We start from the raw sequence: 70,731 nt of genomic DNA, 5'->3' as shown, positions 1-70,731 counted from the left end.
TACCATGTACAGTACATGCATGCTCAGGATTAACCTTCATGCATCTGATGAAGTGGACATTGGTCCACCAAAGTTTGTGCAACAGTTCATTAATCTTCAAGGTTCTTTGTTGTGTTTACTTCAAAGAAGATCCATCAACAGCATCAAAGTCATATAATGTTAAAAAAAAAAGACTTTTAAAGGATACAAAGGATATCTTGGTGTTATTTTTGTATCTCTCTGCAGAGGCTTAAATATTGCCAAGGAGCATCACGTCCGGTGGTTTAGATAGATTTGGAGACAGGAGAATAATCGATTTCCTTCTGTGGCTTTCTGCTTCTCTGTTAACCTTGATGAAGTTTCTTTGCCATTCTGCGTCTCTGTTCTGCTGCTTCTGAAATGCTGCTACCAGAGTCTGCATCAACACCCACAAAACAGAGAAATAGATTGGTGATTATTAGGACGGATTAAAAGGCTGAAAATTGGACTGTGGATTTGAGACTTTGTTGGAGGAGAGGGAGGGCCGGGCCTTGGGGAGAGGAGGGTTGCTAGAATAAATATATTGTAAATAAGAATTGGGTATGGAAAAAAGGTTTGAAATTAAGGAGGTCTATTGAGGGGAAAAATCAGGCTAGGGAAGGAAAATAGATTGTGATTAGATTGAATTAAGATAGTTTATGAAAGTGATAAAAATTATGTTTAAAAATTTGTATGTAGATTAAGATTTGGAAAAAAGAAATTGTCAAAAATGATTTGCAAAGGAAAACTGGGAAAGGGGAGGTTGGGGAAGCCCCTATAACAATGTTTATGGAAATGAATATGTATTTTTCCTTTTTGTTTTTTATTCTGCCTTTTTTTGGGGGGGGGTTCTTTATGGAAAAGTGGCTGGGCGGACACTCCCCTGGCTTCTCCCTTGTATCTCTGGGGCTCCTCGGTGGCAGGGGGGCTTTGGGATGGGGGAGGGGGGAGGACAAACCCAATCCTAAAATGAATCATCATCGGCTGTTCACCTTCATGGGACCCGCTCATGGCAGGAGGGGGCTTGTGGGGGGGGGGACGGAAGTTGGTGGAATCAAATTATGTTATGTATATTCCTTTTGTTCTTTTTCTTTCTTGTTGCCTTTTTGTTTTTTTTAAAAAAAATTAATAAAAATATTTTTTTCAAAAACACCCACAAAACAGCTTTCCTGTTTTCCCCCCCAAAAAACCTTCAGGGGTTGTGGGTGAAACTTCTAAAGGTGGGAAGGAACAGCTGAAAAGTTTGGGGAGAATGAGTGAAAGTCAGTACTAGTTTTGCTACATTTCAGCAATTCTACTGTGTTTCCAAATAATGCCAGCACAGAGCAGCTTGGTATTGAAAAATGGCACAGTGATGCCTCGCAAGACGAATTTAATTCATTCCGTGAGTCAATTCGTTTTGCGAAAAATTCGTCTTGCGAATCGCGGTTTCCCATAGGAATGCATTGAAATTTCTTTTTTTTGCCCATAGGAACACATTAATTAAATTTCAATGCATTCCTATGGGAAACTGCGATTCGCAAGATGAATTTTTCGCAAAACCATCAGATCGCAAGATGCATTCATCTTGCAAAAAATTCGTCTTGCAGGGCATTCATCTTGCGAGGTACCACTGTACTAGGGACTGAGTAAACTAGAACATGTTCTAGGCAGGCAAGAACAGCAGGTTGCCTCTAATCCTGGAGGAGCACATAGCCAGCAGGAGTCATTGATAGCCTTTTTCCTCCAAGAATTTCTGTATTTCTGTGGGCAGATTTAACCATATGTTTAAAACACATCCAACATACATTTAAAGCATGCGACTTCTCCCAAGGAATCTTGGGAACTGTGGCTTGTTAAGGATGCTGGGAATTGTACCTCTGTGAAGGGAAAACCAGAGTTCTCATGATTCTTTGGGGGAAGTTGTGTGTTTTAAATGTGTGTTGGATGTGCTTTAAATGTATGGTAGAGATCTCATCCATCCCTGAAGAAGCAGTGGCAAAACTAGGCTTTATTTCACCCAGGTCAAAGACCCAGTTTGGCACACACATGGAGCCTTAATGACGCCCCTCTGGAGGCTTCACCTGGGGCAAAAAACCCTGGCTAGACCCCCCACCCCACCCCATAGCTACAACTCTGGAGGAAGTCCTATATGAAAAGCTTGCCTCCTAGATTCTCCACTCCCAATTACCTCCAGTGATTTCCCCCCCTTCCAGTTGTTGAAGTCAAAATAAGGTCAAATGTCAGTTCTGAACAGCAGCTAGGAGGGGTGATTTGGGGGTGGCAAAGCTGTAGGTTAAACATCACCCCTCTAAACTTTTGGGGCTGCTTCTCAGCTCCAAATTTCCCCCTACTGAGGCTGTTCTTCTGTTCTTTCTTTTTTCTTTTTTAAAGACTGTGTTGAAAGTTCTTGCGAATAATATGCAGTTAAGTCCTACACATTTAAATTTCTAAAACGGGGGAAAACCACACCCACCACCAAGCAGGAGAAATTGCAGTCCATTAGAGAATCATGAGCCACAGCAACCCTAACAATATAATTCTTTCCTTGTCTGCTGAATTATTTACTGAGTTACCCATTCCCAATTCAGGAGAGTCTTTTTTTTAGAAATGAGGAAATGGGTTCGGTTTCAGATGCAGCTCGGCAAGCATAAAACCAACACGCTATTTATAAACAGAACAGCCAATTCCGGGTATTCCGTCTCGCTTTAGCACCACCCCAAAAAGTGGGTGACCTTGACAGGGACAGAATGGGATGTCTGAATGCTTGTGCATGCGCTCATGAGACATCTCTCTGCACAAATGCACACAATATATGAAGGAGCAGGCCTTGCAGTGACGTCATGGTGATGTCAGGTCGTTGCCATGTGTTGCTTGGTGTTATGCATGGGTCATCTTGTGTGGGTGCCGAGTGACTTGAAGGAACTTCCAGAGATTCTGAGGGAATAGTTGTCAGTGTGGCTGCACTGCATCAACACCACAACTCTTCCTGTGCTTTGTATTTTGCTGTCAGGTGTGCAGAGGATGGTGACTTAGACTGCAGCTTGCAACAGCTGGTGTAGCAGAAACCATCAGATTGGCCTGGCCAGGTCGTCTCAGCAAGGAGTTTCATCTCTCCATTCATTCTAAACATGAAGTGGGAAATGCCAAATAAAATGGTCCAGCCTTCAGAGCTACTTGTTAAATTCTTATTTAACACTTATATCTAAATCTTGATATACTATATTACCTCTACAAATCCTCCTCTACAGCCTCCATGTACTTCCAAATCTTATATTAAACATTTCCAATATTGCAATTATTTCTTAAATATATTTTGAATTTCTTCCAATCTTCTTCCACCGACCCTTCCCTCTGGTCACGAAGTCTCCTGGTCAGCTCGGCCAGTTCCATAAATTCAACCATCTTCATCTGCCATTCATCCACTGTAGGTAGATCTTCACTCTTCCAATTCTTAGCCAATAAAGTTCTCGCTGCTGTTGTGGCATACAGAAAAAACATAGTATCTTTTTTAGGTATTTCCTCTCTAACTATCCCAAGTAAAAAAGCTTCTGGTTTCTTAACAAAGGTGTTTTTCAACACTTTTTTCATTTGTGCTTTGGATTTTACGAAGGGGGGTCGAACATGCAGATTACAAATTCAGCATTTCACATTTAAATGATCAATGGCAAGATTGGACAATTTTTGAGAAGGGTCTTAGCTCAGTGGTAGGCCGTCTGCTTGGCATGTAGAAGGTCCCAGATTCCCTGTCTGGCATCGGCAGGCAAGACTCCTGTCTGAACCCATGAAGAGTCGCTGGCAGTCAGTGTAGACCAGTGCTCTCCAACATTGGGTCCCCAGATGTTGTTGGACTACACCTCCCATCATCCTCAGACATCTTAGCCAATGATCAAGGATGATGGTACAGTAGTTGTAGTCCAACAAAGTCTGGGGGACCAAAGATTGAAGAACACTAGTGCAGACAATTGTGAACTAGGTGGACCAACAGCAGAACTCAGTAAGGCAGCATCCCCCCCCCCCAAAAATTGTGTGTGTCCCCAAAATTGTCTCAGTTGCAGCAAAGATCGGGTCTGACTCCGCTGTCCCTATGCCTTTCTCCGCAGCTCACTGTTGCAGGCAAACTTGTGCCAAGAGAAGATGTCCACCAATACGGCGGCCAGCCCCACAGAGGAACAGATAGAGATTCTGGAGTATAACTTCAACAAAGTCAACAAGCACCCGGACCCAGCCACCCTTTGCCTCATAGCTGCTGAGGCAGGACTGTCTGAGGAAGAGACTCTGGTGAGTGACTGAGCCGCAGAACGCAAAGGCCAGCTGCGACCCCAGGATCCAGGCCTGTAGGGACCAAATCTTCTCCCTTGGTCTCAGTGCTTTCAAAGGGTCTTCCTAACCACAGCCTCCCACTGGCTGGAGATAGCTCAGTTGGTTAGTGTGGTGCTGATAACACCAAGATTGCAGGTTTGATCTCCATATTATTATTATTATTATTATTATTATTATTATTATTATTATTATTATTATTATTACTACCTTGCCCATTCTCGCTGGGCTGCCCCAACCACTCTGGCAGGTACGGTAGCTTCCAACACATATAAACACATAATAAAACATCAAACATTTTTTTAAAAAACCCATTAAAAATGGGACAGCTGCATATTCCTGCATTGCAGGGGGGAGTGGACTAGATCAGAGTTTTCCAAACTGTGTGTGGCGACACGTTAGTGTTCTGGCTACAGTGTGTAGGTGTTTTGTGCGAATGCTTCCAGGGCTGGAAAGGGGTTAGTTTAACCTCCGGTTTGCTATTAAAACTGAATTAATGTGTCACGAAATGATACGTGTCCAAAAAGTGTGTCACCAACATGAAAAGTTTGAAAAGCTCTGGACTAGATGATCCTCAGGGTTCCTTCCAACTCTACAATTCTATTATTCTCTCTCAAGAAAGATGTTTGTCTTTCTCAACGTTTGCAACAGCAAGGGGGTGACTTGGACATGTGAATTGGTCGGCAGAACCACGGACAAGACCTCTGTGTCCCCACCTCACATTACCTCAGGGCCAAACTTAGAAGTGGTGACTGGGGGGTGGGGGTGGGGGTGACAAGGCCAGCCATGGTTGCTGAATCACAATAAATAGAAAAGGCTTCTCCTTACTTCCCCGATTGTGCTTTTCCTCCCAGCATGATGTGTTTGTAGTGATGGATTGAAAGAAGGAAAAGCAGGTTTGGCGGGAAGATCCAGCCCCTGTCTCTAATTAAAATTAGACTTCCACCCCAACAACCCTATTAATGAACAAGATAGGCATGTGATTATTATTTTTTTAAGGTGGATCTAATCTGAAGGGACGCGGGTGGCGCTGTGGGTTAAACTACAGAGCCTAGGGCTTGCCGATCAGAACGTCAGCGGTTCGAATCCCCATGACAGGGTGAGCTCCCGTTGCTCAGTCCCTGCTCCTGCCAACGTAGCCATTCGAAAGCACAAAGTGCAAGTACAGTCATACCTCGACATCCGAACACTTCGACTTCCGAAGTCGACAACCCCGGAAGTCTTTTCGTCGTGCGCGCTTCGACATCCGAAAACCTCGACTTACGAAGACGGCCGCGGAACGGATCGTCTTCTTAAGTCGAGGTACCACTGTAGATAAATAGGTACCACTCCGGCGGGAAGGTAAACGGCGTTTCCGTGCGCTGCTCTAGTTCGCCAGAAGCAGCTTAGTCATGCTGGCCACACGACCCAGAAGATGTACACCGGCTCCCTTGGCCAGTAAATCGAGATAAGCGCTGCAACCCCAGAGTCGTCCGCGACTGGACCTAACGGTCAGGGGTCCCTTTACCTTTACCTTTAATCCGACCCTCAGTGGTTTTCATTCCATTAGGGACCTTTCACACATTCAGCTATGAATCATCGACTTTTTGAGCAATCAAGTGACACAGAACTGGCCTGACAGTGTTTCAGTACCTCTCTGGGGCACCTCCAGCCATGTTGCTAGTGGTTTATCCTGCCCACCATGTAGTGAGTTTCGTACTTCTAACGCCAACGGCACCCACCATTAACAAGAGGTTGGGGGTTACTTCATAACTGTCATGATTCCAAGCAATAAGATAGCAAATTGGCCAGGATTGTGAGTGGGAAACTTGATACCAACATGAGGTCCCCATTGTGATGAGCAGAATCTCTAGGTCTCTCGCTGGCTCAAGTTAGGCCCGAGGGGAGGCTGCCTTCCCTTGAGTCACATATTTCAGATCTATATCAGATGAAGCCCAAATTATGCTCAAGATTAAACTCAAGATTTGTTTCCCCCCCCCCCAAACCATTGCAGTGTAAAATGTATGAAAATCTAAAGTATACACTATATGGGTCTGGGGAGGTCTGCCCCTAGTCTGCTATTCTGGCTCTGATCTTTTTCCTTTCCTGGGAATGTCTTGTTTCCTCCATATTCTAAATAAGTCATTGCTTCCTATTTAGCCTGATTATATTTATTGTCCAAAAACAACAGCCTGCAGCCACACGGGGCAGAAGTTCGTAACTATTGAGCAATGTTCCCTTCTACCTTTGATGGCCCTATTTGCAGCAAATAACAGAAGAGAGGAAAATAGCATAAAGAGAAAAATTAAACTCTCTCGCTAACGCATTGTAGTCCATAGCTGCCAAGTTTTCCCTTTTCTCACGAGGAAGCCTATTCAGCATAAGGGAATTTCCCTTTAAAAAAGGGATAATTTGGCAGCTATGTTGTAGTCCCAATCTAGATTATCCCACTCCCATAACAGCTTTTGCTGAGGAGAATTGCAATTTGTAAGTGTAATTTTTAAGGCACAGGTGCAATGTAGATTAGGTCTGGCTCCTAATCTACAATGCAGCAGAAGGAAGTCGGAATGAAGTGGTGGAGTCTTGAGGTTCTAGAATGGAGTGTACCACAAGCTGCAAGTGGAGGACCATATATTTAGAATGTCTCTTGTACTGGGATGAGGACCCTCTCTGAATGCAGAAAGCTAGCAAGAAGTGGATTGTGTAGCAACCTTTCTCCCTGATGTGTGAGTTTGCTCACCTGCAGGAACTTTTTTTAAAAAATGGGACATTCTAAAATATACAATATTTTACCTGCAGTATGAAGTGGAAGTGGTACAGTCCACTCAGTCCCCTCCCCCGCACCGGATCTACCATCACATTCTGCTGTGTACAGGTGAAACTCGGAAAATTAGAATATCGTCGAAAAGTGCATTTATTTCAGTAATGCAATTATTATTTATTATTTTTACAAAAGCTTTCTTTTGGAAATTCCACAGTAATAAAACAAATACAAAAATAAACATCGCTATTACATTTCATTAATTACATTCCATTTATAATTGACCCGCCTAACGACAAATAATTACAATTCCAACAAATAAAGGCTCGACATATCTTGCTTTGCATGTCATGCATCTATTGGTTTCACCTTTTAAGTTGCGTTGCTGAAATAAATGCACTTTTCGACGATATTCTAATTTTTCCGAGTTTCACCTGTAGACCAGTGTTTCCCAACGTTGGGTCTCCAGCTGTTTTTGGACTACAATTCCCACCATCCCTGACCACTGGTCCTCCTAGCTAAGGATGATGGGAATTGTAGTTCAATAGCAGTTTGGGAAACCATGAACTAGACCATACCTGGCTCAGCATTCTTCTCCCTGTGCATCCTGCATTCCCAGCAGCTCACCCTCAGTGAAATTACCATATGCCCTCAGCTGTATTTATTATGCCAGCTCAGTTTCTCTGTTTTCATCCTGCCACGTCTCTTTCGTTTCTCCAGAAATGGTTCAAGAAGCGCCTTGCGGAGTGGAGGAGGTCAGAAGGGCTCCCATCAGAGTGTGGCTCTGTCCGAGACTGACTTGAACTCTTCTTCGAGAGACAATCCTAGAAAGCTGATGGCGTTCATCGATTAATTCATGCTGCGGAACATGTTACTATCCAAACTAATTGTGTCTGTTATTTAACCTGCTGCCTTATTTAAAATGTACATAACCCGAGGGGGGTAAATAATTATATAAAACCATATATATAGATAGATAGATACATACAATTTGCAATGTATTCTTGTATAGAAATTATAAAGGAAGAGGGTGCAACTGCCGCTGGCTGCAGCTACTTTCAAAGCAGCACAGAGTAGTTTAGGATTGATGTAATAACATTCCCCTTGATTCGTGGCAAAGCTAATATGAATGAGAAGGCTTAGCAGGAAAAAAATGGTCTGTCCAGCACCTCCCACAGGATCTCAAAAAATGAGCTCACTTGCAGAGCTCAGGAAAGCAGCATCGAGAAAACCAACTGCATTGACAAAAAGCTGGGGCGTGATTTCACTCTGTTTGTGTGTAGGCAACGATGAATGCAAAGAGGAAACCAAACTGAACATTGGGCGTTGCGTCGGCAGCGAGGATTGGGCACCATGATGACACCCTCCACCACAGCACACTAGGGAAAATCCCCGCAGCAGGACATCTATCCTCACTAGCCCCAGACAGGTGCAAACTGATCACTGATATCAATGCATCTGGACCCACTCTTCCTCAGTGCAGCCAGATTCTTCCGCTCCGCTCCCCAGATCCCTGGCCTTAAATTGTCAGACATTAGTCCACTAGCCTCGGATGGCTTGGTGTAAAGTGCCTAGCAGGCAGGTACCCAGGATCAGGATTGGATCATGCCCATAGTTCATTTGATGCCAGCGTTACTAAATGAAAATCTGCGCATGCTTACGCCGTTGCTGCATTTATTTCATTTTCTTCCAAAAGGCGTTCCCTCTGAGTTAAAAGGAGTATTTCCCTCCAGATGTGTGAATAAAAATGGAAGTTAAAAACGACTGGATATTATGCATGCTTCTGGTTGATTTGGTCAGCCTGTCAGTTTATCATCTAAAAGTCCACCCCTGGAGTTCTTGTATGACCAAGAAACAGAACCCAAGAAGGGCCAGCAGCAGTGTTTCTGCTCCCTGGGGGGCGCTGGAACAATCCGGGGGGACGGGGATGGTAGTAGCCTCGGGTGCAATTGGGGAGCGTTGAATAAAAATAAAGGGGGTGGTGGAAGCATAATGAAAGAAGAAAATGTTGAAAAACCATTTGTACATGTAACGTAGAGCAAAAGTCGCCATGATTATTTTCCAAATCAACACACCAAATGTTGTAGGGGGTAGGTAGAAATATAGAGACATAAAAGAATGCAAATATGTCCCTGCATCTTTCTGTTTGTTCCCTTTAAAGGAGGTAGATTTCCAAGGGAGTGCCGAGTAATATTTTCCACCACCACCCCCCGGAAAAGGGGATGGTAGGCCAAATAAGTTTGGAAACCTCTGGTCTACACAGATAAGAAAAGCTCACCTCTTCACCTCAGTTTCACAGTTCTATAATATTACGCGTAGCCAGAACCGAGTCCATAGAACCACTACAAAGTCCACATTTAAATCTCTAGTTGGAGACGAGAGTGGGATTAAGCACTTACTGGTGTTTAAACCAATACACTGTGAATTTTGATAGAAATCTGAAGAAGAGTCTTTTGAAATGTTTGGTGATGACTTGACCCCCCTCAGGGCCAGCTGTTAAAAAAATTATTCCCATGAGTGAGGTGGATACATGCCATTGAAATTTCAGTTTCTGAGGCAGTGTAGCTCCAACATTTGCTGGGAACCATAAGTGGGAGCAGAGCTGTGGCACTCAGGTTCTTACACATTTCCCATTGGTGTCTGGTTGGCCACCATGAGAACAGGAGGCTAACAGGAGGCTAGATAATTGCCCTGACCCAGCAGGGTTCTTATTAAATCAATGTGCTTGTATGTAACTAGGGCATGGGACTGGAATTCAGGAAAGAGTCTCATTAAAATCAGGTGTTGAAATCAGAAATAGAACCTGCGTTTCAAAAGGAATATTTTTGGTTGCTTTAAAAAAAAAAAAAGTTCTGGGAGCCGGTAGCACCGCATCCATTAACTACGGAAGACAAAAGTGAAGCCACAAGACAGTGAAAACAAACCATGCCAATTCATTGCATGCTGATATGTGTAACAGGAAAGATGTTGCAAAATGGAATGTTAACACCACTATTTCACAAGTGGGCATTTGTATATGCATTTTACCAAAATGAAGCAAACAGCATGGAAATTAGGAAATCCAGAATGGTGGGGGTGGGGGGGAGAGACAGTACTTTCTCCATTATCCTTGAGTTACACTCATGGGAGAAAAATATCCCACGGTGTTGTCTTGCTGGATTGATTCGAGGACGTCAAAAATGGTGAGCAACCACCATGCTTGCACTACAAATGGAGTTGTTGTTGCAGTACTCTGTTGCTGTTTGCTGAGGACCATGAACGGCCATCTTGTGCAGCACCGTGGCTGTTGTGTAGTTGTCCTTGCAGGTCTCTCCAGGTCTGCCCCCAAACACCCTGGCCACTGCAGCCACTGGGAGCATTGGTGGAAACTTCTGCCATTACCTTCCTCAAAGCATGGGAACAGCAAAAGGCAAAAGGTATGTCCACAAACTCAACTTGCTGGAAGCAAAATGTATGCTGGTGGCAACATCAAGCATAGTAAAGGACTTTGGGAAGAATCACTGTTGGTAACGTCGAACAGGAACATCGTCATCATGTCCCAAACTGTGGAGGTAGTGGTAGTGGTAGTAGTAGCAGCAGGGGTGTAGGAAGCGGTGTGTGGTCTGTCCCTGGTGTCATCCCTGAGGGGGTGATAAAATGGCACACCACAGGGTAGGGGACTTACCACGGGGCCTGGCAAGCAACGCACCTGAGTCACGCATCTCTCCTGGGAGTGACTCGTGGCTCGGGGTCCTGCTCTGCCCAAAATGGCAGTGTGGGGCTTACGTCCGCCAGGCGGACTCCGTGGGCACCTCGCCACAGTGCCCCGCTGGGCAGATCACCACGGCACCCCCGTGTGCAAATTGCCCCACCCCCTGGGCAGATCACCCCGTCCCTGCCACTCTGGGTGCCTGAGCAGCTAGCTATGCCCCTGAGTAGTACTACTAGTAGTAGTACCAGTAGTAATTTATTATTTATACCCTGCCCATCTGGCTGGGTTTTTCCAGCCACTCTGGGTGGTTCCCAACAGAATGTTATTAATAATAATAATAATAAAGCGATAAAACATCTAACATTAAAAACTTCCCCACCCACAAAACAGATCCTCTTTTGATGCACTCCTTGTCATTCTCACAAGGGAGCAATGCAAATGTACACAGCATTACACTTTTGCGCTAAACTGAGAGCAATAAAAAAACACAGTCAGTTGAAAAGGGTGGGGTGTGTTTGGGATAAGATGATGTGTGAAGATCAGCACAGTATGCAGATTGTGCTTTAAAATGCAGTGTTTGGATAGACTGAATAAATAGTGGAAGAAAATACACATTTAACAAAATTATTGTGTGCTGTTAAATAGTTCAGCTGTTAATTAGTCCAAAAAAACCAAGATCATGGCCACTGGTCCCATCACCTCCTGGCAAATAGAAGGGGAAGAAATGGAGGCAGTGAGAGATTTTACTTTCTTGGGCTCCTTGATCACTGTAGATGGTGACAGCAGTCACGAAATTAAAAGACGCCTGCTTCTTGGGAGAAAAGCAATGACAAACCTAGAGAGCATCTTAAAAAGCAGAGACATCACCTTGCCGACAAAGGTCTGTACAGTGGTACCTCTACTTACGAATTTAATGTGTTCCGAACACACATTTGTAAGTCGAAAAAAATTGTAAGTCGAATCCCATAGGAATGCATTGGGAGAAAAAATTCGTAAGTCGAAGCAACCCTATCTAAAAATTCGTAAGTAGAAGAAATCCTATCTAAACCACATCCAAGATGGCGGACGGAGCTCCATTTGTAAGTAGAAAAATTTGTAAGTAGAGTTATTTGTAAGTAGAGGTACCACTGTATAGTTAAAGCTATGGTTTTCCCAGTAGTGATGTATGGAAGTGAGAGCTGGACCATAAAGAAGGCCGATCACCGAAGAATTGATGCTTTTGAATTATGGTGCTGGAGGAGACTCTTGAGAGTCCCATGGACTGCAAGAAGATCAAACCTATCCATTCTGAAGGAAATCAGCCCTGAGTGCTCACTGGAAGGACAGATCCTGAAGCTGAGGCTCCAATACTTTGGCCACCTCATGAGAAGAGAAGACTCCCTGGAAAAGACCCTGATGTTGGGAAAGATGGAGGGCACTAGGAGAAGGGGACAACAGAGGACGAGATGGTTGGACAGTGTTCTCGAAGCTACGAACATGAGTTTGACCAAACTGCGGGAGGCAGTGGAAGACAGGAGTGCCTGGCGTGCTCTGGTCCATGGGGTCACGAAGAGTCGGACACGACTAAACGACTAAACAACAACAACAAATAGTTCAGCACCATTTCAGACCCTTCAAGTGTCCCTATTTTCCAGGGACAGTCCCGGATTTACAGAAACGGTCTCAGTTTCTGATTTGATCCCGAAATGTACCGCTTTTCCTTGGGACATGCCTATTTTCACCGGAGAAATGTTGGAAGGTTTGGAATAGGATGTTGCTATTTTCATTGGAGAAATGTTGGAGGGTATGCCAGTGTGCCCAAGATGGTGGTGGAAAGAAAGAGAGGAAGGCAATCACAGTTATTCTCCTAATTTATTTAAAATTAGGTCCTGGGGGGTAGAGAGAGGTTGGTACATTTGATGAATTAGCTCAGCGCTGGACTGCCTGCGCTAGCTCCTTGACTCTTGCTGAGCAGTAGGCCTTTTTAGCAGTCTCCTTCACAACAAAGGCATCTGGGTTAAACTGGACAAATTGGGTCGTGGCCCTGCAAGTGCAAAGTAGGAGGGGGTAGGTAGTCGTCAGTCTAAACAATGATCTGTGATACAAAATGGATCTGAAGTAATAACAGAACAATCCCACCCTGACGTTATACCTGCTGGGCGGAGATCATAGCTGCCAAGTTCCGGAAATGCATAGAAGCGACTTCCGGCGCCGCTCTGCCCATTTCCAAAATGTCTGCAGCGCCAGAAGTCGCTTCTATGCACTTCCAGACATGTGTAGAAGCGACTTCTGGCGCAGCGGCTATTTTGGAAATGGGCAGAGCGGCACCAGAAACATGGCCGCTGGCAGGAGCTGCTTTCCGGGGAATTTACGGGAGATAAATCCATTCGGGAGACCAGCGGGAAACGGTAAGAAAATACGGGGGTTTCCCAGGCAAAACGGGGTACTTGGCAGCTATGGCGGGAATAGGGTCGCTACCAAATTTGGCAGAGCCAATGGAATGGTAAGGTACACAAGTGTTGCGAATATATGTGGGTGTTGCGCCACTGTTGTGCCAGTAGCCAGCTGGTGTGTCTCCAACCTTAAGGCCTTTGTGTGTGTGTGTGTGTGTGTGTCCCCCTTACATTTGCAGGAGGATAAAGTATGGGTAGAATCAGTGATAGTGTCTGGGGTGGGATGGAGAGTAATGAAACTTAGTTCACAGGTGATGTTCTCAAGTAGGGATAATAGAATTGTAGAGTTGGAAGGGACCGCAAGGGTCATGTAATCCAACCTCCTTTAATACAGGAATCTTTTTTGCCTGACACGGGGCTTGAACCCTGTGAACCTGAGATTGAGAGTCTCACTGCTGGAGTTAGCTGGGAAGAATTCATTCACAATAAACACAATACAAAAATTAAACCAGCCTTCAAAACAATAGATTACATATAATAATTATGTATAAATGTTTACAGGTAGCAGGCAAGTCACCTGACAGATTCTGCTTCTTTGCCATAGACTGCATGGGTAGGCAAACTAAGGCCCTGGGGGCCGGATCCGGCCCAATCGCCTTCTAAATCCGGTCCACAGACGGTCAAGGAAACGGCATGTTTTTACATGAGTAGAATGTGTGCTTTTATTTAAAATGCACCTCTGGGTTATTTGTGGGGCATAGGAATTCGTTCATTTCCCCCCCTTCAAAATATAGTCCGGCCCCCCACATGGTCTGAGGGACAGTGGACCGGACCCCTACTGAAGACGTTTGCTGACCCACGCCATAGAGCCTAGACTTTGACACCAGAAATGTGTATTTTTAGGATCCATTCTATTATTGTGATTGTATTTTTTTAATATAAAAAAACTGTTTTACTATTGTATTTTGAATCATTGCGACCTACCAAGAAACCTTTTCTTCCTCCACCATCATCATCACCATCTATCTAGAGACTTATTTAATTCAGATTTTCAGAACTTCGTGAAACCATAACTTGACTTAGGCAGCAGCCTATATTTCTAACTATGCTCCCTGGAAGCCATCCAATTTATTCTGAATTTGTCTTGTTATTGTCTATTCCTGTTAAATCTTATGCAGTGTGTTAATTTAGTCCCTGAAGCAAACTCCCACGTTTCCCATATCCATCCCTCCTTAGGTAGAATTTCTGTGTATCTCCATTTCCCTAACTATACAGTACAAGCCCCTGCCATTCTGCCTTACTGAGTCTTTTCTATAAGTGAAAAAACAATGGTGGATCTAATGGAATCTCATAACCTAAAATCAGTGTTTTTTCTTTTAAAAATGTTTAGGGGTACTCTCATTTTTCCTACTCATATTGAACTACCGCCCCTCAATGAGGCCAAACTTAGATTCACAAAATGTTTAGGAGTATGCGTACCCCTGCGTACCCCCCAGAAAAAAGCACTGCCTAAAATCCTCTATGAAGCCATGAAGATGGTCACAGGTCCCTTCTTTCCTGACTCCCCCCTCCCCCGCCTCAAATCCATACCCTCCAACTCCTGGTAAGGAAAATCCGGGATCAGCAGCATGTCTGGACATGCGTAGAAGCAACTTCCGGTGCCGGCGCTGCCCAATTTCCGGTGCCCAGATATGGGCAGAGCGGCACCCGAAATCGGTTCTGCGCATGTCCAGACGTGCAGAAGGAACCTCCCTGGCGGGTAGGAGATCCGGGGGATTTACGGGATTTTTCTCTATTCAGGATAACAGCGGGAAACGGGTTTGAATATAGGGGTTTCCCGCGAAAAACGGGAGACTTGGCAGCTATGCTCAAATCTGAGAATCAACCAGACTCTGAGCGCAAGCAAAACATATTCATCGAGTCATCCCAGGAAGTCCCACCTTGCGACAGGCTGAGCAAGTTCACCAAGTCTAGGCGAAGCCACAGCATGCTTTGCCGCCGCTGAGACAGGCCACTCAGGGGGACGGTCAGGGAAACTCCCCGGAGCGGGCACTTTTGGTCTCGCGAGCTCTATTAACCTCGGAGTTGCCACCGCATTCAAGGCAGCCTGGGTTACCTGTGGAACAAAGCAGGAATGTTTGCTGCTGAACAGCACACAATTGATTAAATTCAGTACAGTGGTACCTTGGTTCTCAAAAACCTTGGTACCCAAACACTGCAAACCCAGAAGTGTTTCGGTTTGCGAACTTTCTTCGGAAGCCAAACACGCTCTGTTTTGAGTTACAGGTAGGTAGCCGTGTTGGTCTGAGTCAAAGCAAAATAAAAAAATTCCTTCAGTAGCACCTTAAAGACCAACTAAGTTTTTATTTTGGTATGAGCTTTCGTGTGCATGCACACTTCTTCAGATACGTTTTGAGTGTTACGCTTCCAATTTGAGTGTTACGCTGAGGTCTGTCTATTTTTGCTATTTATTTTGCGTTTTTGCGGCTCTTTGTGTTTTATTTTTGTGACTTTGTGGAAACCAGTTCAGCTACTGATTGACTGATTGATTGTGTGACTGCAGTCCATTGTTTATTGCTTTCATTTTATGGATCAATGGTCTCGTTAGATAGTAAAATTCATGTTAAATTGCTGTTTTAGGGGTTGTTTTTAAGTCTGGAATGGATTAATCCATTTTGTATTACTTTCTATGGGAAAGTGCACCTTGGTTTTGGAACGCTTTGGTTTTGGAACTGACTTCTGGAATGGATTAAGCTTGAGAACCAAGGTACCACTGTGTCCCTGTTCTGTCCTCTCCCCTGCCCACCTACTCCCAGCCAAAGCAAATGGCTTCTCTTGTCCCTGTATAAAGCTTACCACCCATTCAAACCAACCTTTAATTTCCCTCACACAATCGCTTGGAGTTTTCCACTGCACCAGAACGCCTGGCATCCCACGACATCCCAAAAGCTCACCGTTGCAAGGGTTTGGACCCTCAGGATCCCTCACAGAGCTTGCTGTCAAATATCTGTGATTCTATGATCAGGGCTTATACAGCAAGCCCCAGTTGTTTTTTTTTTAATTTTTAAATTTACATATTGTAAGGGGGACGGCTTATAGGGAACAGCCCCCCCCCCTCATCAGGAGCAGCCCATCTCCCAGCAGTAATGAAAGTGAAGGGTCGGAAGGGGAAGGTCAGGAGACGGAGAGGGAGTGCCAGAGCTCTGGCAACATCCAATAGCCACTGCTCCTCATGCAGGAAGAGAGGGAGGGGGAAAGAGAGGAGGGGACTCAGACGGGCCTCCCCCCCCCCCCGACGCCGGAATTAAGGAGGAGGAGAAAGGGGAGGAGGTTTGCAGTCCCGCGACTCTTATGTTGGTCCAGATCACGAAAGGGGGCAGTGCCGGATTCTGATTTGGACTGACGAGACACGAAACCAGCAGCTCACTTCACTGTAAATAATGTGCACTAATAAAAACTTCTGAAAGACAAGCATGTGGAGGGTCGTTACTCAAGAGTAGTCACAACAACCCTGACACATATATTTCTTTATAACAAAGCGTAGCAACAGATGTCAAATAAAATAAAAGTAGAAAGAGATATCTAGGACTAAACAAGCTCAACTTGGGAGAAGGAACTCTGCAGAACAGCGTGTAACTGCCAATCAGTAGAACAGCTCCGGCCGCAGGCCTCCCTTGCCAAGCAAGGAACTATCAGGGTAGTTCCTGATACCACACAATTAGAACCGCTTCCAAAGTACATTTAAAACACATGACTTCCCCCAAAGAATCCTGGAAGGGTAGCTTTACACACACACACACACACACACACAGAGAGAGAGAGAGAGAGAGAGAGAGAGAGAGAGAGAGAGAGCGCTACAGTTCTGAGCATTATTAACAAACTACAGTTCCCAGCATTCTTCAGGGGGATGTCATGTGCTTTAAATGGCGCATTGGGTATGTTTTGTACATATGGTGTGGCTCTCTTCTCTGCCCAATTCAGCCCGTGGGCTGGAGATTCCCCGCTTCAGCTGTGAAACAACAGCCTGATCCATTTTTACCTACAAGCGATAGAAACAAGTGCAGGATGTGGTGAAAATGTTACCCCTCAATCACCCAGCTATTAAAGAACCAAAGCAATAGAATTACGGGTCGGATCGGAGCCTCTTTGTATCTGCTGTCGTAGCTCAAGGGATCTCTCGTCATCTTCTGTACCGGTCGGGAAATGCACATGATTCTTGAGGATGCTGAAGCACGCATTGCAGACCTACTAACACGCGTTTCAGCCTACACAGAGCAAACAAAGCAGCAGTCTTTTAATTTTAGGACAGGCGTTACAAACAAGAGCAAAGACAAAACACCTCAAACACATTATTACATACACTGTTGTTCATAGCTGCCAAGTTATCCCTTTTTTACAGGGATTTTCCCTTATGCTGAATAGGCTTCCTCGCGAGAAAAGTGAAAACTTGGCAGCTATGACTGTTGTTATGTACTGAGCTGAATCCTAGAACAATAGGATTCATTATTCTAGGATTCAGCTCAGTACATAACAACTGTAATGCACAAACAACCTCTCAGGTCAGGGACTTGCAGAACCACCGGGAGAAGTGGAGCTGGAGTCTGATTTGGGAGAGGGGGGGTCAGGGATCTGCGGAGAACTGTTACCAGGCAGGAGGCAAGAGTCAGAGGCATGGGAAGCATCAGAGCTGGAGGGTGGAGCACAGAATGGATCGGAGGAAGAGACAGATCAGGCAAGTAAAGGGCCAGGTGCTTCCCCACCCTCTCCTGCACCACTGTCTCCCAGAACCAGGAGGGGAATGAAAAGGGAAGAGCAGAGGAAGTTGCCATGCAGGCACAGTCTCCGGCTGTGTGCTCCCAGCCCATCGGGGGAAGGTACGTAAACTGGTGAAGGGCGAGTGCTTCCCTGTTGCTGCAACTGCTCCATGAAGCGCGGACCTGGGAATAGCTGCCTAGACTCTAGCTTGGGTGTGTAGATTTCCAGAGTTATCTTTGACAATGAAGTTTTAACTATCTTCTGGGTACCTTCCTTTACCTTTACCTTTACCTTACCCTTGACAGCTCAGGACAGCGCTCCATTGTTGTTCTGCAGCTGTGCCTTTAAAGTGCAGGTTTTTAAAAAAATCACATATTGTTAGCTAAAAAACCAGACGATAGTAATTTGGTAATGCAGATTAGACTCCTACAAAATAAATTATCCACATTGACGAGCCATGAAATTGAGAACAAAATAAAATGGATGAAACAGAAGACATTCGAACATGGGGGAAAGCAGGAAGGCTTCTAGCATGGCAGATACGTAAGAGGCAGAGTGAAAGAATGATTACAAGTATAGTAGATAAAGGGAAAAGGTTGAATAATAGAGAGGATATACAGAAATGTTTTGTCAAATTCTATAAAAATCTGTATAAAAAAGAGAATATTGATGGAGAAAAATTGGGAAATTATTTTACCAAATGTGATATAGGTCAAATTAATGAAGAAGAAAAGGAGTTACTTAACAAACCGATATCAAGGCAAGAAATATATGAGGCTGTTAATAGATTGAAATTGGGTAAGTCACCTGGAACAGATGGTCTATCAAGCCGGCATTATAAATTGTTTTGGGAGGAGATAGGTGGTGTGTACCAATTGTTAGTAAACGAAATTTTAGAAAAGGGAGTGTTTCCAAAATCATGGCGAGAAACATTTATAACATTAATACCAAAGAAAGAGGGAGAGAACGACCAGGTGGGATCCTTCAGGCCGATCTCTCTACTTAATGTCGACTATAAAATCTTTAGTGATATCCTATCCGGAAGATTAAAAAAGATATTAAACAGGATCATTGGGCATGACCAACAAGGCTTTTTACCAGGGAGAAAAATGTCAAATAATATGAGAATTTTCCTAGATTTAATTGAATATTTAGATTGGATGCCTAGCAAAAAAGCAGCTTTTATCTTCTTGGATGCCGAAAAAGCCTTCGATAATTTGACATGGGAATTTATGAAAAAATCATTGGGGAAAATTGGAATAGGGGGCAAATTTACAGAGGGGATAAACGCAATTTATAGCGAACAGAAGGCAAGATTGATATTAAATGGAGAAATAATGGAAGAATTTGAAATCCAAAAGGGTACCCGTCAGGGATGCCCTTTATCTCCTTTGTTATTCATTTTGTCAATTGAATTTCTGTTAAAAGACATCCAAGGAGATAAAAGCATCAAGGGGATAACATTGGGGAAGAATATTTATAAAACTAAAGCCTTTGCTGACGATGTGATCTTAATGTTGGAAGAACCATTGGATTCGATAATTAATCTAAAGGAGAAATTGCAAAAATATGGGGAGGTGTCAGGCTTTAGAGTTAATATGGGAAAGACCAAGATGATAGTCAAAAATATAGGGAAGAAAGAAATAATGGATTTGGAGAAGATTACAAATTGGGAAATAGTTAATAAAATTAGATATTTAGGAATTGTTGTTACCCCCAATAATATAAACCTGTATGAGAACAACTATCTTAGAGTATGGAGGGAGATTAAAAAGGATTTGGACCAATGGAAAGAATTAAACTTGTCCCTATCAGGAAGGATAGCAGTGATCAAAATGTCAGTGTTGCCGAAGATCCTGTTTTTGTTTCAAATGTTACCTATCATAGGAAAGAAAGAAATTTTTGATTCGTAGAGAAAAGACTTAAGCAAATTCATCTGGCTAGGGAAAAAAGCGAGAATACAATATAAATTATTAACAGACAGCAAGGAGAGAGGTGGCTGGGGGGTCCCTGATCTCAAACTATATTATGCCTCCGCATGTTTTTGCTGGATGAGGGAATGGATAGTATTAGAAAATTGTGAACTCTTGGAATTGGAAGGGTTTAGGAATAATAAAGGATGGCACGCGTACCTATTGCAAGAAAACAAAGGAAAAGATAAAAGTTTTATAGATCATATAATTAAAAAATCGGTATTTAAAATCTGGGAGGAATATAAAAACCTATTAGAAGCAAAGACGCCCTGGTGGGCGTCACCATTAGAAATGACAACGATGAGTGGCCGAGGTAAAAATAGAAAATGGCCAACCTATCAGGAACTAACAGTGAAAGAAGGGGGTCAACTTATATTAAAGCCATATGAAGAGATTAAGCATCATTGTACAAGCTGGCTACATTATCTACAAATACAAAGCTTATTTAAAAAACATAAAGAAATAGGATTCAATGAGGGAAAATCTAAATTACAGGAAATTTTGATTGATAATACGGCTAAACCACTGTCTAAGATGTATAAATTTTTATTAGAGTGGGGATTAAAAGACGAGGAGATAAAATCTGTAATGATAAAATGGGCTCAGGATGTAGGAAGACCAATCTATAAAGTGCAGTGGGATAAATTGTGGAGATCGACAATGAGATTTACAGCGTGTTCAGGAATTAAAGAAAATATGATGAAGCTCGTATATAGATGGCACCTGACACCAGAAAGGCTAGCTAAAATCTATAAGACAGAAACAAAAGAATGCTGGAAGTGCCAGGAAAAAACTGGTACGTATTTTCACTGTTGGTGGGAATGTAAGAAAATATATAAATTCTGGAGTGATATATATGAAAAAATGAAGAAAATGATAAAAATTACGTTTGAAAAGAAACCTGAATATTTTCTATTAAGCTTAATCCCAGAAAATATACCTAAAGATAGAATTAATATTTTTTTATATGCGTGTGCCGCGGCGAGATTAGTACTAGCTCAGAAATGGAAAGGAACAGAAATGCCAACAATCCAAGAGTGGCAAATTAAAGTAGTAGAGTTTATGAACTTAGCAAGAATGACGGCGGCAATTAGGAACATACCAAAACAGAGAATAATAACAGAATGGAGATACGTAGAAGAGTTTTTTAAAAAAGAAAATATCAAAACAGAGCTAGTGATCTGTCTGGAATAGAGAAAACATGTAGGAAAAATTTAGTTGGATTTAATAAGAGGGAAAGCAAACTAAAGAGGAAAATAATAGTAAGAGAAGCGATATGTTGGCGATTGGAAGCCAATTTTAATCTAAAATGAATGGATTTTATGGAGATAGGCCCATGTGTTAAGATCTGAGCTGGGGCTAATTTTCTTTTCTTTTTTTCTTCTTTTCTTTTCTTTTGTTATGTTATGTTATGTTATGTTATATTATGTTATGTTATATTATGTTAGGTTTGCCTAAGTTGATCTTGTATATTATTTGTAGTTTGATGGATTTAATTTATTTAGATCAACCTTGATTTGTTTACTTATGTTGATTAAGTTGTGTTGGGTGGCTTAAATATGTAGTTATGTTATTTATATTACTTTGATATACTATAGTATTTAAGTTGCCAAGTTATTTTATGTTATTAAGTTACTTCAAAAAAATTTTTTTTTGGTGTCTGTATATCTTTTAAAATTTTCTAATAAAGTCTATTTTAAATTTTTTTTAAAAAATCACATATTGTCCGTGCGGGGAGCCCAATTTGGATCAGGGCTTTTACCCTTTGAGCCCCACTATGATCCAATCCAGATATTCCTCTTCCTCTTTGCACATGTAATTTGCATTCAGGGGAGTCTTTTTGCTTCATGACTAGCCTTTTATTTTTATTCGGGGAACCTGTTAAAGCCACATAATATCACAGGGCCAACCAATCTACCCTCTTAGCCTGTTTCCTCCCTGGATGGGGCAAGAGAGAGAAGGGACGTCTGTCCACCCGTTTGAAAGAAGAGCTGGCATATTCAGCCTCACGACATGCGAGGAGCGGGAGAGAAGCCATTTTGACAATTGGCTTGTACCTCAGGGGTCTACCTTGCCCAGCCATGGGGTGGGGTGGGGGGGGGATATGCAGAGGGTGTGTCAGCGGCAGATGGCTTGCTCCCTGTTGTGGAAGAAGGAATAGCTGGTTGGGTTTGTTCCTGAGAAACTGTCCCTTTTACGCACACACACAAAAACACATATTGAGAAAATGGCTTCCTCCACATTCACTTCAGTTTTCTTGCCCTTTATGGGTGGAAACAGCTATAACCGAGAGCTGCTTCTGCCCACGTCTGCAAAAAAGGGAAGAGTCTTGGCAATCTGCTCTGTAGTATCCCCCCCCCTATTTTACGCATTACTAAAAGAAATAGTCTATGTGTGGCTGCCGAATGTCACCCCGGCGTAACAAATCTTACGTAACAGGAAGGCTGGCCACCCATTTTAGCTGAACAGAGTGGGAGTGCATTGCATCAAGCAAGGAAGAGGAAACAAGGATGAATCGGAGAATGAAATGAGGTGTTTTTATGATGTTTGGGTGCGTGGTGCTTGCATAGAAAGGCCCTGAATCATTTCAGTTCTGCAATCAGCTTGCTGGATATGGAATAAAGGCCATACCATACCAGGATGGGAGCCAACTCCTAGGGGCCACGGGAGATTTGGCACCCGGATTAAAATATTTGAAGGGGTCGGGCACCGCAAAGTTGATGGGCATTGTCATTCAAATGGTGTGTGTGCATCGTGTCATGTGATTATGGGGGCGGGGCTTACCTGGGCCCCTGCAATATTTCATTCAAGCTGGCAACCCCTGTGTCTTCTGTAGCATTTTTATTTTTTTATTTGGCACAATGATAGTGTGCTCAGCTCTTTTAAAACAGTTCAGCTGCAGCGAGGAGGGCAAGCTGCGGGCAACTTCCCCCCAAAGCAGTGGCAGAGCCCTGGGGCCTCCTTTGTAGTGCAGAAAGAAGCACAGAAGACTTCACAGGACAGGCAGAACCTGTGTATGGAAACGCTGGTTGGAATTGTCATTGTTGATGGCGTTCTCTGGTTCAGCAGCATCACTGATTACCTCTTTTGGAAAACAGAAGGATGAGGGCAGGCTTCGCGGATGTGAGAGGCTCAAAATCCTCGGGGAAGCTTCCCAACAAAGTGCTGCGCTACTGACAGGCCACTCCGGGGAACTACGGGGCCTGCAAGCAAACACAAACAGGGGACCATTAGCAAGTGGCTGATAACTCCTCACTGCCCCCACAACCAACCCCCCACAAGTGTGTAGTTATATGTATCTAGCTGCGAGTTCTATAGCTACCTGACAGAACTGCAACTCATAGATGCGAGTGGCAAGCATAATATCTATACAGTGGCACCTCGACTTACAAACGACTCGACAACCGAATTTTTCTACTTACGAATGGATCAAAAGGCCACATGCTTACGAATTTCTCGACATCCGAACGGAAACCGCGGCGGTTTTAGATAGGTTTTTTCGACTTACGAATTTTTAGATGGGGTTGCTTCGACTTACGAATTTTTCTGTTTACAATGCGTTCCTATGGGAAATTGCGTTTCCAATGGCACTTTTCGACTTACGAATTTTTTGACCTATGAAGGTGCCTTCGGAACGGATTAAATTCGTAAGTCAAAGCCCCACTGTATAATGTCTATAGTGATGTGGGTGTATTGAAAGTGCTATTTTATATGCTACACCCAGGGCATTTTTCCTGCCAGAACTCAGTTCCGGCACCTCTCAGGTGGGTGCCATTGGCATTATAAGAGGACAAGGGAGAGTTCCAGCACCTATTTTTCTAGAAAAATAGCACTGGCTACACCTAATATAAAATCAGGGGTGTATGGGGTGTTGGTACTTCGAGTGTGTGATGCATTGCGATCCTTTATGACAGGGGTGTCCAACAGGTCAATCATGATCTACTGGTAGATCCCCGGGAGGTTTTGGTAGATCATGGTCAATCGTTGGTTCCCTTTCCTCAGTGGTGGTAAACTAGACCTGCCCTCCCCCCAAAAAGGGCTTAGGGGTTGGCCGTCCCTGCTTTATGAGATAGTTTGTCCACCTTTGGTCCCTGCCCTGCACTCAGCTGTCACCATGCGACAGTGGCCACACCCCAGGAACGACTTTGACTGGCTGGTTAAACCAGGTGAGGGAAGCTGATGGGTCTCACACCTTGGGTGAGTTATGGGCTTCCTCTGCATGCGTAGACAGGCTCTAGTGGTGAAATATACTCAGAGTCGAGAGTGAATTTCATGCTCTTTATTCAGCTTTTAGTCATCAAGGAGAAGAAGAGAAGAAGAATACCCTTCTCCCAAAACCATCTGCTTATATACATTATTTACACAATGGGCTTTGCATGATTGGCTACTTCAGGGCTTGTGGACCAATCAGTTTGTGGATTGACTTCTGCCAGCAGCCTGATTGGCTGCTCCTGCAGGCCAATCAGGTTGCGGATTCACTTCTGCCAGCCGCCTGATTGGCTGCTCCTGCAGGCCAATCAGGTTGCGGATTCACTTCCACCTGGAGTTGGATTGGGTGGCTCCTGCGGACCAATCAGACTGCTGATTCTGGATCCTATTGTTCTATGATTCAGCTCAGTACATAACAAGTGGATGGCGCAGATGAGACCAGAGGATAAGGTTTCTGCACACGCTGTAGAGGGAAAGATGGGGCAGATGGGGCTCGTCAACCTGGGAAGGTAGCCCATCTAGGAAAAATAAAACTCTGATCCTAAACCTCCGCATCCTTGCAGGATATCTTCGGGAGAAGAAAAGGCTAAGGAGTAAACCCTTCACAAATCTAGAGTGGAGTCCCTAAGACGGTTGGATGATGCCTTGTACACCTCTTTCCATCAACTCCTACAGCCAAGCTGGTACCCAAAGTATTGCTCTGCTTTCCTCTGGATCACATCAGCGAAGCTGAGAGGTGGGTCTTGGTATCTGGGCAGCCCAGGACCTCCATACACACTGCCCAGGCTTGCAACCCAGGGAGGTGCTAATGCAATGCTTTGATTTCACTCTCGGAGGCACACTCCATTATCTCTTGAGACAGACAGTTATAACAATAATAATAACAGACAGATATAACAGACGGATGATATTCTAGGGTGCATCAACAGAAGTATTGTATCCTGATCAAGAGGAGTAATAGTCCTACTCTATTCTGCCTTGGTCAGACCATACTGGAGTACTGTGTCCAGTACTGTTGCTGTTTAGTAATTTAGTTGTGTCCAACTCTTCGTGACCCCATGGACCAGAGCATGCCAGGCACTCCTGTCTTCCACTGCCTCCCGCAGTTTGGTCAGACTCATGTTCGTAGCTTCAAGAACACTGTCCAACCATCTTCTCCTTGTGCCCTCCATCCTTCCCAACATCAGAGTCTTTTCCAGGGAGTCTTCTCTTCTCATGAGGTGGCCAAAGTATTGGAGCCTCAGCTTCACGATCTGTCCTTCCAGTGAGCACTCAGGGCTGATTTCCTTCAGAATGGATAGGTTTGATCTTCTTGCAGTCCATGGGACTCTCAAGAGTCTCCTCCAGCACTATAATTCAAAAGCATCAATTCTTCGGCGATCAGCCTTCTTTATGGTCCAGCTCTCATTTCCATACATCACTACTGGGAAAACCATAGCTTTAACCATACGGACCTTTGTCGGCAAGGTACTAGACACCACAATTAAAGAAGGAAATTGACAAGCTGGAACATGTGCAGAGGAGGGCAACCAAGATAACCAATGGTCTGGAAACAAAACCTTATGAGGAACGGTTGAGGAGCTGGGTATGTTAAGCCTGGTAAAGAGGAGACTGAGAGGAGATATGACAGCCATCTTCAAATATCTAAAGGGCTGCCACATGGAGGATGGAGCAAGCTTCTTTTCTCCTGCTCTGGAAGCTAAGACGTGACCTGAACCAATGGCTTCAAGTTACAAGAAAGGAGATTCCGATTAAACATCAGGAAGAATTGCAATAGCAATTGCAATATAAACAGTGGAACGATCTCTTTTGGAGGGTGGAGGGCTCTCCTTCCTTGGAGGTTAGATGTCCTGGATGCTTTAGCTGAGATTCCTGTATTGCAGGGGGTTGGACTAGATGACCCTCGGTGCCCCCTTCCAACTCTATGATTCTACGACTGCCAACCACAATATAAACTCACCACTAACACAACATTGTCCCCTACCCCACAGGGCAGGATAACTTCACACGCCTTCACTGTCCCAGCCTTGCACCCTCCTTGGGTGCTTCTGCCTGACTGGAATGTGCCCATTTACTCTGCTCATGCTTTGTGCTTGCCTGGCTGAAGGGGGATAGAGAGAGCGTTGTGCGAGTATGAAGAAAGCCGCCTCGGGTGCAGAGATAAAACTCGCATTCAGCACTCCACCCTTTCTTGCCTTCAGCACGTTGGCCCTGGAAGGCTGCCCAGAAGGGAGGACGGCTTTTGGGCTGGAAAATGTTCCCCACCCCTGCCACGGGGTGACTGTAAGGACACGCAGGCAAGAAAAATCATACAAGTCTCAACCGCATGTTAAAGTTTCTGAAAATGTTTTTGATTTACCGTTGCTTCATCTGTCTCTGTGGCTTTTTCTGCCCCACCGTTCAAGCGACCATTCACAGTGTAATGCTTGACACAGCAGTGTTGCCTTCTGGCCCTTGTAAATATGGCTGCTTGCACACTATGCCTTTAAAGCAGATTTGAAACACATCCCGCCCGCCCCAAAGGCTTGCCGGGAACCGCAACTCTGTGAGGCCTAAACTACAGGGCCCAGGATCCTTGGAGCGCATGAGGAATCATGCGCTCCAAATGTGCTTAAAAAGGTACAGTGCACACACAGGCATTATGCTGAGTTCTGCGTTCCTCTCTAGGATTGAAAATCCATTTGGTGTCCCTCCTCAGAACCCCGACTGTGTACTGTCATCATGCAATGACTTAGGCCGTACATCAAACAACATACAGTGGTACCTCATGTTGCGAACGGGATCCGTTCCGGCGGCCCGTTCGCAACATGAAACGGCCGCAACATGAAGCGCCGCATCTGCGCATGCATGTGACGCAATGTGGCGCTTCTGCGCATACACAAAGTGTGATTTAGTGCTTCAGCGCATGCGCACAGGTCACAGACGCACCGATCCTGGAAGTAACCCGTTCCGGGTTCAGCGCGTCTATAACCTGGAAAGACGCACCATGAAGTGGACGTATCCTGAGGTATGACTGTATAATGCACGGGTGTCGAACACAAGGCCCGGGGGCCAAATCCGGCCCGCCAGACCTCGTCATGTGGCCTGCCGAGCGCCCCAGCCAGCGGGACCCAGCAGCGGGACCTTGCTGCTGAAGCGCTGGGCCGACAAAGCGCTGACAAACAGCTGGGGCGGGGGGGGGGTAGAAAGGCGGCCGGAGCAGCGCCGCACGGAGAGTCCCGAGCCTCTGCGACACAGCAGTGCTCTGTAGCACTTTGAATCCTCCTCCTGCCACGGCTCGGCGCCTGGAAACGGATGCTGCTCCTGCTGAAGCACAGACAAAGCACCCAGCAGCGGCGTATGGAGGAGGAGGAGGATTCAAAGTGCTACAGAGCACTGCTGCGTCCCAGAGGCTCGGGACTCTCCGCACGGTGCTGCCAGGCACCGACCCGGCAAGCCGCCGCCTCCTCCTCCTCCTCTTGCCTCTCCTCCTCCTCCTCCTGCCGCGGCTCAGCCTCACGAACGTGCAACTCTGAGGCTTTACGCACTTCTCCTAAAATGGACACCCGCTGCCTCACGCTGCACAGGAAATGCTTTTTGCCCCTGGGTCCCTTCGCGCTCTTTTCTGGCGCTGAATCAAGGTGGCGACCCTCCTTTCCCTTTCTTCCTTCCTCTCTCTCGTTCTTATTCTTTCTTTCCCTCTCCTTCCTTCCTTCTTTATCTCTGTCTTCTCTCCCTCTTTCTTTCTTTTTCTTTCCTTCTTTATTCCTTCTTTCCTACTCTTCTTTCTCTCACCTCTTTCCTTCCTCTCTCCCTCCTGCTCCCTCTTTTCTTTCTTTCTTCCTTCCTTCTGTCCTTCCCATCTTTCTTCCTCTCCCTCATTCTTATTCTTTCTTTCCCTCTACTTCCTTATTTCTCCCTTTCCATCTTCTCTCCCTCTTTCTTTTTCTTTCCTTCTTTATTCTTTATTCCCTTCTTTATTCCCTTCCTTATTTCCTACGCTTCTTTCTCTCCCCTCTTTCCTTCCTTCCTCTCTATCCCACTCCCTCTTTTCTTCCTCCCTCCCTCCCTCCCCTCCCCTTCCCTCTCCCTCTCCTCAGAAACATAGGATGCTGCTTTATACTTCTGGCCCTTAAACCCTGGAACCAGGAGAGCAGCTCCAGTGAGTCAACCTCAGCCAGTCCCTTTGGTGAAGGGTGGTGGCTCACTGGCAGAACATCTGTCCTGCATGCAGAAGGACCCCAGCATCTCCAGGTACTAGTAGCTCTGCAAAGGTCCTGCATGAAACCCTAGCGAGCCTCCACCACCCAGTGCAGTTACCAAAAATCATTTTTCAATAAATTGTACAATAATTGTACATTTGAATATCTACTTGCCATTATTCTGACTATGTTTCTGCTTTCAGAGCTAGTTATTACTTACATTATTACAAAAAACAGTAATAATTGAATGCAGTGACAATAATTTATGATAATAAAGAGTGGACACATAGTCCTACAGATACAACCGGCCCTTTGAGGGTGACCAAACTGCTGATGCGGCCCCCAATGAATTTGAGTTTGACACCCCTGGTATAATGTATAAATCTGCTTCTGATCTTCATGACTTAATGCTGCTATTTTGGACTGTCCAAGTACCCCTATTTCTAGGAACAGTCTAGGATTTACAGAAGCCATCCCAGATTCTGATTTGATCCCAGAAGACCCCATTTTCCCTTAGGATGGCCCTATTTTCATCGGAGAAGTGTTGGAGGGTATGGAGTTATGTGACTCCCGAGCCAACTATACAACCTTTACAAGTCATCTGAAGGCAGCTCCGTATTGGGAAGTTTTTAATGTTTTATTATGTTTTTATATATGTTAGAAACTGCCCAGTCAGGTGTGTGGGGTAAAATATAAATACAACAACAACAACAACAACAACAACAACAACAACAACAACAACAACAACAACAACGGGTGGTATTGTGGTCTAAACCATTGAGCCTCTTGGGCTTGCCGATCGGAAGGTTGGTGGTTTGAATCCACATGACGGTGTGAGCTCCTGTTGCTCTGTCCCAGCTTCTGCCAACCTAGCAGTTTGAAAGCACACCAATGAAAGTAGATAAATAGGTACCACTGTGGCAGGAAGGTAAATGGCATTTCCGTGCACTCTGGCTTCCGTCATAGTGGTTTAGTTGTACTGGCCATATGACCCAGAAAGCTGTTTGCAGACAAATGCCAGCTCCCTTGGCCTGAAGTGAGATGAGCGTCGCACCCCATGGCTGACTTTGACTGGACTTAACCACCCAGGGATCCTTTACCTCCTCCTCTTCTTCTTCCTCCTCCTCCTCCTCCTTTAGGACCTTCCTATTTTTATTGGAGAAACATTGGAGGGTATGGTATTTGGGGCCCATGTAACTGAATGCTCCTTCATACAAAATTCCTTACACACAGAAAACCAGATGCTAAAGAGAAGGGATGTATAATAATAATAATAATAATAATAATAATAATAATAATAATAATAATAATATTATTTATTATTATTTATACCCCGCCCATCTGGCTGGGTTTCCCCAGCCACTCTGGGCGGCTTCCAACCAGCTTCCAACCGAATATTAAAAACAGTACAGCATCAAACATTAAAAACTTCCCTAAAGAGGGCCGCCTTCAGTTGTCTTCTAAAAGTAAAATAGCTGCTTATTGCCTTGACATCTGCTGGGAGGGCATTCCACAGGGCGGGTGCCACTACCGAGAAGGCCCTCTGCCTGGTTCCCTGTAACCTCACTTCTCGCAATGAGGGAACTGCCAGAAGGCCCTCGGTGCTAGATCTCAGTGTCTGGGCTGAACGATGGGGGTGGAGACGCTCCTTCAGGTATACAGGACCGAGGCCGTTTAGGGCTTTAAAGGTCAGTACCAACACTTTGAATTGTGCTCGGAAACGTACTGGGAGCCAGTGTAGATCTCTCAGGACCGGTGTTATGTGGTCCCGGCGGCCACTCCCAGTCACTTGTCTAGCTGCCGTGTTCTGGATTCTGGGTGTAGCCACCCTGACATGCTTGTTTTCTATGTGCAGGGATTTCTCTCTCCATTATCATCCATTCAGTCATGTGAGCCCCCTGCAATTCGTACTGACCAGGGAAGGGTTACCCCTTCACCAAAGCCTTGCCTTCTTTCTTCAAAGAGGAAGACCAAGAGGCCGAGATCTCTGTGTATGAAGAGAGTTTAGCAGCAGTTCTCGTCCCATCCCTAGGCCTCTTCTCTGATCTTTCCAATTTTCCCACTGCTTCTGCGAAGCTGCTTTCTTTTTCATGCCTCACCCTCAAGTTTTATAGCTGGTGGGAAAAGGGGAGCAGACAACCGTCTCGTTCGACTGGCAGATCAGCGAAAAGAGGTCCAAACACGTGAGGAGGGAGAACTATTGTGTATATGATGAACGACTGAAGCATTTGTACAGAGAAATGATGGCAAAAAATTATGGCAGCCTGTGATTCTGGCCAAAAAGCAAGCCGACAAAATGGATAAGGTCCAAATGTTATTGAGCGGCTTATCAAGTGAAGAAGTAAACATAATTAGGCTTCTGTGTCACATGACACAAACAGGCGCTGATAATCAGCTGCTATTCCTACAGCTAGAAATGCAGATCACAACTATTGTTCTGTTTGTGCGCATGTGCGATAGAAAATGAAATAAGTTTGGCAGCTTGGCTGGTATCAACTTCCAGAGGGGTCTCTCCAATATAAATGTCATTCTTTCATGAGACCACCCCTCCTATCTAAATCAAGGGCATTTTACTAGTCCCAAATGCAAAGGGCAGCCCTCCTAAATATCAGTTGCTTCTTGCTATTGTAAAGATGGCGTAGAGATTCTGAAAGGAATTTGGGCCAGTTCAGGATTCAGGCCATCGTTTTATATGTGTGTGTGTGCTGAAGAGGCAACTGCAGGTTTCCATTTATAGATTTTCATATTTCCATCTGCTCGGATCCTTGTCCCCTTTCAGTTTTTCCCCATGACATCACCTCTTTCCACGCTTCTACTTCTCCCCAATTTTTACTTGCAACTGTGGGAAAGTGCAGCTGAAAAATGGGAGAAGATTGCATACCCTCCAACTTCTCTCCGATGGAAATAGGGACACCCCGTTCCATAATAATAATTTTACTATTTTATACCCTGCCCAACTAACTGGGTTGCCCCAACCACTCTGGGCAACTTCCAACATATTAAAAAACATAATAAAACATTTAAAAAACCTTCGTTATACAGGGCTGCCTTCAGAGTTGGCTCAGGAGATCGGAAAACTCCATACCCTCCAACATATATCTGATGAAAATAGGGATGTCCGAAGGAAAAGCAGGACATTCCAGGATCAAATCGGAAACCAGGACAGCTTCTCTAAATCAGGGACTGTCTCTGGAAAACAAGAACACTTGAAGGGTCTGAGATTGTCAAGACCATATGGAATCATAGAATCATAGAGTTGGAAGAGACCACAAGGGCCATCCAGTCCAACCCCCTGCCAAGCAGGAAACACCATCAAAGCATTCTTGACATATGGCTGTCAAGTCTCTGCTTAAAGACCTCCAAAGAAGGAGACTCCACCACACTCCTTGGGAGCAAATTCCACTGCCGAACAGCTCTTACTGTCAGGAAGTTCTTCCTAATGTTTAGGTGGAATCTTCTTTCTTGTACCAGTTTGAATCCATTGCTCCGTGTCCGCTTCTCTGGAGCAGCAGAAAACAACCTTTCTCCCTCCTCTATATGACATCCTTTTATATATTCGAACATGGCTATCATATCACCCCTTAACCTTCTCTTCTCCAGGTTAAACATACCCAGCTCCCTATGATCTAAAGCTCTACCTTCTCAGGCCCAGGGACCACCTTTAACTAAAACTCACTTTTATTTTTTTAACTGCACATGTCCATATGACCTATTTATCTACTTGTACTTTGACGTGCTTTCGAACTGCTAGGTTGGCAGGAGCAGGGGCTGATACTCCCGTTATAATTTGCTAGGTTCCACTCAGGCTCTGCCCAGTTTCTACCACCAGGGGATTAGTAATTTGAAAGTAAGATATAATCCTATATAATAATGTGCAAGTGTCTCTGCGTCTAGTCCCTGTGTCCCTGTGTCCGCGCTACTGCGCATGTGCCCCACTGACACAGGGATTGGAAGCAGAGACTGGACACGCACCCACACACACACTCCCCCCCTCTGCCTACCGTTTTTACCTGTGGCCGCCAACTGCCGCTCCCGGCCGGACCAGCGCCTCACTGCGCGAGGAGGAGGCTGCTTCCTTCTCCCCCCCTACGCTCCCCCCGTGACCAGCAGCAAGCGGAGCGCCCCAACGAAGCAGCGGCCGTGGGCGCCGCCACCGTAGAAAGAGGCCGAATCGCGGCCTTCTCCTGGGCACCCGCTGGCCAGCTGGGCTCAGCGGAGTGCCCCGACGAAACGTCGCCACCCCCCAAACAGGCCGAATGTTCTAGCGCCCATTTATTTAACGGGCTGAATGACACTAGTGTTGTTAATATTTCATTTCCTGAGGAATGTAACACCCAAAGCAGGCCATGGTCTCTGAGGATTTGTCTATAATTATGTTTGCATTACAACGCACTCTATATCTAACGGGTTCCCACTGCTACCTTTTGAAGCTGCATTCACACAATGTCAGCCCCAATCCTTATTGATCCCGTCGCTTCTTGACAAATACTGCTGTTTGATGCTTTCCCCTCTCCCCCCACCTCAAATCTTTGATCTAATTCGAAAATGCACAGATGAAAGCTTCACGAGTAGGAATTCCGAGGGGTGATTTGCTGTTTGCAGGGGTAGGGAAACCAAAAATGTCGGTGGGCATTATGGTGACAACATCCCTGCAGGGGCAGAAGAAGCATAGCTGCCAAGTCTCCCGCTGAAAAATGCGGGATCAGCAGCGGCGCAGCACCGGAAGTCGCTTCTACGCATGTCTGGACATGAGTAGAAGCAACTTCCGGTGCTGGCGCCGCTCGATTTCTGGTGCCCAGACATGGGCAGAGCAGCACCCGAAATGGAGCCTCCCTGGCAGGTAGGAAATCTGGGGGATTTCCAGGATTTTTTTCTATTCAGGATAACAGCAGGAAACGGATTAAAATCCGGGGGTTTCCCGTGAAAAACGGGAGACTTGGCAGCTATGAGAAGAAGGGGGGCGGTGGGGGCAGTCTGCCCCGGGTGTCACCACTGAGGCGGGTGAAAAAATGCCGGGCGGCACTCACCGCGGGGCCTGCAACATTGTGTGGCTCGGGCACCTGTAGGCTCCGCCCTGCCCCAAACAGTCCGCCCACCGCCTCCCTCTCAGCTGTAGGGCAACGGAGTGGAAGGAGGTAGGCAGACTCCTCGGAGACCCCGCAGAGTGTCCTGCCCTGGCTCACCCCATCCTGCAGACAGCTGGCCCCGCCCTTGGGCACAGGGCATGCATGCTGCCCCAGGTGCCTAATCAGCTTGCTCACCTGCTGCATCCTTGCGCTTTCTCTGATGTGAACAACACTGAACAACTGCAGTTTGAAATGCAGCGGGGAGAGATGAGCAGCGAAGGTCAACATGCCGTAAGCTGGTTTCAGTGCATATAGCCCTTTCTCTACCCATTTTCAGACACATGTTGTTTTCTTTGAGGGCTGCAACTCTTGAGGTGCTATGAAGGCTGTGCATATGGGCTTCTGATGCCTGGGAACTGACGGCAAGTTAGAACAGCTAGGAAGACTAGCTCTCCAGGCACAGACCAATCTTCCACGGACATCATGGCAGCTACTACTGTGGTGTACAGTAAACGGGACGTTTATATAGTTTCCTCCCATGTAAACACTGCCTGCCTGGGAAGAAGCCAGCAATTCATGTGAGGAGGAACAAGATCAACGGCCTCTCCAACATGCTTCCTTCCTAAACACACTGCAGGTGTGTTGTGGGACCACAAACATCCTGAAGGCAACCCCCACATTTCTGTGGTGGGGAGTGTGAATAGCACACACTTTTAGAAAACCGTTCACCCTTCCTTGGAAGGCTGATCCCCTACGAGTTCTGTGTTGGAAACCTACACAGAGCCCAGCATTCAACACAGTTGGCAGCAGGAGTCTCTCACCTTTGTTTCAGGTAAGTTTCTGGGCATCTTCTAGGTTCTGCTAGCTGTAATATCCGTTGGCTCGGGATTATAGAATATATTCCAGGGGGGCGATGCCAGATCTCAGATGCACGGCCACAACTATACAGATGGATGGACCTTGGAGAAACCGCAAGGCGTCAGTGGAGAAGAGGCAGGGCATGGCATTTATTCAAACAGCAAGTCCAAAGTGTGAGTTCCACCTTATTTTATTCATCCTGGTCCTACTCCATGGTTTCTTTATTTTATTTCTTTATTATATTTATATCCCACTCCCCCCCCCCAAAGGAGCCCAGGGCTTCTGCATATGATTAATATGAGCAACTGCACCATCCAGAAAGAGAAGGGTTCTAAGCTAGCCTTCTCCATTCCATCATGGATTTTTTTAAAAAAGCATTTGGGGGTGGGGGTGGTTATTTTAACAAACAAACAAAATCCCAATTTTTAAAAAAGTGTATTGATTTAAAAAGAATATCCAAGTTCAATACAAATGTATTAAAGACACACAACCTCTTGAAAGGGAATTGTGGCAATTTATTAAAGGCTGCTTTTCTAGGGATCTCTGCTCAGATATAGTGCCAAACTGGCTGGCACGGTATTAAGAAGCCACAACAACAAGAAGAAGAGTTTGCATTTCATATCCCGCTTTATCACTACCCTAAGGAGTCTCAAAGCGGCTAACATTCTCCTTTCCCTTCCTCACCCACAACAAACACTCTGTGAGGTGAGTGGGGCTGAGAGACTTCAGAGAAGTGTGACTAGCCCAAGGTCACCCAGCAGCTGCATGTGGAGGAGCGGAGACGCAAACCCAGTTCCCCAGATTACGAGTCTACCGTTCTTAACCACTACACCACACTGGCTCTCACACAAGGGGCCTTTGGTTTGTGTATTCCCTCATTCTCCTTCCTCCCCTCATCACATCCAGTGACTTCCTATCTCCAGTTCTGGTTTGCAGCAACCCATCATTTGACATTTCATCCAAACAAGTATTCTATGGTCTGCGCCTGCCTGCAAACTCCCAAAAGCCCTTACTATGCAATCTCTGGAGTGGCACAGATTCCCCATCCTACGCATTGAAAAAATTTCTAGCCATCTTGGCTAGAAATTTTCTTGGAAACAAAAAGGGCAGTGGGGGGGGGAGTGAGATTATTAAGAAGCTGAATTCCTTGCCATCAGTGTACTATTCTGCACTATTTCTGCCTCTGAAAGGCAACAAACACACTGCCATTGATATAACAACACTTGTGCGATGGGCACACATTCACTTAAAGCTGATATTTCTTGCCCCAAACATGAATCTAGGGGGCAAGTCAAAGGCATGGAATATCCACTATATAGACTGTGCTCAAATCATTCCATGAATTGTTCCACTGTGCTTGAGGAGCTGGCAGTCAAAAGCGCCCCAGTGCTGGGCCTGGAATTCAAATTAAAACATCCTGCAATTCCAGCACAAACAGCTGCTCGCTTGGTGAGTCAGATCTCTTGGCAACCCAGAGTAACCCTTTTCACGATCTCTCCCTTCTGCCTGCCAGTTGTTGACGGAGAACCAAAATTAATACCGAATGCCCTTATTATTACTTACGCCGTGAATAATTCACACTGAACTTAGAGAGACACCTTTGCAGCAGCAGAAGGTGATAATAATAGGAGGCTAACACTTGGAGAAAGCAATGGCCAATTTTGGGCATGTGTTCATTACAAAATATATATTGGGAGGGTTTTATCACTGTTAGGACCTCCCCCAAAGAATCCTGGGAATTCTAAGGCACTGGCAAGAGGGCATTGCCACGAAGACAGTTTAAATCTGTGCTACAGGTACACGGGGTGGAGGAAGGGGGTTGCGGTGGGGGCGCGCCGCCCCGGGTGTTACCACCAGGCCCGGACACTGGAAGGGCGCCAAGTGAGCGCAGGGTTCCGGCGATCTGGCCAGGACTGTGCTCCACGAGATGAGAGGCTGTGCCGCGTCTCTCTCCTTCTCCGAGGACTCCGCGCTGTGCCTCCTTCTCGTTTCCCCAGCGCTGGGTTCTGCTTAGTCGAGCTTCGCCACCAGCGCGCACACAGCGCCCAAGCAGCTCTTGCTGGTCCCGCGGTGTGCGCGCTGGTGGCGAAGCTTGACTGAGCGGAACCCAGCACTGGGGAAACGAGAAGGAGGCGCAGCACGGAGTCCTCGGAGGTGGCCTCCCACTGCTGCCGCGGTCCGCTTGGCACTCCCGGGTCCTTGGAGGGGCTCTGGAGGGGGGGGCGCTGGAGGGACCTTAGCGCCAGGCCGCTGGATGGGCTTAAGACGGCCTTGGTCACCACTGAGGGGGGGTGACAAAATGCTGGGTGACACTCACCACGTGGCCTGCAGTGCGCCCGAGCCACGCATCTTTCCTGGGAGAGACCCGGTGGCTTGGACATGTGCAGGCTCCGCACTACCCAAACAGTCTGCCCGCTGCCTCCCCCCCCCCCAGCTGTAAGGTGGCTGAGTGGAAGGAGGCAGGCAGACTCCGGAGGCCCCGTCCCTATGGGCGGCTTGCCCCGCCCTCGCTTTGCCCTTATGAGCAGTTCACCCCAGGCGCCCGAGCGGCTTCCTTCGCCACTGCAGGTACGGTCTTGGAGCACTGCATAATACTGTATTCCAAGCTCAGAAGCAACACCAAAAACAGCAGCATCGCTTCTTGCCAGCGGTGTGGTGTGGGTTGCTTTCTGCTACCCATCTCTCCCCACAGCATATTGTCTGTCTCCCACTCCATCTGCCGTGCGGCACACCTAGAGTCCTGCTTGTCACAGTGGGTGCTAGAGAGGAGAGAAGGCCTTAGTCCAGGGAATAAGCGGGAGGAGATACAGCAGCCTCCTTGTCTCGCACCATCACAGACACATTTCAAAGTATGCACTGTCCCAAATGGAAGCCATTAAATCGTGTGGGGGAAACCTTTGGCGCTCCAGACGGCGCTGAACTACAATTCCCATCATCCCTGGCCATTGACCATGTTTGCTTGGGCAGATGGGACATGTACCGTAGTTCAGATGTGGTCCAAAATTTCCCCACATCTGCCTTAAACGTATAGTTTTTCTTCTTTGCTGGGCAGTCTAACATGCCATATAGCAAGGTAAAATAATAATAATAATAATAATAATTATTATTATTATTCATATCCCACCCTTCCACTGAGGTCCAGCTCCAAGGGCCTTCTGGCGGTTCCCTCACTGTGAGAAGTGAAGTTATAGAGAACCAGGCAGAGGGCCTTCTCGGTAGTAGCGCCCTCCCTGTGGAACGCCCTCCCATCAGCTGTCAAGGAAATAAACAACTATCTGACTTTTAGAAGACATCTGGGCAGCCCTGTTTAGGGAAGTTTTTAATGTTTAATTCTGTATTGTGTTTTTAACATTCGGTTGGGAGCCGCCCAGAGTGGCTGAGGAAACCCAGCCAGATGGGTGGGGTATAAATAATAAATTACTATGATTATTATTACATATTATTCCTCCCAAACCTTTCCGCTTGGTTTCAAAAGAGGCTTGCCATAAACAGCATGGGAAGCTGCAGTTCAGGAAGCACAAATCCAAAGCTCCGCATGGGAATCAGAAGTACAATCCTTGATTTTGGCCTGAACCCACTCAGCTCCTGTATGCTTTTAAATGAGGGAAAGTAAGAATGACAAACCTGCGTTGGAGATTTCCATCTAGTTTCTTGGGTTTTGCCAGGCCTAAGACTCTTGAAGTTGGCCGACACATCAGAGCACGTGAGGAAAGGGGCCATATTGTCTCTTGGTTTCCCCAAACTAACCTACTGTTGTGAATAAAAACAACAAAAGTGCCACTCAAACCATGGTTAGACTGTCCTGCACACAACCATAGATCAGCGTTTCTCAACCGGTGTTCCGCGGCACACTACTGTGCCGTGAAACACTGGCTGGTGTGCCGCGACGAGAAGGGCGATTTGCACTGTCACGTCGCTGACCCGCCGGAAAGGAAGCCGGCCGGGTCACGACGCGAGGCGAGCGCCCGCGTCGTGACCCGGCCGACTTCCTTTCCGGCGGGTCAGCGTTGTTTATTGGCGGCCGCCAGGCACGTGACAATGCAAATCGCCCTCCTGGGGAGGAGGAGGCAGGCGGGGAAGGCTGCGCAGGGCTTCTCTTCGCCGGGCCAGAGCGGCGGCGGCTGCCTGGGGCGGCTGGGAGGGAGGCGGCGGCAGCTGCGCGCCCGTGTCTGCCCGCCTGGGGTCTGTTCCCGCTCGCTCCGCAGGCTCTGCGCCTGGTGGGTCCGCCTGGCTACCGCGCAGCAGTTCTTCAGCGGCATGCTTTACCGGTACGTCTCCCCTCCAAACTAAACTAAATATAGGGCGGCACAGAGTTGGTGTGCCGCGGGATTTTTTTTCATAGAAAAGTGTGCCGTGGCCCAAAAAAGGTTGAGAAACACTGCCATAGATTATCGCATTAAGCATCTATTCTTATATTACGCAAATCACTCACACTCACGTATGCTGTTATAATTGTTCTCACCCGAAATCATCTATAAAGATCTGTGACTTTCTGGGAGCAAACTGATTAACAGTGGTCTTTCAATGGGAGGTTATTCATTTGATGGCTGTGGTTCACCGATTTGGCTGGCTACCCTTAATTTATACATACAGTGGTACCTCGGGTTACAGACGCTTCAGGTTACAGACGCTTTGAGTTACAAACTCCGCTAAACAGGAAGTGGTTGCTCCAGGTTAAGAACTTTGCCCCAGGATAAGAATGGGAATCGCATGCCAGCGGCGCAGCGGCAGCGGGAAGCCCCATTAGTGAAAGCACGCCTCAGGTTAAGAACCTACGTACTCCAAATCGCCCGTTCAGTTCATTTACCCCACCAATTCAATTCTCAACAGATCATGGTCCAAATTAGTTTGATTCTCCTACAATTGCCTCCCCCCAAATTATCTCTATGTCATGTAATAATAATAATATTCTACCCAAAAAACAAGATCACCTCCTCCAATCTTAATTTTCTCCAAAATTCATTACCCGTCCAGAATATACAGAAAGAAAACTATTCGGGACCTCTACTCCACAAGCCTGTCCTTGCTCTCAACCTCTAATAATGTAAAAAATGGAGCTGATAATATGGGTTTTTAGTACAAGTCTGTCATAAGATAATGCGACAGCTAAGACTCCATCTGCACTATACATTTAAAGCACTATCATACCACTTTCAACCGTCATGGCTTCCCCCAAAGAGTCCTGGGAACTGGTTTCTTAAGAGTGCTGAGAGATGTTAGGAGACCCATATTCTCCTCACATTCCCCTCACTTGAAGCACAATTCTCCTGGTGTCTTGATGCTCAGTCCCTCTTCCCAGGGGCATAGCTGCCAAGTTTCCCGTATTCCCCGGGAAACCCCCATTTTTCCGGCTGTCCCCAGCCGAAAAAACAGATTTTTTTGTTTTCCCCCGGTTTATTCTGGCGCGGCGGCCATTTTGGAACTGGGCGGAGCATGCTCAGAAGCAACTTTTGATGCTGCTTTGCCCAGTTCCAAAATGGCGGCAGCGCTACTTCCGGTCTGCTACTTCCGGTCCAGTCCCTTATTTCTCAGGCCGAAACTTGGCAGGTATGCCCAGGGGACTCTGGGAATTGTAGCTCTGTGAGGCCAAACCACAGTTCCCAGAATTCTTTGAGGGAATAAAAGTGGTATGAAACCACTTTAAATGCATAATGCGGATGCGCTCCGAGCACATTAAGGTGTCAAAACGTGAATAATTCTTATTGTGATTCACATCCTTTATGAAGCCATGCAATCTTACCGGAAAAAGTTGCACACGTCTTTGATCTCCTTTGGTTTTGCAAGCTCTTCCAACCTGGAACTGAAAACTTGTACAGTTGCAAAACAAGCAAGAAAAACATAGGTGGATAAAACCACTGTGCATAAAGTATAAGTTCCCTTCCAGGGCTAAGGAACCTTTCTTTTCCACTTTCCCTTTCTGAGACGCTACATGCCAATGGCGAGTGAGGCCAGAAACCAAAGTCGGTGTGGCGAATGATGTAACTCTTACCTTTGTACAATTGCCCACATTCTAACCAGGCAAAAACCAGGCCAGGCCACACACAGAGACCTCCACCCAGGCAAGCAAGACTGCAAGTATATTTTAAAAAGGTAAAGGACTCCTGACAGTTAAGTCCAGTTGTGGACGACTCTGGGGTTGCGGCGGTCATCTCGCTTTACAGGCGAGGGAGCCGGCGTTTGTCCGCAGACAGTTTTCCCGGGTCATGTGGCCAGCATGACTAAGCCACTTCTGGTGCAACGGAACACTGAAACCAGAGCAGCGCATGGAAATGCCGTTTACCGTCCCGCCAGAGCGGTACCTATTTATCTACTTTTTGGCGTGCTTTCAAACTGCTAGGTTGACAGGAGCTGGGACTGAGCAACGGGAACTCACCCCGTCGTGGGGATTCGAACCGCCGACCTTCTGATCGGCAAGCCCAAGAGGCTCAGTGGTTTAGACCACAGTGCCACCCGCGTCCCATGTAAGCATATTAGGTAGAGGTAAAGGGACCCCTGACCATTAGGTCCAGTCGTGACCAACTCTGGGGTTGCGGCGCTCATCTCGCGTTATTGGCTGAGGGAGCCAAACAGCTTCCAGGTCATGTGGCCAGCATGACAAAGCCGCTTCTGGCAAACCAGAGCAGCGCACGGAAACGCCGTTTACCTTCCTGCTTGGAGCGGTACTTATTTATCTACTTGCACTTTGATGTGCTTTCAAACTGCTAGGTTGGCAGGAGCAGGGACCAAGCAACGGGAGCTCACCCCGTCGCAGGGATTCAAACCGCCGACCTTCTAATCAGCAAGCCCAAGGCTCTGTGGTTTAACCCACAGCGCCACCTGCGTCCCTTGTAAGCATATTATACCAGTGCAAATGTTTGGGATCAGAACACCAGACAGTCTATGCAAAATGTTCTTATTAGAATTCCAGTCAAAGAGCTTATTCTGTTTTAATTTTTGTTTTATTTTTTATTATTTGCATTTCCAGAAGCAGGCTGGAGTCTTTGGGGTTCCTGTATTCCTACTTCCCTGTTCCTACTGCTCTGCCTTGAGAACGCTTACAGAAAATTGACAAGAAGATGACAGGTTATGTTCATTTGAAGCAAAAAACCTAGATAATGGACTTAGTCATTCTGTCATGTACAAAACTTGCTCCTAGGCAAAGGCTTCCTTGAGAGACACCTCTGCACCTGAGGCGATAGGCCTTTTCTTCAAGCCAGGACAAGCCAGGACACTTTTTATAAGCAAACAGCCTCCCAACCAAGCAGGGCTTATGATGATGTTTTCTTGACAGATAGGGGCAGGAGAGTAAATACCACGAGAGGAAGAGAGAATGAGAGAGTTCTGCATTTCCTCCCTTTTCAGCAGTTTGTTTAAAAAAAGCAGGGAAGTTAAGCACAGCGCAGTCAGGGCCCAGACCTGCTGTGGGTGGGGTGTTCTCCATCCCACAGTCTTGCTGAGAGTAACTGTTGACCTGGCAAGGTGGGGAGATCAAGTATCTAGGGTTGCAAGACTCAATAGTGGAGAGGACTTCTGTGCCTTTAATTGCCCTGCTCTGTTTTGAGCCTGGAAACCTTAAAGAGAAACCAGCAGAGAGCAGGGCAATTAAAGGCACAGACGTCCTGTCCTCTATTGAGTCTGGCAGCCCTACAAGTACAGTATCTAGGATTTCCTTGTAATTGAGACTGTCTATCAATCACAGAGGCTGATGTTGCACATCTGTAGCACACTTAAGACCAAAGTACAGGCAGCCCCAACCAGACTAAGGCCCAGCTATGGATCAGTTTTGTGGTTCTATCCATAGCTGCCAAGTTTTCCCTTTTCTCACGAGGAAGCCTATTCAGCATAAGGGAATTTCCCTTAAAAAAACGGATAACTTGGCAGCTATGGTTCTATCTCCGACAGATCCCAGCAATTATTTTTTTAAAAAAAAACCCTTCCTACAGTCAACTTTCTCCAAAGGATTTGCAGGTGACCAGGCCCCTATTTTGCTGGCCGACCTCTAGCCAGATATCTGGCTGTACTTAGCCCAGTCAGACAGAAATTGTGTGGCGATCCTGGCACAGGTTTTGTTGACGTGCTAGTAATGACAGACTGGAGTAATCTAGAACCACGAAACTGGCCAAGGTAGCTCCAAAACTCTGTATGTAAACAGATACCTTTTTCCTGTTCCTTCCTGATTTGCTTCCAGGTTCGCTTCCATCATTGCTGTAAAATCCAACACCTAGAAGTTGAAAGCAGCTTTTGTGACTGGGCTCAGGTGCACAGGCGGCCCTAGAATGTTACTAAGGAGAATAGAATCATAGAATTGTAGGGTTGTGGGTTCGAGGTCCAACACCCTGCAAGGTGGGGCTCGAACCCACAACCCTGAGACTAAGAGTCCCATACTGTTCCGACTGAGGTATCAGCCTGACCCAAATGTTAAGATACATAATAGAGAAAGTAGAGCTGAAAAACCGGGAGGGACAGACCCCACTGAACTTCTCTGCAGACGTCCTTGTTTTCTTATGCGGGACAGTGTAAATGGGGAGGGATGACTTTAGTGCATTAGAAAAGAGCCAAACCTAAACATACTGTCAAATAATTACTTTGACAGGAGAATTCCAACACACCCTTTTCTTGCTTGATACAGGGCGCCCTCCCGGGTTTATTTGCTATTTGTCATATGCATTTTTCCCCAGGACTACACCCCAATGAAAATCTAGTATCATAGCCGGTATCATCACCTGCCTTTGTCCCTCCTCCCACCTCCATGGACAATCAGTTGCTACAGGAGAGATAAACACAGATTAGCACAGAATATTAGGTGGAGAGAGGCATACAGAAACTCTACAGTCCCCTTCAGTTTCCTCTACCTGCCTCCAGGTGAGCTTTCAGAACTCTGAACAGTCAAAGCGTGGCTTAGCTAGAATCACAGAATTGTAGAGTTGGGACCGCGAGGGGCATCTAGTCCAACCCCTTGCAGGGCTGGATTTGGGTTTGATGAGGCCCTAAGCTACTGAAGATAAAGGGGCCTTTTATATGTCCAGCTGTCCTTTGTCAACAACAAATTGTCACTGTTTTTGTGTTGAATATATGCTATATGGTAGTTTACGGACCTAATAGGTATCTAAAGCCATTTGTATAAAATATGTATTTTATCAAAGTAATTGTTCAACTGAAATACAATTAAGAAGAAGTATATTAATAGTGAAATAATTATTAAGCTCTAAATTAAAATGATTATTTATTCATAACAAACTTAATAATGCAAACACATTGGCATTTGGCGATAACAAAAGTTCCTTTAGAAACACAATTTACAAAGACTTATAATCTAGTCTCTAGAAACTTGCTATAACATGAAATAATAATAGTAGGTTTTATTTTGTTTTCTATCTTACATTTTGGAAATGTACATCCAGTTTGTTTTTTCCTTTAATTTTTTTGGGGGGCCCCCAAGAGAGTGGGACCCTAAGCTATAGCTTGTTTAGCTTATACGTAAATCCGGCACTGACCCCCTGCAATGCAGGAATCAAAGCATCTATTACAGACGGCCACCCTCTGCTTAAAAACATCCAAAGGAGGAGAGAAAATCTGGAGCTACTTTTCACTGGAAAAGTACTACACCGTGTAGTTGGGCTCAGAGCTGGTTCCTATGAGACCCGCCAATTCACGGGTCATTCCATCACTGTACCTATCAGCCACCCCCACACCACCCCAAATTCCTCCCAAGAATATTGAGTTCAAGCCCCACTTTTTTGGGGGGGAGATTCCTGCATTGCAAGGGGTTGGACTAGATGACCCTCATGGTCCTTTCCAACTCTGCAATTCTACGATTCTACGAAATAAACCTGTAGCACCTTAACATTGTAGCACAAGCTTTCTACAAGCAAGAGCTTGCAACTCCAGTTCACAAAAGCTCGTGCCGCACCTGTATTTTTTAATGCCAACCTCCAAAGACCATGCAGAGAGGCACATATTGTCCCAACCCACATTTGATCTTCACAACAATCCTGAGAGGTAGGTTGAGAGCTAGCTTCATGGCCACGTAGGGTTTTGAACTCAGGTCTCCTCTCTGTCCTAAAATCGACAGTGTCTCTCTCCTCTATGCAGGGACCAGCTCTTGACAGATCAAACAATAGATTTGTTACTTTGATAATGGTACAGTGGTTAGAGCAGAGGTTCCCAAACTTGGGTCTCCAGGCTATTTTTTGAACTACAACTCCCATCAACCCTAGCTAGCAGGACCAGTAGGCAGGGATGATAGGAGATCTAGTCTAGAAACAGCTGGAGACCCGTTTGGGAAATTCTGGATTAGAGCATCAGAATAGGACAGGGAACACCCCCTTCAGCCATAAAGAGGGTTGAGTGACTTTGTGTCTACTCAGCCTACTCTTCCCTTCAAATTGTGCTGCGAATAAAATGGGAAAAGAGAATCACCTACTCTGCTTTCAGCTCTATGAAGGAGAGATGGGATACAAATGTAAACAAATGCTTTAAAACTCTTTAAGGTGCCACAAGATTTGTGGTTGGTGCAACAGTGGATCAGGAGGGCTCAACTTCAAAAACAATATATTCCTAATAACAGGCATTGCATAAGATTTTGTTGGGAAAGAAAAAAAGTGAAATCATTATTTATATACTTTGCCCAGCATCATTAATATGTAGAAGTTACAAGTGGGGGTTACAATGTGTGAGTTCTGCTCTCCTCTCATTTTTGTTTTCTAGTGTTGCTGAAATATCTTGCAGGCTGGATATTGTAAAATGCAGGTGGTTAGCATGCCACAAGCAACAATTAAAATCACACTCAGCAGAATGCCTGTCTAAGAAGCTGCAGCCAAGGAGGAAGCAAGCGATGGTTACAGAATTTGGAGCAAATAACCACAGAGGCCCTGGAAGTTCCCTCTTACCTTTCACCTGATTGAAAACCAGGGAGATAAACTGCAAAGGAAGCAAAAAGAGCAGGTGGGTTTTAATGTCTGCAACCTGTGCACTCAAACCTCAAATTACCGGCAATTACATACAGAACAAATGCTCCCCATGCGCTGACTTTTAACTAACAAGGAGTTTCCCCACCTAATTAAAGGTTACTTTGTTCCAGCAAAGTGATGGCTTCGGCATTTTCTGCGTTGCGACTGATGGCAACCCAGCATCTCCCTTGTATATCAGGGTATCGGAATGAGAACCAGGATACACTGTCAGAATGCAATTCTACCTTTTGAATTCACACACTGCCCCAGATACACCTATACCAGCTGAAATCAGGAGGTTTTTAATGTTTGATGTTTTATTGTGTTTTTAATGTTCTGTTCTGAGCTGCCCAGAGTGGCTGGGGCAACCCAGTCAGATGGGCAGCATATAAATAAAATTATTATTATTATTATTATTATTATTATTATTATTATTTTATTACTTATACCCTGCTCATCTGGCTAGGTTTCTCCAGCCATTCTAGGCGACTTACAGCATATATATATATATATATATATATATATATATATATATAAATTTATTTATTGAATTTATATACCACCCTATACCCGGACGTCTCAGGGCGGCTCACAGAACAAAACCAGAAGACAAAACCACAAAAGATATAATCAAAATGAAAGCAACAACCCAATAACCCATAATAAATATAATAATACATCAAACATGAAAAAAACTTCACAATACAAGGTTGCTTTCAGGTGTCTTTTAAAAGTTATGCAGTTCTTCAACTCCTTGACATCTGAAGGGAGGGCGTTCCACAGGGAGGGTGCCACTACCGAGAAGGCCCCCTGCCTGGTTCCCTGTAACTTCACATTTCGCAGTGAGGGAACCGCCAGAAGACCATTGAAGGTAGACCTCAGTGTCTGGGCTAAGTGATGGGGGTGGAGATGCTCCTTCAGGTATACTGGGATGAGGCTGTTGTTTTTAATTAATTAAATTAGTTAATTATTTATTACTACTATCCGCACAAGTATTACAAGGACATTGTCCTCTTTTGTATCTGGCCACTACCCTGGCGCTCTCTCTCAGTAGCATCCTGGGCAGATGTGGAAAGAAAGCGAAAGGTAGAAAGTGAAAGGTATCTCATTCCCTCCTCTATAAACACCAGCCTGCTAGCACCAAGCCGCCCCCTTCCCCCCCCCCCCTTATAACTGCAGGTTTATAGAAGCCTGGTTTGCTGGACACCAGATGGCCTTCTGCAGGGATGAGCACTTTTCAATAGGGGCGGGTCTCTTTCTTTCCCACATTGTTTCCGCTGTACTCTTTTTGTTTCCTTCTGATAAAACGGAAATATTTCCAAAAAGAGGAGAGAACTTTCTGCACACGTTCAGAGCGACTGGCTGAGAAAGTTGCTCCCCGTCGGAAACAGAGCGCGCTCTGCACATGCTCACAAATCACACTCCTATTAAGCCGTTGTTGTTGTTTTTCAAACGACGACAACAACGTTGCTATCTTAAGAGAGGAGGATATGCACTCTGCATATGCACAGAGGCAAACTCCTCGTGATGCCAGATTTTTTTGAGCTCGGCAAGGGGAGGCAGGTTGGGTTGCTCCCGGAAGGAACTGTGGCTCTGCAGAGTCTTCTTTTCACACGCACCTTCCTCTGCCTGCACCATCCTGCGCGCTCCGGGAACAGAAGCCGCACTGAAGGCGCCTCTTCTAGATCTCCCCGCTGCAAAAAAAAAAGAAGAGAAAAGACACGCGCTCTGCTGGCGCGCCAGTGTTTGTTTCGGTTGCCGGGGTAACCAGCGACTCACGCGCTTCCAGCCCTCGCTCCCTCGGGGCCTTCTGCACTGGCCGCCATGCGCTTAGCCAGCCGCCAGAGGGCGCTCCGACTGCTTTAACTTCTCTGATTACCTTGAAGAATCAGAATACTGTACTGTAGTAAGAGTTGGAAAGGGACCCCGAGGATCATCTAGTCCAACCCCGTGCCACGCAGGAATCTCAGTTAAAGCACCCATGACAGATAGCCATCCAACCTCTCCTTAAAAACCTCCCAAGAAAGCCCCACCGAAGTGAGCATGACTTACCTTCAACTTAAAACATTTACTGTAACCATATTGGGAGGGTTAGTCTCTTGCACAGCATGTCAGCACCTATTGAGTGAATATGATGCTTGCCTCAAGGGTCAGCATCAGACACGGTAGACCACCAGGGCCTCCTGACCTTGCACCTCCTCCTTGCTCCCACTCCCTGTTTACGTGCTCGTCGAAGGAGAGATGTTGCAATGGAAGCTGAACCCTTGGCAGTTGTAGGGGTTGGGCCCATAGTGAGAGGGCAAGCAAAAAGGAAAAGGCCCCACCTCACCAACTAAGGTCATCTTGCTGAATGCCTCCCCCCCCCAACTGGAGCCATTACTGCTCTACCCTCCCCCCCCCAGTAGCAACGTTGCTCAACCTGGTCAAATTGGGGACAAATGTTGACCTTGTGCCCAGCATTGCATTTGGCTAGCTGGATTTGCATGCTACATTGAAGGTTTGAGCACAAGCAGGATACTGGGTGGAAGATGCTCTTGATTTGATATCGACTAAATTCTCATGTTGCTTGTGTGTATGTTAATATGAAGGTGCATGTGGGAATGCTTCCTTCCTCGCGGATAACTCTTCCTGCACATAAAAGTGGTATGAGAGGAGAAACACTAGGCTGGACCCTTTTCCGACATAGCTTTTGGGCTTTTTTTAAATAAGAGATTTTTCTCCACCCCGTGGAGGCTTTCAATTCAATTTCAATGACCCCCTACACTTTGATTTTGCTCCCAAGTTCTGGGAGGGAACAATCGGTATAATCCACAAGGGCAGCCTTTCCCAACTTGGGTGCCCACCAGACGTTTTGGGCTACAACTGGTGGCAAAGGCTGCACCAGTGTAGTCTCCGTCACATGCTGAAATAAATGCAAGCTGCTCAATAACAGAAAAGGTGCTGGTGGACTGCACCCAAGGAGACAGGGACCAGGTTCAAATGAGAGAGTCAGGAGAGGTGGGTGTTATCAGTTGGCTAAGTAACGTTGCCATCTTTCTCTCAATGGTATCTTTATAAAGCCCTCCACATTTCCTATTTCGTCTGCAATTGTGTGCTGCTGCTATTGCATGACTTAGTGTTGAATATTATAAAGCGGTTGGTGGATGTTTTCTGATCCTTCCAGAAACGGTGGGCAGGGGGGCACACTGGATGATGAGCAAATGAGTGTGTATAAATAGCCATAGACAGCAAAAGAGGCCAAAGCACTTGCTTTATTCAGATTTAGGCCCCATATGCTCTATACACTTACAAGCACTTCTATACTACTTAAACTGCCATGGCTTCCCATTCAAAGAGTTCTAGGAAGTACTGTGTGCTAAGTTGGCCGAGAGTTGCTAAGAGGGCACTGTTCCTCGCAGAGTTACAATTCCCAGTTTCCTAGGAAGAGAGATTGATTGCTAAACCATTCCAGAAACTGTAGCTGTCTGAAGGGAATGGGAGTCTCCTAGCAATTCTCAGCACCCTTAACAACCCACACTGCCCAGGATTTTGTGGGGGGAAGCCACAACAGTTTAAAGTGATAGGATATAGTACAGATGGGGTCATAGGGGACAAGAAATGATACTGGAGACAAGAACAATAAATGATCTTGTGGTACCGTGAAGGCTATGGAATTTATTATGACATAAGCTGTTGTGGAATGGAGTCTAGAACATCAGACGCATGAAATGTAATCCTAAATTGACAGGCATATATACACACACATAGTTGTGAAGGGGTTGGGCAAAAAATAAGCAGGTCGGAAGGAAACAAAATGCAAAAAAAGAGAGATAGTAGTAATTACATAAAAAAATATAATTGCAGTGGGAATTAATATGCCGACACAGCACTGATAAGCTGATTAACACATGTAGTGATAAAAATCTGTCATCTCCATTCCATCAAAAGCTGATGAAACTTGACAGCAAATGCAGGTGATGAATGTTGACAGGATTGGAGTCAACAAGGAGGCAGCGAGAAACAAGAGGGAGGTATCAGCACGTTCAGGGTAACCTTGAAGTTTGCAGGAACAGAAAATGTACAGTATTTTAATAAGACAAAAAACCACCTAAGTGTAGTAGTTAACTAAAGATACTGATTTAGGGTAGTTGCAGAATGCGCAGTAACAGTTGGGGAAGGGAGAAATGGTGTGTGCGTGTAGGAATGCTCTTGGAGGAAATGGCCTGGAACCCTAAATAGGAGCACCTTGTAGGAGGGAGGATACACTATAACATTTTGTTTGACAGTTCAAACCATCTAACTCAGGTGGCTGGGTGCCTATCAGTTTGGAAGCAAATTGGGGATATCCAAAAATAAGGCAATGGTTTCTACATACCACAGGGGACACCTTAGGCAAGCGGATGTATATTTTGGTGAGTTCAAAAAATACAACATTGATCACCACCACTAAAAAAAACCAACAACCAAAAACCACCCTGTCTTACAGAGACCTGTGAGCTCACAAACTTTTGATGGCAGTTATATTTACAGAGAAATGTGGCACTGAAGAATCTGGACCAGTGTTTTCTGCTTGTGATTGAATAAGAACAACTCTGTTGGTTACCAGTAAAAGTAACGTAATGGTCATATATTGCATTCCATGAATGGGCAGACTTCAGGGATTTCCCCCCTCAACTAGAAACTCCGAGATCCATCAACTGGTGCAAAAGTCATACCAATAATTCCCTCTCCCCCTAACTTTTGAGGGCACACCTCTCTCTCTCATCTTAGTGGGGAAGGGGAACCACAGGGAATCACAAAGGGCATGGCAAACACCATGACCATGTGAATTAAGCCAAGACACCAAAGTAGAATAAAAATATTCTGTCTTTATATAACGGAAGTGTTTCAGCATACAACTGGAGGGGAGACGTTGCTAGAAAACATTTGTACAATTTCTACAGTTAACAAAAACATTGAAAGGTGTATATATAGCAATAGGGATATATGTACACACAGTATTTCCTTCAGTGTAATAAGAAGTACAGTGTTTAAGTAGTTTTCCTTATCTTGTCACTGTCAATACAGGTTGGTCTGCATTAACATCACCTGAGAAACGTATTAAGCAGGGGGAGGGGGAGGCAGACATGAATTTTCTTTTACTAATGCTGGCACCTGATAACACTGTTTTGGACCTTTGAGGGAGAAGCTACCATTTTCAGGGTGAAATTGTATGTGATGGCAGCAGATCCAAGATTTCAAACAAAAGTTCATTGAGCCTTGATTAGTAAATAAGTGGCATGACGTCCCCAGAATAAAGTGAGAGGTCAAGCTTGGCTGACAATTCTGCTTCCTCCATTCTCATCCCCTTGAGCTCTCAACAGAGGAAAAAATATGCCTTTGCCACTGTCTTTGCCCTATCTCCCTGAAATGGCTCTTCCTGTCCTCTTGCCACAGAGCTGGCAAAGAACTAGAAATCCTTGTAAAAAGTCCTCCCCTGAGTCTCAATCAAAAAGCAAGAATGCCATCCCTTCTGTTTATCAGTGCAATGGCCAGTCAGCTAATTAACTGACCAGCTCCACTCAGATCAACTGGCCAAAAGGGCCACACTAAAGTACACTACAAGAAAAGCCCAATAATTCATCAAGTCTTTATCTAGATTTCTCCCAGTACTACTAGTTAACAAAGCAGGAAAGTACTAAGGGTTAAGGGCAGTGGTTCTGTCAAGATATTGTTTCTCCCTGGGATTATTCTGCGGAGAGATCAGGAAGGGGTTGTGGGATCTCCCTCTCTCTCTCACTCCCTTCATCATGGCAAAGAAAACAGGAGGCTATAATACTCTCAATCTACGTATCAGAAAGCAGAAAAAGAATAGGAAAAGTGTTGCAGAATCAAAAGAACAGGAAAATCTCTTACACTGATTTTTTTAAAAATCCTTCTGATTAAGAAAGTGAGCCTAAGAGAAAACATGGATGAAGTTCTTGAGAAACATGAAGCTCAGTGCCTCCCTGTGTTAGGGTACACACAACTTTGGATCGTAGATCTGCATTCTGAGCAAAATCACCTTCCTATGTAAATTTGTGCTGCTTTTCCATGTCAGCCTCTCATTCAGTCTAAACCACCACACAACAGAGCCTCAACTGATGGCAACAGCAGTTGTCTATACAGTATTTGGCGTCTTAACTTGGGAGTGTCCAATAATCCCATTTTCTTTCCACGTGTTTAAAACAGGGTGGTTTTTCAAATACACACATACTCTATTTTTACAACTTAAACCACAAGGTTCCTCATGACTTTGAAATCATCTTCATTGCAATTCCATACCCAAGGAATCACCACCACCCCCATCACCACCATAAGATCTGAATTTAAAATAGCTCTATTTATGGCTGCAAGCTGGCAAGACAGGAATACTCTAGGTCCTAACATGGTACCCTATTCCAGTTTCCATCACACAACTTCTGACACCAGCTGTGCAATCAGTTCCCGTGTGTCTTTCAAGCTGGAAGAGATCTCTAAGCCATCTTCTGCCACATGAGTACCGATCAGGAACATCTTTCTCTCGTCTCCAATTTCAGATAATGCCAAAGCATCATGAATGTCTGTGATACAGTATGCACCTTCAATATCCTGTCCAAGAGAAATGGAAAAAGGTTATACCTTAATCAACCTATCTTTGAAGAAAAGTAACACCTGCTACCTGAAGAACTGCAGAACAAAGAGCACATTGTGACCCCATTAGAAAATGGCACATTTGGAATGCTGGCAATATCAACCATCTTGGACCCTGAGACCTTATTAGTGATGCTGCCACTACCCAGCTGGCTGTGACCCAAGGCAGGGCCTTTTCACTAGTAGTTCCCTGTTTGTAGAATGCTCTCTCTGACAAGGTGTGCCTATCTCCCTCATTATTAACTTTTACAAATAATTTGAAAATATGCCGAGGCATACCCAGGCATTTGATGGCTGAAAGACACTAATGCTAGCAACCCTGAGATGACTGGATGAGAGAATGTTTCAAACTGGTTTTAGAATGCTATTTTTTATTGTAACTGCTTTCAGAATTTTTAAAAAATATTTTTTTTAAAAAATGGATGTGGTTTGCCACCCTGAACTTCTGGAGAAAGGGCAGGATTTAAATTGATTAAAACAAAAACAACCTATCCTTGTAAGGTATTAAAGCAAGGAGCACAAACCACCAACAAAATAAAAGAGGAAGCAGGGATAGAAAGAAAGGTGAAGCTTGCTAAACAAGACAGTCTCATTCTCTGTGTGCAAGACACCCAAGTGAAACTCTGTTATTATCAGAAACTGAGATACACAACTCACAATGGATCAGCTTAGAAATTGTCCCCCAGGGGAGCCATATACATTCTACAATGACACACTTTCAAAAGACAAAACTACAAATTTTACTCCAAGTTCTAGAGTTCACATTTACCTGCTTATTGGCTAGAATCATAAGAGGTAAGGTGGAGTTACTCTGGACCAACTGATGCAGAAGCTTCTTTGCAACAGGCAAGCGTTTATGATCTGCTGAATCCACAACATAGATTAGTAGCAGGATTCTTGGCAAGTACTTCTTCCAATAGTCCCGCAAAGACTCACTGCCTCCAACTGCAAGTCAACAGCGCAAGAAGACAATGAATCAGCAAGCTTGCAAACTAAAGCCCCCAATTGTTCATCAAAACCTTGTCTGTATTCCTGGAACATCTGCTTTCAAATGTGTTTGGGTTTTTTTGGAAATCAGGAATTCATAAAAAACTTAAGGGAGAACACAGTCATGGCAGACAAATTCCCTGAACTGTTTCCCACCACCACCACCACCACCTGTCATCTCTTACAATACATATAGCTGCAGGAAAATACCGAATGCAGTACGCATCCACTCAAAGTATTAGGCTGTGGCTGTTGTTTATCAAACCATGCTTTGTTTGACAAGCCTGATCTCTTGCCTAGCAACTTAAATATGGTTAATTTACTGCCAAATAACCACCATATGAAGCCAGGGGTTGCTGTTAGTGTTTGAATTTTGATTTATCTTCACTATGGCTTGGCATTGTTTGTGAACCCAGCATTCTTCCTTAATTATGGTTTGTTTGGCCACCCCATTCCAGATGCTTATTAAGCTACAAAGGCATGAGACTAAAAAACAAAACAAGCTTTCATTATTTGTTTGATTGGCTGGGGGACAACTTGTGGTTAGGTCACGATCTGATAAACAAAGCATGTCTTAGTGTCATGTGCAAACCAGGGCACTAAATTCATTTGGGACTTCTTTTTTAGTGGACAGTTTTGGGGTCTTGTATCCCATATTAGTCTTTAGACAGATCATATCCATTCCCTTGGTCATTTACTTATCAGCCATTCAGTTACTATATCAAACAGACATTTTCTGATAAGTTCTTCATGTATTCCTGACCCAGCACCTATCTTTATAAACTTAAAACATTTACACTCTGCTCTTCTGCTGCAAAAGCACCACTCAGGCTTAAAATTTCATAAACACCTAAACAATATTGTAAGATAAAAAATAATTTAAAAAAGCATAAAATAGTGGAGAAAAACATCCAGCAATAAAATAGTCATTTAACGGTGATAAAAGCCTGGGGTTTGTTTTTATAAAATGCTATTTTTGCTAACTACTTTCCTGGGAAGAGAGTTCCACAAACAAATGCCATAAATATGAAAAAAATAAACACTTCTTTTTCTGTTCTGCTTCATTTTGTTGAGCACAATCTTTTAATAACTAGTGGACAGGCTGTCCAACCAACATGTAGAAACTGACTAGGGGGTCAACAGACAACATTGTTTCATGTTACCGTTGCAGGCCTCAAAGGCAAAACCACAACCAAGGAAGATATAATCATTGATAGTGTTTTTATGTATATTTGCCATGCAAAAAAGAGTTGAGATGTAATAGTTATGAAAGGGTCAAGGGTTACTTACTATATCAATTCCTGGTGCACTTAATCGTCTCAGTGTGTTTTGGGCCAACAGAGGGCACGATTTGCATGGAGACACTCTGAGGTTCAATATCTAACATTCTAAAATAACCAAAGGATCTCAGGTGGCAGTGCTGTAAAAGGCTCTTCCTCGAGCTCTTAGAAAGCTTCTACCAGTAATAGTCTCCTTAAGCAAAATGTTAAAATAAAGGTTGCAAAAAAAAAGTTTCTCATTAGATACCTATGCTTACTTTCTAGGAATTCCATCTTCATTTCTTCTGTGCTGACACACACTGCATTGAAGCCCTCCGTGGGAGCTGTGCTGCGCTTCACTTGGTTAGTTGCTAGTGAGTGCAGCACACTGGTTTTTCCAGCTCCATCCAAACCCAGAACCAAGATTTGCTTACTTGGTGGTACATCCTACAAGGCAAAACAACCAACAGATCATGCCAGAGATACATACCGGCTAGATGGACAAACACACTGTATGTTTGGGGGGGGGGGGAGTGTGCCACCAAGGGTGGGGTTGTGTGTGTGGCAGAAAAGAGGGAGAAATGAGAAGGAATTTTCACAGTAGGCAACAGTAAAATGTCTTCTGGCTCCATAACTGTCAATAACAACAGGCCTCCTAGCTTCCTTAACCACCCTGATTTCTTCAACCAAACTGCCTAACAGTAAGATTTTACTTTCATAATAAAGAGAAACTGTCAAAGTTAATAAGGGAAAGTCACTATATGGTTTAGTAAAATATAGCTGGGGGGGGGGGGAGAAATATATGGAAGGGCAGTAAGGTGGAATGGAAACTTTTAGGGTGGTTTTTTTAAAAAAAAATTGTAACACAACTGCAGTGGTAACCTGACCCCCCAAGTTACTAAACTAAATTTAATCTTCTGTGACTTCATTTCATTGGGGCAGCAGATCTTTAATCCACTGGTAAGAAGATTAGTTGACAGAGGAAGAAAAGGGAAGGAGGGAACACGCAATCTGTAAAGAGCAAAACCCAACCGCTGAACATGAATCATCACCAAGTCAGCTCTGCCTGCCTGAACTGATTCCAGCCAAGGTGGAAGAGCCACCCTCAGGGGGATACTATTCTAATCTCTTTCCTCTCTGCGACATTAATAGGATTCCACCTTACAGGTTTTAGCGTAATCCAACCCTGGCCTCAAAGCATCACTGAAGTCTGCAGAGCACCATGTTTATGCCTCAGTATCAGAGTGAACATGAAGAGAACTATAAAAGCTACCAAATGTTTCCAGAAATTGAAGATAGCCCCTTATTTTATGCTAGGTTCTTCCCCCCTTCCCCCCAAACCAATCTACAGGTATTTTTTTTTACCAGCTCACCTGCCCTCTAATAGCAAACAGATGCAGTGTGTGCCAAAAGCTACATACTAACTGGAATAGCAATGCAGGGAATCAAGTGGGAGGTATCAGCATACTGAGGTTTGCAAAAGCTGCCGTTTTACAAACAAAACAACCTTAGATGGACAAAAAGCCCCAGATAATCACTGAGGACTGAGCATGCTCAGTAGTCATGGAATGCTGAGCATTGGAAAAATAAGCAGAAAACTGGAACGGGAATTGATTGTTCTGCTTCAGCTATTTTCTGCTCACAGCATTCTGGAAAAGGGCTTGGCTGGCACGCTGAAAAGGATTAATTCAGGAAGGGATGAGGATGCACTGCAACATCTCACCTGTGTAGCTATGCTAAGACATTTGTGTAACTTTGATAGCCAGAAAACAACAAACTTTCTTTCAGTTTAGGAAAGCTCCCAAGTTTGGTCACTGCAAATGTGTTTTTGTGGCCCAGGCCAGTGACTGCTGACAAGCTGAATTTATAAAATGAGCTTCTGTGCTTCCACAATACCCCTCTTTATAACCTCATTTCATCCGATACCACTGGATCTTTGCTTGGGTTGAATCTGCATGTAGGAAACTACAGAAAAACTGCATGACAAACTCCACATGGGATTTGCACATTTGTGTTGTCATTTTGTTATTTTTTTACAAAAGCTCTCATGCAGCTACAGAAACATAGGTCTTTTTTTTTATTAGCAGAAGTTGCAAGAGAGCCAATCTGGTGTAGTCGTTAAAGAGTGCTGGACTAGGACCTAGGAGACGAGGCTTCAAATCCCCACTCAGCCATGAAGCTCATAGGGTGACCTTGGGCCTGTCACTGTCTTTCAACCAAACCTACCCCACAGGGTTGCTGGGAGAATAAAGGCGAGAGAGGCAGAACGATGCAAAATTTAATCTCCTTGGAGAAAAAGTGGGATATAAACGTAGCTGGATCAGATTCACATTCATTCAGAAGTATATCTCACCGAATTAAAGAAGGTTTGTGACAATCTGTGAATTCAACTTCAGCAGTCAAAGTTCCTACAACTTTTGCCACTCCTCCTTCCAAAAACAGGCATGCTGCCTAGCATTTCCTCTCTCCCAGCTAGGCGAAGCAGACAATTAAACCCTCCAAAGTACAATATCAATATCAGCAGCAGCAGCAGCTCTTCCCAAACTATGACCTGACACTGCTCTCCCCCACCCAGAAAACAGCAGTTTTATGGTGAACAAAAGCAAAACAAAAACCGACAACCATGAAAGGAAATGTGTGGGTGTGCATAAAGCCTTCCAAGTGTCTAGACTGCATTTCGTGCAACGATGGCAAATGTAATTCTCGCACACGGGAGACGACCAACCTGCGTCTGGCTTGCACCTCTTCAAAAATGTAGGATGGAGAGTCTCACTCGACAGAAACCTAAGCAGAAGTCTATATACAGGTGAAACTCGGAAAATTAGAATATCGTCGAAAAGTGCATTTATTTCAGCAAGGCAGCTTAAAAGGTGAAACCAATATATGAGATAGATGCATGACATGCAAAGCAAGATATGCCAAGCCTTTATTTGTTGTATCTGTAATTATTTGTCGTTAGGTGGGTCAATTATAAATGGAATGTAATTAATGAAATGTAATAGCGATGTTTATTTTTGTATTATTGTAAAGAATTGTTTTATTACTGTGGGATTTCCAAAAGAAAGCATTTGTAAAAATTAAAATAAAAAATAATAAGTTGCCCTACTGAAATAAATGCACTTTTCCACATATTCTAATTTTCCGAGTTTCACCTGTAGAGCAAGAGCCCTCTTCCATGCTGCCTTTCCCTTTCTGTGCGCTGGGATTTATTTCCCGCTGTGCTTTCGCCCAGGCGAGCCTGAAACGCGCGCAGGGACAGACACGCGTTTTAACTTCCGTGCTGGCTGCTCGTGAGAACCGGGCCTATTAAAAAAAATACTCCGAGGGGGCAACGCTATATAGGGTAAACGCAGGGTGCTGGGTTACCTATAGAAGATGCTTACCTGGCTCTCGGGGGCCCTTGCGCAGCCCAGGGCAGCCCTTTCTTGAGCGCTGAGTAAGGGCTGCTGCTGCTGCTCCTCCTCCTCGGGGCCCTGAGCAGCTTCGGAGGGGAAATAGCTCCTCCACACCGCGTAGGCGACCCCGCCGGCGACAGCAACCGCCGTCCCCACCAGAGCGACCTGCCGCAAGCTGCCCGCCATAGTCAGCAGGAGGAGGAGGAGGAGGAGGAGGAGGAGGGAGGCGGCAGCTCAGGGCGCCGCCCCTGCCGCGAGGCGGGAGGCATCGTCGCCCAGGCCAAGGAAGGGAGCGAAGGGGCGCCGGGAGTCGGAGTGAGAGGGAGGGCGCGCACCCGCGCGCGTTCTCGCGCTCCCTCAGAGGCGGCTAGGCTGGCCTTTCCCACTGCTCCGCCCCGAGTCGGAGTCCCTCTCACAAAATATTTTGTGGGGGCTGGGGGGGCACAGTGCCGGATTTACGTATAAGCTAAACAAGCTATAGCTTAGGGCCCCTCTCTCTTCGTCCCCCCCAAAAAAATGTAAAGGAAAACAACAACTGGATGTACATTTCCAAAATAAAAGATAAAAAAATAAAATAAAACTTATATACGAATACTTTATTACGGTCGAAGACCAGCTCTTATAAAAATTCCTTTGGAAGAACAATTCCAAAGAACATATCATACATGTGACGCTTTCAAACCTATATACAGCAACAGTGTTTTGTGTTGTGCAGGCTCCTATTTGTTATGTGCAAATGGCTTTAGATACCTGTTAGGTCCATAAATTACCATATTCAACACAAAAAACAGTGACAATTTGTTGTTGACAAAGGATATAGGTAAAGGTACCCCTGACCATTAGGTCCAGTCGTGACCGACTCTGGGGTTGCGTGCTCATCTCGCATTATTGGCCGAGGGAGCCGGCGTATAGCTTCCAGGTCATGTGGCCAGCATGACAAAGCCGCTTCTGGCGAACCAGAGCAGCACATGGAAACGCCGTTTACCTTCCCGCTGTAGCGGTTCCTATTTATCTACTCACATTTTGACGTGCTTTCAAACTGCTAGGTTGGCAGGAGCTGGGACTGAACAATGGGAGCTCACCGCGTCACAGGGATTCGAACCGCCAACCTTCTGATCAGGAAGCCCTAGGCTCAGTGGTTTAACCACCTGGTGCCACCTGGGTGACAAAGGATAGCTGGACATATAAAGGGCCCCATTACCTTCAGTAGCTTAGGGCCTCATCAAACCTAAATCTGGCCATGGGGGGGGGGAGGTAAGCCCCGCTTTGCATAATCGATCACATCACACACACACACACACCTGACCCCCCCCATTTGAAATGGAATCTCCCTCAATATTGAGGGGGTGCGTGGGGGGGGGGAGCTGGATTCCTCAAATATTTTATAGCAGTTGGCCCCTAGTTTAGTCCGTCAGAGCATAGAAGCCAACTCTTAGATGCTGAGGACCCATTGCCCCCCCTCCAATAAAAAAATTGAGGGGGCCTCCCCCTCCAAAGTCGATGGGCAATGCCATTCAAATAGTGTGTGCTATATCATGTGATTGTGTCATGTGATCAATAAAAATTTTTTATTCAAGTGGGCACCCCTGCGCCAGAGGGAAGGCTCACTTCCTTCCAAATTAATATGGACTGGCCCACCCGTGTGGCAAGGTGGTGACTGCCTCAGGTGGCAGTTTCTACAGGGGCAGCGGAACCCGATGTCACAGAAATCATAGTCCTAGAGCTGGAAGGGACACTGAGGCTCCAGGCCAGGGTTTCCCATACTTAGGTGTCCAGCTATTTTGGGGCTTCAACTCCCATCATATCTAGCTAGCAGGATCAGTGATCAGGGATGATGGGATTTGTAGTCCAAAAACAGCGGGAGACCCAAATTTGGGAAACCCTGATATAGCCCAACGCCCTGCAATGCAGGAATATGCAGCTGTCCCCTTACAGAGATCAAACCTGCAACCTTGGTGTGATCAGCTAACCAAGTGAGCTATCCAGCTAAAATTCTTGCACCTGTCGTGGAATCCAAGGGTGGCATACAGGGGTGCCAATTTGAATAACATATTGGGGAAAGTTCTTCTTGATGTTCACCTGGACTCTTTTCTTGTAACTTGAATCCACTGGTTCAGGTCCTACTCTCCAGAGTAGGAGAAAACAGGCATGCTCCATCTTCCATGTGACCCCCCCCCCTTTTCCAGGCTAAACATGCCAAACTGTATCAAAAGGCTTGATTTCCAGACCCTTGATCATCTTGGTCACCCTCCTCTGCACACATTCCAGCCTGTCAATATCCTTCTGAAATTGTGGCACCCAAAATTGGACACAGTACCCCCAAGAGTTGTCAGACCAAGGTAGAATAAGAGCAGGACACTATACTCCTGTTGATGCAGGCAAGAACAGCATTAGCTTTTTTGCTGCTGCATCACACTACTGTGGCCTACTAGGACCCTGAGATCCTTTTCACATATACTAATGGCAATCCATCTTACATCTGTGCAGCTGGCTATTCCTGCTCAAGTGTAGAACTTTACATTTGTCCCTATTGAAATTCATTGTTAGTTTTGCATGAAAAGGAACACGGATGTAGTAGGTGGCATAGAAATTGATTTAAAAAATTCACAGAAGGCAAAGATACACACTGAGGGCGACAGAGTTAGGACATATTTCTTTAAAATATTGTTCCTGTGTGAATATGGATAGGGTAAAGATTAGAGCTAAAAGAAGTTTGTTCCTCACAGTTCTTTGAATTTTGGTCTCAAATATTCTTGTAACATCCAACAAGTTTCCATCTCAACTGAGAAGTAGTATGTGGCAGAATTTATTATTTGACAATTGAGAAAATGAGATTATGACATTTATGTGTGATCCTAAAACTGGAGTTTTCTGGATAGCTTACAGTGGGGGAAGATGCAAATAATTATATATATGAGAGTATTACTGGCACACGTGTTTGGAGGAGCTTATAAACCCAAACCTAAAAAATTAACAGTTAAAATATAAAATGGAGCATATGAGATGTTTGCACCATTTAAGTATCAGGGTCACTAAAGCTGTCCAGAAAGCTAAACTAAGAGAAAAGTGCTACATTGCTACATTGCTACATTGCTAAGTAAAAGTATTTTTCTCTCCTAGCAAGTCTAGCGATGATAAATTACTTGCAGATCCTACAGATGGAGACCTTGAGCATGACATTTCTACGCACTGAGACAGTAAGGAAACTATTCGCTTTGTCTGTAGATTAATGGATACAACAACCCTCGGTCTCCAAGAGAAAAATCTTAGTTGTTATTATTTATTAAAAGTATTTATGCATTGCCTTTCTGCCCACAAGGCCCCCCCAAGGCGACATAGAGCAAGTACAAACAATACATACCGGTATCAAAAACACCAATTAAAAGCAGAAAAGGACTATCATTTACACAAATCCACAGAACTATAAATGCATCAAAAAGCCAGGCAGAACAAAACAAGTTTTTACAGCCCACCTAAAAAAATAGGCAAGACTGGGCCAAGCTGACCTCCCAGGGGAGGAATTCCACAATGGTACAGAAAAGACCCCACCTAAGGTATCCACCAAACTAGCATCTCTTCATAGTGGTACGTACAACAGGGCCTCTGATGAGGGTAATAATTTTTGGGCATGCTCATACAGGAGGAAGAGGTATCCTGGCCACAAACCATTTAGAGCTTTATAGGTAAGAACCAGCACTCTGAATTGTTCTTGAAGCAAGTGTAGTTTATGTAAGACTAGTGTTGCGGTTCCATAAAGTGCACACTTGATGAGAGTTTTGCACCAGCTGCAATTTCTGATCACCCTTCAGTGATGGCCTCATGTAGGACAACCCATGCAAGACTGAAAACAGTTCCCTTAAAGCCTGGAATGAACAGACCAGACAATGACAATGCCACCATGCATATATACTGGTTTGAGGAGTAGCAATGCCCCCAATATCACTACAGAGAACAAATATATATATGTAATTCAAAAGGAGAACAAAAGGACACATATCCACCCGGCTTTTTGTTTGACCTTTATTCTGCTCTCAGCATTCACAATTGGAAAAAAAGGAAATAAAAGGAAGACAGGCAATTTCAATTTAAACAGCCTGCTTGCCATGATCACCAGCCTCCTTTCCCACCTTTCTTTTTCTTCTGCTGCTGTTTCTTCTTTGTGGCAGCTGCGCCAACAGGCTTTTGATGCCTTGGCGGTATCATGTTGCTTGTTGATGCAGATGGGACTGCCGTTACGGTGCCAGGCCTTGGGGATGTAGGTGGACTACTTGCAGTCTTGCTAGCATCCCTGTAGACAAGGAAGAGACAAACAAGATTAATTATCACACAGAGCTTAGATGTACGGTATATCTTCTGTCCTGCTGTCAGCAGCAAAAACAAAACTGGTTAAATTTCACATACAGACCCTCACATACATGTCCTATATTACTGTTTGCAGTGAAGAATTCATTCCTTTACAGAGAAGAACACCGCTTATAAATTCTAGCTTTTTCTTTTCATTTTTTTCACAATAAGCTGTGGGCAGAATTGAGCCACTGCTAGCTAGCTAGACCTTGGATCCCGAATGCCTTGGTACTCAGACATTTTGGCCCCCGAACACTGCAAACCCGGAAGTGAGTGTTCCGGTTTGCGAATGTTCTTTGGAACCCGAACGTCTGACAGGGCTTCCAATTGGCTGCACGGTGTGGATTTGCCAAGCGCACCTTCCTCTTAGCATGTTTCTCCCTTGCGTCCTGAGATCGAGTGTCTTCAAAGCCCATGACACCTTTGGTAAAGGCTGTTCTCCAACTGGAGCGCTCGCAGGCCAGTGTTTCCCAGTTGTCAGTGTTTATACTACATTTTTTAAGATTTGCCTTGAGGCAGTCTTTAAACCTCATTATACACCTTTAGGCACCAGGTGAAAACGTTCCTCTTCAACCAGGACTTTGGCTGCCTATCATCCTATATCCTTTTAAATGTGTCTGGGGGGGGGCGTTATTGTTTTGTTCTTGTTTTTATTATGAATTTTGTGGTTTTATCTTGTGTTTTCATGCTGGGAACCACCCTGAGAGCTACAAAATTTAAAAATAATAATTAAAAAAAAACCTGCATCGAGTATCAGTGCCAGTTCCAAAAAGCCAGTTCTTTAAGCCTTTTGTGAATGGCAACTGCAGAAAGAGGGCAGGGATGCCCCCTTCTCCACTCCCTTACTGTCACTCTCATTCTCTACCTACTCCTGGAGATTGTGTGCAATAGTGATCTTCCTTTCAAGGGGGGTAGCTCTCTTTGATTACGTTACTTGCCCTGGGACACTGAGAGGGCTCTAGAATCAAGGCTCGCAAGGCTGGTTCCTGTTACTCACAATTCAGAAGAAGCTGCTGTTGTTGTTGCTCCTTGGGTTCCTTTCCCAATCTGGTCCTTCTTCTTGCCCTTCTTCCGCCCGCGATAGTAGGAACGTTCCCGCATTGGAAGCCAGCGCTCAGGGTCAGGAGCAACTTTAGGGTCATAGTTCTTTGGCAGTTTTCCTAAGGAGTAGGTTAAAAAAACAACAATACTCCTTTTCTGAATACTAAGGAGTATTCAGCATGGGAGACTCATCATGATTTAAGAACAGCTACACTGCAGGTAAACACCTTATTAGCCAAAGCTGTACAGCACTCCATGGTCGGAGACAGACAACGCTCTCTCTGTGCGCAAACCACAAATACCTTTATACTGACATGCTTTAGCTTTTCCTTGCAGCAACAAAAATTGGGTTGTTGCAATTAGCAAGCTATACCTAGACTTTAAATACTGTGGAGAACCCACTTCACATAAGAGCATGGAGACCTACTCAAAACGTTCGTGTTAGAAAAAAAGCTCCTAGATCAGTCCCCAAAATATCCATCTATTTTTGTCTCCGACAGTGGCCTGCAAAATGCTTTAGGGAAGTTCGCGTGCAGAAAATGAAGGCAACAGCCCATCCCTGCTATTAATCCCTGCAACTGGTATTGAGAAGCATGCTGCCTCTAAACAAGAAGTCCAGGACTCTAACATTAATGTCGCATGATTGCTGGAATTTCCTGACTTTGGCTCAAAGTCAACTTAATTTGAACTTAGCTTCTTGAGTCGTTTTTTTAAAAAAATTCCACCCTAGTACAGCGGGGTTTAGATGAGGAACCTGTGGCTCTGCAGATGCTGTTGGACTCCCAACTCCTATCTGCCCTAGGCAGCGCTGCTAATGGGCAGAGATAACGAGCAGTTGATAAATATTTAACTTTAATAAATAAAGTATGTATTTAAAATATTTTAATAAATAACAGACACATAAGAAACTGACTTATACTGAGCTAGTCCCTTGGTGTGTTGAACCAAAGGTGGACTGTTCCAGAAGCTCTGCTAATGCCATCCTGGTAGTCAAGGTAACATCAAAATTAATGGTAGTTGTTGTAGCAATGATTTCATATATTCACTTGCTTTGACATAGGCTAATTGGTTTGTTTTGATGCTATCCTTATTTGTGGGGTGGGGTGCTGGGCTCTAAGTCCAGAAAGAGGAATCTTATCTATGCCCTTATCTGGTCAGGTGGAATGATGGAAAGTCCTGGCCAAAGTGCCATATGCTTCTTTGTGTATAAAGAATGAATGAATGTGTGCTTGGGTGCGGACAAGACATCTTCTGGCTGCAGTGCCCATCCCTCGTCTGTAAAGGCTGGGAGACCCAGCAGGCTGATCTGCTGTAAGTCTACACCTTTTTTAATAAAGCACTAGAATTGATCACTCTGGTGTTTTGACATCCTTCTTTGGTATCCCTGCACCCAACCACTCACTCCCACAAGCCCTCCTTTCTTTGGGCCTGCGGTTCAGAACAACTGGTCCATCCAGTAACTAGTTCATTACCGTCTACACTGACTAGCAGCTGCTTTTAAGGTCTCCAAGAGAAGTCCTTCCCAGACCTACTTGGAGATGCTGGGAATTGAACCTTCTGGGAGATGAAGTCCAACAACAACTGGAAGGTCAAAGGTTCTCCACTCCTGGCTTAGATAGTTTTAGCCAACTTCTCCAGAAGCACTTTTGAACTCCAAACAGCAAGGCAGCCATAGCTAACAAGACACTCACCCTTCTTTTTCTTCTTCTTCTTCTTGACATCACCTTGGCTGAAAAAAGACAACAGCATATGATCACACCTGAGCCTGCTTGAGATGCAGCAGAAAGAACAGAGCTAATGGACGCCAAGGGGAGCATATCTAATGGCTTTGTACAGGAGAAAGAAATAGTTTGTAGTTGGAAGACAGAAAATCTATTTTGGTCTGGACTTCTTCATATTAACACTGACTCAGGATGTCAAGGTTTATTTAAAAAGCTTCTTTACCCTTGTTCTTTCTGCTGGTTCTCAACTGTGGGTTTCCCTCCTTTCTTCCGAATGTATGTAGCCCCATGCGAGTTTTCAAGAGCATCCACATCTACTTTCAGAGACATTGTGTCCGAAGAAGGCAAGTGTTTGCTAAGTCTATTGTAAAGGAGGGGTTAAGGAATAACAATATGAACACATTAAGCAAATAAGAGAGAGAGAAAATCATTCTCAGGATCTCAAAGTCAGTTTAGTGGGTACAATAACGACAGAGAGAAACTAAGGTAGGAGACTGGGAAGAATTCTCTGTTGTATAGGAAGGGAACATTATATAATGGGGTAACAAATTTCTTTTTTACTTTCTGGAAGGGCAGAGTGACCATGAGAGCCTGAGCTTCTAAAAGGAACAGAGGTGCTTGGCATTTGGGGATCAAAACAGTAGAATAGTGTTTTTGTATCTCTGCTTGATGAAAACATGGAGTTAAAAGGAAAGACTACCAACCCAGCTGTACCTGAACTTCCTAGTTGGTTGTGTGTGTTGTATGCACCCTATGAGACAACAGTGATGTACAAAGGTCGGTGAGATGTGAAAGTCTTAGAACATGCACAGGGGAATTCCAGAGACTCAGGATTTCTTTGGCAGAGAACACGGCACCATACTCCAAAAGCTGGAAACTTTGAAAAGCATCACTGCAGCAATTACTCTGATATGAGGAAGTCGTCAAAGAATGCCTCCTTGTCTCGCCTCCCTCAGCCACACAAGGAAGGATACACTTTCGCTTTCTCACCATCAACCAGGGAGTATGCAGAAATGAGCTGGGCCAGGGTATGGACATCATCTGGATTTTGCCTACAAAAGTAAAGAAGTGCGAGAGTTATAGCCTGTTCTAAAGAGAGCAGTCAGCCCAGTGTTGCACACCACAGGAAGGACACCTCATACAGTATAAGCAAGCCAATGAAGCACCCTGCCTCCACCTTCCATAGGAGCCACAAAGAGTATTTTCAAGATGCATGCTGGCTCAGGTAAAGCTGCAACTTAGAGATGGGTGGCAGGAGCAGCTCTATCAAGGGAAAGGGACAAAAAGAGAATCTAATGAGTGGGGAGGTTGCTCACTCTGTGGATGTTCCAGCAGCTCATTGTGGCAACACCCGTTCACTTCAATAGCTTGCCAAAGACCAGGTGTGCCTACATATATATAATGGATTGCAGGGTGAAAAATGTGTGTCCAAAGCACAGGTTGAGGCACCACAAACTTCCCCCTTTTTTCTCACGCAGCCCCCACTGCACACTCTCCAGAGGGACCCACTGAAGTAGATTTTGGGGGCACGTGGGGGGAGTAGAGGAATAATAATAATAATAATAATAATAATAATAATAATAATTTATTACTTATACCCCACCCATCTGGCTGGGTTTCCTCAGCCACTCTAGGCGGCTTCCAACAAGAGATTAAAAATACATTAAAACACCAGTCATTAAAAAAACTTCCCCAAACAGGGCTGCCTTCAGATGTCTTCTAAACGTCAGATAGTTGTTTATTCCTTTGACATCTGATTGGGGGGAGGGGCAGGAGCCACTACCGAGAAGGCCTTCTGCCTGGTTCCCTATAACTTTGCTTCTTGCAGTGAGGGAACCACCAGAAGGCCCTCGGTGCTAGACCTCACATGTCCAGGCCGAACAGTGGGGGTGGAGACGCGCCTTCAGGTATATTGGAAGGGTAAGTCCCACTGCACAAGTGGGATGCTGTTCATGTAACACCAGGCACAACCCATTTTTAATATGCCTTATCTCATTTGCTGCATAAATACATTTTTAACACTACTGAAGTAACTGTCAACTTCTGTTTCAAACGTTAGTGGGGCCACTGAGTCTTTTGCAGTAAAATTCACTTATTAGCTCTCAGGAAGAGACTTACTTCCACAGCTCCTCTAGATCGCTGATGGCTTCCTTCTTCCGTCCGTGTTTTAGCTTGAAGTTGACAGCTTCCCTAATTAACGACAAATGAACTGGAGACTTTGGCTGGGGGTGAAAAACAGGTTTGCTTAAAGTTAAGTTTGAAAACAACTAAAACAATGACATGAGGGATGACTCTCTTTTTTTACCTGCTGAAGAGACCGATTCACACTTGGAGCCATCAGAGTTTAGGGGACTCTTAACAGCAGGGTGTGAAGCCAACAAAGGTTGCCAGACTCAATAGTGGACAGGAATTCTGTGCCTTCAATTGCCCTGCTCTCTTTTGAGTCTAGAAACCTTAAAGAGAAACCAGCAGACCCTTTGTTTAATTTCCAAGCAAAGGGTCTGCTGGTTTCAAGGTTTCCAGACTCAAAAGAGAGCAGGGCAATTAAAGGCACAGAAGTCCTGTCCACTATTGAGTCTGGCAACCCTATTTCTCATTCATACAAGAAATTCCCCCTGTGCACCCTCAAATCTGTTCTGGGTTCCTCCTCCACCCTCCATATCAGATGGGAACACGCAGAAGGGCAAGAAGTTCCACTGAGCCATTGAAAGTCCTTGCATGAACAGGACAACTTTGTTGGGATACAACTGCAATGGTGTATTTGTCTGTTACGAGCTGCAAGACTGCAATCACACTATCAAGCTCAGAATACTGGCTTTCAACAGCTGTGGGATTATAACTACTCCAGTGTGTAACCGAGTTTTCCCTTTGTGAAAATATGGATAAATCAGGAAAGTTCTGGACCGACTACAGAACAATTTTTTTGCAGACTTCCAAACAGCTGAGGCGCAGCACACTTCCCCTCTCAATTAAACATGAAAGCACATTTCACCTTGTGCACACAAAGAGGTTCACACTTAGAGCAGGAGCTGCTAACCTTTTGGAGCCTTGAGCATATTTTCAAACCAAGAAGCTGTCACAGGCACCATATGTACAATGCACCTATTCTAATGGCTGCAACAGAACTCCTCTTTCAATTCTGATTTCAGAGGAGGGGTGGGCACTGCAGGTGCCAGGGAAGGCCGCTGCTGGTATATGTGCACCTAGCATGTAAGCAAATCTTGACTTAAGTATGTGTAAATGTGAGAGCTACCCCACACTAGGGGATCTCTCCTGAATTTTTGCATCCATCTCTTTGAGGCCAGTTAATTCCATGGACTCTGCACCAGGAGCTGTTAGATGACTCAAATGACATCTACTGACAGATAAATTGGAGAACTGCTCCAGTGAAGGATTGGAAAGAGACAAGGCCAGAACAGGCAATCATGCAGAGAGGCAACAGGCAGCCTCTCCATTGCAGTGGAGATTTGGGGCTCATGGGAAGCTTGAATTATTTAATTCATTTCTTGCAGCACAGCAGCAGTTACAAACCATTTATGAATACAATTGGCTGGCAAATTCAGATTATAAATGTCCGTTTACATTATAAAGAGCTACGATGTACTGAATATATTTTTACTATTTTGTCAGGGATGTAAAGCAACTTTAACACAAAATACTGGGCAGCTTATCTGTTGGCATCTCATTGGACTATTACTTGCCTGAAATTCTTGATACCATTCAATCGCTTGAGCCAAGACCTCTATAGCACTATCAATATCTTCTTCATGGCTATACATTGTCACTAATGCAGATACCTATAACCGTTTAGAACACAACGTTAAAGTCAGAAATATTTTTAGCAAGCAATAAATACTGGAAAGTATGACAGGGCCACATTTTTTAAAAAAATATAAATGTAACTTTACTACTTCATTAAGAAGAATACTGTCGCCACATGAAAGCGTGCGCACACTGAAGCAATATTTACTTTTCTTTTACTACATTTCTTCAAAAGTAAAGGAGTCAAGGGGCAGTGCTCAAGGGAGAAAGCAGCCTTGACTTAATAATTCAAGAGTGCAAGTTTTCTTAAATAAAAACCAACCTTGCTGTTATGTGCTTTGCTCTCTCCAACACATGGTATCTATACAGCACTTTTTCAAAATGTCCAAGCATTTCACTTACATTTTGTTAATATTCCTTATAACTACCATGTAAGCTAAGCTATTCTAATCCCTGCAACGGAGTGAGCTCCCGTTGCTCGGTCCCTGCTCCTGCCCACCTAGCAGTTTGAAAGCACATCAAAGTGCTTTCCCGCTCCGGCGGGAAGGTAAACGGCGTTTCCGCGTGCTGCTCTGGTTTGCCAGAAGCAGCTTTGTCATGCTGGCCACATGACCCGGAAGCTGTCTGCGGACAAATGCTGGCTCCCTCGGCCTATAGAGCAAGATGAGCACCGCAACCCCAGAGTCACACACGACTGGACCTGATGGTCAGGGGCGCCTTTACCTTTAAGCTAAGCTATATCAAAACTTTATGCACTGCTTGTTCCCATGTTGGCAGAACCTTGATTAAGATGCATGTTGGAGGCATTGCTTTGGAGTGCCATCTTAGAAAATTTAGTGAGCAAACAAGAGACAGGGCCTTTTTGGTGGTAGTGCTGCAGCTCTGAAATACTCTCCCAAATGAAATTATTTCACCAAAAACTGAATAAACTTTTATTCTGACAGGCTTTTAATGTGTAACACCCTAATTTACTACCATCAGTTTAAGTATCTTTTACCCCTGCTGCTGTTAGGTTTTTGTTTTATTTTTAATTATTTGCTGTATGAGTTGCTGTTTGGTACTGCTTTTAGAAATTGGCTATTAGTTGTACTTTTGCTCAATTGCATTGAATAGTTTTGTGTTGTATGCTTCTTTTAGCAGAAAGCAGGATATAAATATTGTCATTCCCATATTGGATGAGCAGGAAAAGCCTGAAATATTCACGCAACTTAGAAATTAAGCAAGTCATGGAAACTATATAAGACCATAACATATGGGATATCTTGGTGCAAAATTCTGGATACTGTATTTACAACCTTGCTTCAGGGCCAGGTTCGCAATCACTGCTAGATTAGTAGCCAAAAATTCATGTTGTTGAGTTACACACCTCTAGCAACAGGAGGCAGAAGAGATCAAGATGTCTGTTATTGCTAAGTCCTGTGGACCAAACACATTACTGATCAAGAGTCCAAACAGAACTTATGCATACAAAACAAAGATGCAAATGAGCAACTTGTAGTCCAACTATGATGGGACTTGTCAACTTGGGAAGGCAGCCCATCTAGGAGAATGAAAGCTCTAATCCTAAACCTCCACTGCCTTGTGGGATGTCTTCAGGAGAAGAAAAGGCCAAGGAGTAAACCCTACACAAATCCAGAGTGGAGTCCCTAAATGGTTGGATGGTAGAAGAAGAAGAAGAGTTTGGATTTGATTCCCGCTTTATTACTACCCGAAGGAGTCTCAAAGCGGCTAACATTCTCCTTTCCCTTCCTCCCCAACAACAAACACTTTGTGAGGTGGGTGGGGCTGAGAGACTTCAGAGAAGCGTGACTAGCCCAAGATCACCCAGCAGCTGCATGTGGAGGAGCGGAGCTGCGAACCCGGTTCACCAGATTACAAGTCTACCGCTCTTAACCACTACACCACACTGGCAATGGTGCCTTGTATACCTCCTTCCAGCAACTCCTGTAGCCAAACTGGCGCCAAACATATTGCTCTGCTTTCCTTTGGACCACACCAGCGAGGTTGAGAGTGGTGACTTCTAATCTGGGCAGCCCAGGACCTCCAAAAACACTGCCCTGGCTTGTGCCCTGGGGAGGTCACTTCAGTGCTGCTAACAGAGTGGTTTGACTCCCCCCGAAAGCTCCATTGTCTCTTGACATAGACAGATGTCAAAAAGAAGAAGTCTAACCACCCAAGCTAAGGTCAGAATGGCATGCTAGGAGAAGAATGACATGGGGGGGGGTGTCAATAGGATGCATAAAGCTCTGCATGTGTTTAGCTGCAACCTACCATGCCTGGTTTGTGCCTTAACTCTTCTATAGACCTCAGGATGATACATGCTTTCGTGACACTGCCTTTGAGAGAGAGGGGGGGAGGGAGGGAGGGAGAGAGAGAACAAGAAGTGTGGTTATTGGCAATTGTCTCCAGTCCTCTGTGCTAGGACATCAGTTCTCCCATCAGGCAACTCTCTTTTTATTAGACAGATAAAAAGGAGTGATTATAGAAACCATCAAACAGGGTTGCATGCTTGCCACGATTCTG

At 45.0% G+C, this 70,731-nt stretch overlaps 4 protein-coding genes across 5 annotated transcripts in view; 1 reads left to right on the top strand and 3 right to left on the bottom strand.

Annotated features, from left to right (window-relative positions):
- The window catches only part of HOPX (HOP homeobox), an 18,489-nt gene extending 9,689 nt beyond the window's left edge, over positions 1-8,800 (top strand). Inside the window, exons 2-3 of the mRNA XM_035097185.2 lie at positions 4,080-4,257; positions 7,757-8,800. Coding sequence (XP_034953076.1) covers positions 4,114-4,257; positions 7,757-7,834 — 222 coding nt within the window. The 5' untranslated portion in view covers positions 4,080-4,113 and the 3' untranslated portion in view covers positions 7,835-8,800. The remainder of the gene's footprint in view (positions 1-4,079; positions 4,258-7,756) is intronic.
- A 3,787-nt stretch (positions 8,801-12,587) lies between these two features.
- Positions 12,588-46,824, bottom strand: SPMAP2L (sperm microtubule associated protein 2 like). 2 transcript variants are annotated; one of them, XM_060268800.1, is made up of 10 exons: positions 46,689-46,824; positions 45,010-45,040; positions 42,277-42,341; positions 39,882-39,941; positions 37,766-37,891; positions 34,105-34,242; positions 22,910-23,030; positions 17,227-17,364; positions 15,040-15,215; positions 12,588-12,750 (listed from the first exon to the last, which is right to left on the bottom strand). In XM_060268800.1, exons 3-10 carry the CDS (start codon positions 42,321-42,323, stop codon positions 12,636-12,638), a joined length of 921 nt encoding a protein of 306 aa, XP_060124783.1. In that variant the 5' UTR covers positions 42,324-42,341; positions 45,010-45,040; positions 46,689-46,824; the 3' UTR covers positions 12,588-12,635. The 2 variants fall into 2 exon arrangements, with proteins under 2 accessions (XP_060124783.1, XP_060124784.1); XM_060268801.1 differs by lacking the exon at positions 45,010-45,040.
- A 3,072-nt stretch (positions 46,825-49,896) lies between these two features.
- ARL9 (ADP ribosylation factor like GTPase 9) lies at positions 49,897-57,619 on the bottom strand. The gene is made up of 4 exons (XM_035140517.2): positions 57,329-57,619; positions 54,224-54,392; positions 52,469-52,644; positions 49,897-51,657 (listed from the first exon to the last, which is right to left on the bottom strand). The coding sequence occupies exons 1-4, from the start codon at positions 57,524-57,526 to the stop codon at positions 51,478-51,480; spliced, it is 723 nt and encodes a 240-aa protein (XP_034996408.1). The 5' UTR covers positions 57,527-57,619; the 3' UTR covers positions 49,897-51,477.
- A 3,727-nt stretch (positions 57,620-61,346) lies between these two features.
- Positions 61,347-70,731, bottom strand: part of SRP72 (signal recognition particle 72) — a 26,476-nt gene continuing 17,091 nt past the window's right edge. Inside the window, exons 12-19 of the mRNA XM_035140515.2 lie at positions 70,480-70,544; positions 68,148-68,243; positions 66,565-66,668; positions 65,421-65,498; positions 64,670-64,807; positions 64,417-64,454; positions 62,682-62,844; positions 61,347-61,628 (exon numbers count right to left, since the gene is read on the bottom strand). Coding sequence (XP_034996406.1) covers positions 61,448-61,628; positions 62,682-62,844; positions 64,417-64,454; positions 64,670-64,807; positions 65,421-65,498; positions 66,565-66,668; positions 68,148-68,243; positions 70,480-70,544 — 863 coding nt within the window. The 3' untranslated portion in view covers positions 61,347-61,447. The remainder of the gene's footprint in view (positions 61,629-62,681; positions 62,845-64,416; positions 64,455-64,669; positions 64,808-65,420; positions 65,499-66,564; positions 66,669-68,147; positions 68,244-70,479; positions 70,545-70,731) is intronic.

Source organism: Zootoca vivipara, chromosome 16 (genome assembly GCF_963506605.1).
Source record: "Zootoca vivipara chromosome 16, rZooViv1.1, whole genome shotgun sequence".
Lineage (NCBI taxonomy): Eukaryota > Metazoa > Chordata > Lepidosauria > Squamata > Lacertidae > Zootoca > Zootoca vivipara.
This window is presented reverse-complemented; position numbering and strand designations above follow the sequence as displayed.

Excerpts from the sequence above, each read along its gene's own strand:
- SPMAP2L (XM_060268800.1), bottom strand. The coding sequence starts at position 42,323 with ATGATGGAAGCGAACCTGGAAGCAAATCAGGAAGGAACAGGAAAAAG. Across the intron at positions 39,942-42,276 it reads CAGGAAGGAACAGGAAAAAG|TTCCAGGTTGGAAGAGCTTG; the intron begins GTATCTGTTTAC and ends ACAAGTTTTCAG. Across the intron at positions 12,751-15,039 it reads CTTGCTCAGCCTGTCGCAAG|GGCCACGACCCAATTTGTCC; the intron begins GTGGGACTTCCT and ends TTGCACTTGCAG.
- ARL9 (XM_035140517.2), bottom strand. The coding sequence starts at position 57,526 with ATGGCGGGCAGCTTGCGGCAGGTCGCTCTGGTGGGGACGGCGGTTGCT. Across the intron at positions 54,393-57,328 it reads CAAGGGCCCCCGAGAGCCAG|GATGTACCACCAAGTAAGCA; the intron begins GTAAGCATCTTC and ends TTTGCCTTGTAG. Across the intron at positions 51,658-52,468 it reads TGATTCTAGCCAATAAGCAG|GATATTGAAGGTGCATACTG; the intron begins GTAAATGTGAAC and ends TCTCTTGGACAG.